The following is a 72,089-nucleotide window of genomic DNA, read 5'->3' on the forward strand; positions in this document are numbered from 1 at the left end:
TCAGACAGCCCTGTTAACTGTGCTCTGGATTGAGAATCCTGAAGTCTTCAGTAAAGAGGTAAAGAGACTGCAACCCTGTGTCCTCGTTATTGTCTGCACTTCACACCATCACCATCCACCTTACTGGGAAGCCCTGGGGAAATATTTCACCTGTGGGAAGTTACACCATCTAGCTGCCATCACATTACCCCAGTGGACCCCAATCAGCGTCGGTTATCCTGACCGAATACCACAGGTGGCGTCACAAAACCTTGACAGACTCCTACCACCTTTTATTGGATGCCCCTTAGCAGGGTCACAGACCGGGTCCAGCCACAGTGACATCCCCAGAACTGAGCCAGCAGAGGACCAGTACCGAGAACTCGCGGCCCTGTGTCTGGGGGCGCTCCAACTTGGCATCACGAACAGGATTGTACTTAAGCCTGACGGATCAGGTCATGTGTGCCTTGGAACTGTGATTGAACCGTGTTTGAACTGTGATTTATTGCAAAGACTGTGTATTGAAAAAGACCGCCAAGATTCCCGCCAAAATCGCCGCCATTGCCGCGCCATGAGGAGCGCTGGAGAAGAAGGAGGGCGGGATATGTGCGGAGACTGCCAAAGTCACACCAGAAGTGCTGACCGCCCCCTCCGATTGCTGTTGTGGGAGGACGATCTGCCCCGAAGCAGAGGGGAACCACCCCCTGATTTGCAACGGCGGGAACCACGAGAAGAAGGAGCTCCACCCCCAAGAAATGGAGGAGCAGCGTGTGAGTGTCACCGCAGATCAAGGAGCAGAGATGACAACCAGCGGGTGCCTGCCCCACGACGAAGCGACCCAGGGTCGCTGCCGCCCAGCGGAGCCGAACCAGGGCTTGTCGCCACCGGAGGATCCGGATTTCTTGGAGCTGCCGGAGGAGGCATGGAACCACCCGACTCTAGACATGGGGTCGGCGACGGCGAAGAAATAGAAGTCGGAGCTGTGCCGGAAGATCGCACCAGCAGAGCCGTGGTCAGAGCCGCCGCAGACTCCAGTGTCCTTGTCAGCGGAGTTAACCGACATCGGTGGAACCACATCAGACGCAGGTACCAAAAGCTATCCTGTCCCACCGGCCGATCCAACTCCAGTGACCTCTCCCTATCCCAGCTGTGACCAGTCTCCTGCTACCGAGATTGGGGTGACAACCCTGTACGCCATGAAGGGGGTACTGTGTTATGAACTGGTGATTTAGAACCACAATGGACCTGGTGGTTAAGAGCACACAAAATGACCTGATAGTTACTAATAACATAGGACGAGCTCTGAGACGTGGGAACTCTGCTGACCGCAATCCCTAATCCTATCACACCACACTAGAGGTAGCCGTGGAGCGCTCCTGACCAGACCTAGGCGCCTCGGCACAGCCTGAGGAACTAGCTAGCCCTGAAGATAGAAAAATAAGCCTACCTTGCCTCAGAGAAATTCCCCAAAGGAAAAGGCAGCCCCCCACATATAATGACTGTGAGTAAAGATGAAAATACAAACACAGAGATGAAATAGATTTTAGCAAAGTGAGGCCCGACTTACTGAATAGACCGAGGATAGGAAAGATAGCTTTGCGGTCAGCACAAAAACCTACAAACAACCACGCAGAGGGCGCAAAAAGACCCTCCGCACCGACTAACGGTACGGAGGTGCTCCCTCTGCGTCCCAGAGCTTCCAGCAAGCAAGACAAACCAATATAGCAAGCTGGACAGAAAAAATAGCAAACAAAAGTAACACAAGCAGAACTTAGCTTATGCAGGGCAGACAGGCCACAAGAACGATCCAGGAGAGAGCAAGACCAATACTGGAACATTGACTGGAGGCCAGGAACAAAGAACTAGGTGGCGTTAAATAGAGCAGCACCTAACAACTTAACCTCGTCACCTAAGGAAGGAAACTCAGAAGCCGCAGCCCCACTCACATCCACCAGAGGAAGCTCATAGACAGAACCAGCCGAAGTACCACTCATGACTACAGGAGGGAGCTTGACCACAGAATTCACAACAGTACTGCCCCCGCTACCGATATCTATGGGCGAGCCGTTAGACGTGAGTCACGAGGGGGTGATCTTTGAGTGGGATGCGCCAAGGATCCAGCCAGATGGGTCCAGACAGGAGGGCTCCTACGTCATCGGGCTCACCTGGGACCAGTATAGACAATGCTTAGTTGCACAACGGGAAGACCGAGAACAAACGAAACAGACTGCCCAAAAAGTACCGAAATCCAAGAGTAAACGTGGCAAAGGGGATCCGGTGAGACGAGGGACAGTATTGGCCTTTCACCCGAAGAGGGGTTGGGGCTTCATACTGGAGCCAGGACTGCCGACCGAAATCTTTGTTGCCAACTATAATGTGGAAACTCAGCCCCGTGGGGGGACCCCTAATCAAAGTTTTGCAGGGGGGACCATGTGACCTACACCCGTCATCGGGGTGAGCAGGGGTGGTATGCCAAGAAGGTCCAACGATATGAGCCTACTGTGGCGCCCTCTACTGCCGCGACTGAGATCAACGACAATTGTCCCCTGGTGTTTGGCCTAGCGGATGCTAGCATGACTACCACCGTGCGTACCGTTACTCCTGCTGGATTTGCTGTAAAAATTGACATCCATATTCAACCTGCTAATGACTTGACCACACCAGACAGACAGACCCACAATGGTGGTACGGCATCGGATGGGAGTCCGGATACAGATCTTCCCCGGTCAGGAAGTGTGCGCTTCCGACTTGTGCCAAGCAACCTACCGTCGCGAGGATAAACCTTGGAAACCTGAAACTGTAAATAGTTAACTCTTTGCTTTCCTTTTCTACTTAAACCCGTCTAGGGTTAATCCTTAAAGGGGTCCCTTTGTTTACCCGGGATCCCTATTGTTTTATGTTTTCTTTTTGCACAAGTTCATCATTGTTTTCAAAGACTGCCGGATCATGAACAGTGAATGATTCCAAAACTGTGTTGTATATAGTTCGTGACTAGTGTTGAGCATTCCGATACCGCAAGTATCGGGTATCGGCCGATACTTGCGGTATCGGAATTCAGATACCGAGATCCGATACTTTTGTGGTATCGGGTATCGGTATCGGATCCATAGGGATGTGTAAAATAAAGAATTAAAATAAAAAACATTGATATGCTCACCTCTCCGGCGGCCCCTGGACATCACGCTGGTAACCGGCCGGCTTCTTTGTTTAAAATGAGCACCTTTAGGACCTGCGAATGACGTTGCGGGTTCTGATTGGTCGCGTGCCGCTCATGTGACCGCCACGCGACCAATCAGAACCTGCGACGTCATTCTCATTCACTAAACTCCTAATTCTAGGAATTAAGGACCTGCGAATGACGTCGCGGCTTCTGATTGGTCGCGTGGCGGTCACATGGACGGCACGCGACCAATCAGAACCCGCGACGTCATTCGCAGGTCCTAAAGGCGCTCATTTTAAACAAAGAAGCCTGCCGGTTACCAGCGTGAAGTCCAGGGGCCGCCGGAGAGGTGAATATATCAATATTTTTTATTTTAATTCTTTATTTTACACCTTAATATGGATCCCAGAGCCTGAAGGAGAGTTTCCTCTCCTTCAGACCCTGAGAACCATCAGAATACCTTCCGATACTTGATGTCCCATTGACTTGTATTGGTATCGGATATCGGTATCGGCGATATCCGATATTTTTCGGGTATCGGCCGATACTATCCGATACCGATACTTTCAAGTATCGGACGGTATCGCTCAACACTATTCGTGACTTATTAAAGGCGCCCTCTACTGGTTTTACATCCAAAGAAGACTTTGCGAAGATACTGCTTTTGGACATGACGCAGAAGGTCTTGCTTTCGTTAGACTTGCAGACAGAGAGAATCGGCACTACCTAAAAGAGACTTGGCTCCCTCTTAAAGGGAATGTTCACATGTTGCACTAAGTTATAATGTTGCCTTAAGAAAAGTTGAAATGTTAATAATGTTGTGATTCAGAAAAGTTTGATAATGTTACTAGAGATTGAGGACAGGAAAGATTGAAAGTGAACCTGTAGGGGTTAGAGAGAGAGTCCTCCTGAGAACTGTAGAACGATAGTTGGATGCTGAAAGAGAGACAATGACAGTAGGCCCAGCCAAGGAGCTAGGCAGTCCTGCATTGGTGAAGCTAGAAAGAAAAGAAAAAGTTGAGTTTGTCTTATAGTACTTTATAGTAGGCCTTTAGTGGATTCAGCTTATACGCCCTTAAAGGAAAAGTTAAATTATTGTTCAGAATTTGCACTTAGTAGAATACCCGGAAGGGTACCAGAAGTTATTTATAGTCAAAACCCTTTCACGACATGCGCCGTAATAGTACGGCGCATGTCGTGTCTCCCCCTTTGATGTGGGCTCCGGTGGTGAGCCCACATCAAAGTCGCGACATGTCAGCTGTTTTGTACAGCTGACATGTGCGCACAATAGCGGCGGGTGAAATCGCTATTCACCTGCCGCTATTATCCTGTTAAATGCCGTTGCCAAACGCAGACAGCGGCATTTAACCGGTGCTTCCGGCCGGGCGGCCGGAAATGATGTCATCGCCGAACCCCGTCACACGATCGGGGGTCGGCGACGCATCAGGAAGGTAACCATAGAGGTCCTTGAGACCTCTATGGTTACTGATGCAGGCCTGCTGTGAGCGCCCCCCTGTGGTCGGCGCTCACAGCACACCTGCATTTCTGCTACATAGCAGCGATCTGATGATCGCTGATATGTAGCAGAGCCGATCAGGTTATGCCCGCTTCTAGCCTCCCATGGAGGCTATTGAAGCATGGCACAAGTAAAAAAAAAATGTTTTTAAAAATATGAAAAAATATAAAAAATATAAAAGTTTAAATCACCCCCCTTTCGCCCCATCCTAAATAAAACAATTAAAAAAAAAAAAACTACACGTATTTGGTATCGCCGCGTTCAGAATCGCCCGATCTATCAAAAAAAAAAGCATTAACCTGATTGCTAAACAGCGTAGCGAGAAAAAAATCCAAAACGCCAGAATTACGTTTTTTTGGTCGCCGCGACATTGCATTAAAATGCAATAACGGGCAATCAAAAGAACGTATCTGCACCGAAATGGTATCATTAAAAATGTCAGCTCGGCACGCAAATTAATAAGCCCTCACCTGACCCCAGATCACGAAAAATGGAGACGCTTCGGGTATCGGAAAATGGCACTTTTTTTTTTTTTTTTTTTTAAGCAAAGTTTGGAATTTTTTTTCACCACTTGGATAAAAAATAACCTAGATATGTTAGATGTCTATGAACTCGTAATGACCTGGAGAATCACAATGGCAGGTTAGTTTTAGCATTTAATGAACCTAGCAAAAAAGCCAAACAAAAAACAAGTGTGGGATTGCACTTTTTTGCAATTTCACCGCACTTGGAATTTTTTTCCCGTTTTCTAGTAAAAGACATGGTAAAACCAATGGAGTTGTTCAAAAGTACAACTCGTCCCGCAAAAAATAAGCCCACACATGAACATATTGACGGAAAAATAAAAAAGTTATGGCTCTGGGAAGGAGGGAAGTGAAAAATGAAAACGCAAAAACGAAAAAGGGCCGCGACTTGAAGGGGTTAAAAATATTTAACCTTGTTTTGTTTGTAACGTTCAAGTGTCCTCATCTCCCATAAAGGGAAGCTTTGTTATATTTACTTGTTTCAAGCATTTCAAAATTTTGTATGTCTTTTGCTGATATGTATTGTTGTTCTTCTTCCCAGTCCAGGAGTACTGGATTTAACCGGGGGGGGGAGTGCAGCGCCCCAGAGATCTGGTCGTTGCAGTATGAGAGAAAAGAAGCTGCTAAATTGAGTGCACACCCAAGATAAATAAAAGAGAATGCATAAACTATAACCACAAGAGTTTTTATTATTAACACACAACAACTTCAAACACATAAAACATAATTAAAAACAACAGTACAGAGTACATTTGGCACACATAAAACAATACCATGTAAGAAATACACATGCAAGAAACAAGTCTGCAAACCTGGACATATATTGCACAAGTACTGACCCTCTGGCTCATGGAGCTAATACCAAGAAATCGGGCGTATATAGCCCTATAGCAGCAAAAATATGCCTACCAAAACCAGGGGAAATAATATATATCAGAGGACCACCAAAATGGCCAAGCCACTCGAATCTAGTGGCTCAGACAATGATAAACCATGGGGTCCCGACGTACCACATGCCCCTAATGAGGCTACCAAGATGTAACATATCCAAAGTGGGAAAGAGAAGCACTTTGCTATACTTTGGCTGCTTGTTTGCACCCCGATTGATAGTTTATTCTAGTCGGTATTAGTAGTGCGCTCTATTTTTCTAATTTTCGTCGTTGCAGTATGACACTCTGCCGCTAAGGGGAGTGATGGTACGTCTGATGGCACTGAAGGAATTCATCTGACCAGGTATCACCAGCACACATTACACTTCACACTCCGGCCACTAGGGGGAGAAAAAGGCTTTATTTATTGGGCCACTCCTCACACTGGTAAAACTAGGGGTTGGATAGGAAGTTAGTCAGAAGCTGACTGGGTTGGATTCAGGCAACATCCCGTGGCAGGGGGTGTTGCAGAGAGAAGATTCAGGGGGGTCCTTGTCAGGCGTGGGAATCTGGCAGGTACCTAGCAAACAGAACAGAACGTTACGAAACCGCGTCTGCACTACCTTGCGGTGGTGTCCTAAGAAAGAGACACGGAGCGAAGGATATTGTGGAACAGTGAGAAACGAGATCAAGCACAAAGGAGAACCAGTAGGAGTCGTGCCCCGAGAACGGCAACATCCTACTGAGGCGCGTAGCCGGTGGCCAGAACACCAGGAAGTAACAGACTCCATGCCTTACTTCAAACTCCGCAGGACAGTTAATTATAGGTTGGCTGTCTACCTTAAATTTCCTACGAAGACATAGGGGGCAACGCGTGGAGATGAGCGTCTCTAGGGTCCCGGAAGAGCTCCGAGCCTTCCCGTCATACGGGTGTGTCCTAGCCATAACATACCTGGGGGACGAGAAACTAGTAACATCTGGAACGAAATAGATGGAAAGAGAAAGAACTAGAAAGAACGAACGAACGAACGAGAACAGTAGTTGTGAGGACTATTCCGAATGCTCAGCAGGGTAGCACTACAACACACAGGTGCTATTGGTAGGCAACGATTTCCACCTGCAAAGAGAACTCTGGATGTGCCATCGGACCGGCCGGTCTCAGACAACCCTGTTAACTGTGCTCTGGATGGCGGATCCTGAAGTCTTCAGTAAAGAGGTAAAGAGACTGCAACCTTGTGTCCTCGTTATTGTCTGCACCTCACACCATCACTATCTACATTACCGGGAAGCCCTGGGGACATACTTCACCTGTGGGAAGGTATACCATCCAGCTGCCATTCCATCACCCCAACTGACCCCACAGAAGCGTCGGTCACCCTGACCGAACACCACAGGTGGCGTCACGAAACCTTGACAGACTCCTATCACCTTTCATTGGACGCCCCTAAGCAGGGTCACGGACCGGGCCAGCCACCGTGACAACCCCAGAACTAAGACAGAAAGGACCGGTACCGAGTAACCTGTTGCCCTGTGTCTGGGGGCGCTCCAAGAGACACACACAGACCTCGCTTCCAGCCTATATTACCGTAAGAGACGCACACAGACCTCACATCCGGCCTATATTATTGGGAGAGATGCACATAAGCATGAGCAGAAATAAATACTGGAAATAGATCACTCTGTTTGTAATGACTCTATATAATATAGGAGTTTCACTTATTGTATTGAAGAACTGAAATAAATTAACTTTTTGATGATATTCTAATTTAGTGAGAAGCACTTGTAAGTGGTAATTGGAAACTGAGCTCTACTTTGAACCAAGAGGATGTGAATCATTGATGGTTTTGTTATTTTATTTGTATGTTTATTTTCTCTGTGTAGAATATTTTAGCAGTCACATGACCTGGATTCATTCACCCAGAAAATCCTAATCCTGTCACTTCAATTTACCATTATGTCTTCCTAGTTCTGTTTTGTCTCAGAAACTAATCAGAAAAAATAAAAAAAGTAAATAAGTCTCCAATGCATTCAGACTATGAATCCCTGAGTGATACCTTCTCTTGGAGACCACATTCCCTCTCCAGTGTATGAAAGACAGTGCCTAAATACAGTATATCCACTTCTGGTTTTGGTTTACAAATACTGATGAAAAATACTAACCAAATACTGAACGTGTGAACGTGGTCTAAGGCAGATAAAGGCCAACAACAGCTCAAGTGGTGGCTCAGTGGTCAGCACTGCAGCTTTGTAACGCTGAGGTCCTGGGTTCAAACCCCACCAAGGACAACATCTGCAAGGAGCTTGTATGTGCTCCCCTTGTTTGTGTGGGTTTCCTCTGGGTTCTCAAGTTTCCTCGCATAAACATACTGATAGGGAATCTAGATTGTGAGCCCCAATGGGGACAGTGCCTATAATGTATGTAAAGCGCTGTAGAATTAATGGCGCTATATAAATTAGTCAAATAAATTACATTCTACTCACTGGAAGCAACAAGGTTGAACGTTACAAAGAGGAAAAAGGCTTGAACAGAGCTGAAAAGTTGGCTTAAACCAAGTTAACATCGGCAACACTCTTGACTGATTTACTTGTGCCAAGGCTGCAGGCAAATACCTCAGCAGCACTTCCTTCACAAGCACAATGTTTTTGTCTTTTTTATAGTGAAGCGCACATCTACAGTGATGAGCAGTGTCACCTTTCTTGGCAGGGGTTACTCTGCACTAGCTTTTGTCTAGCAATTTGCAGATTCTTGCAGTCTACTCCGCTACCGTGAGAAATACTCACTCATAGACACTTTGTCTTTGGCTGTCTCTGATGTGATCATTCTCTTTGCACTCAGTCTTACTCTTAATTCCTCTGTTTAATAGCAGCTCTCTTGCAGGATTATCTTTTTTGATATCTAATGACCAAAATAACTGCCGATCAGGTAGAAGCTTCTTACATGCTCCTCTCTGGCCCTTCGTATTTCCCTTGGGTGACCCACCAATTGTCTGTGTTACCTATTAAATGTTGGCTTCCTATGTTGCAGACATTTTATGAAGACTGTTCCTCTCCTGCTGTCTGCCTGGCTGCTTGTTTGCATGTGTCTGCTCTTTTTAGAAAGTAACACTGGAGAATATAGATCTCTTTACACACACAGGGGTGTACAGTCTGCATTATTTAGCACAGCAGCTCAGTGTGGTAACTCTTTATGGCCTTCTTTCAACACGTCAGACATCCCTCGTTTTAATCAGTGGTATCTGGACTTTTGTCCCACAAAATTAATTGATTCACACATTAGAAATCCCCTACACATTACACAAGCTGCACTTCAGTGGTTGGTTTTCACAGTTGTTGCAGCACGAATATACATACATTGCCTACAACAACAAGTGGTATCTCTACTAAAACAGTGTTAATGATAACTGAAAGCAAGTTACAATTAGTCATGGTTTACAGAGTCCTGAACAGGTCAAAAAAACAAGGGTTCAACAGTCCGTAATAATTTAGTCAACCCTCTTAGAACATTTTTTTTTATTCACGTGTATATGCTATAAAGAAATTTAAACTGTGAGATCTGAAAAATCTGCAGTATTTGATAGGATTGAAAAAAGCCAACATAATTTTGTGTGGGTTCTGTTAGATTTCAATGGGAATTTTCGGTAGTATTGCACAATATGAGTATTCAGTTCCATGTTGACATACCCCTAAGTAAGTTTTCCAAGATCAAATTTATGCAAAAGACATAAAAAAATTATTAAAATAACAAAGCAAACACTCTGACCAGATCGCCATCAGTGTATTACTGCCCTTACTGCTGTATGAGGCCAGGTGAGCAGAAGGAAAGAGGAAGGGCCCAGGCCCAAACTGTGCCTCCCTCTTGTGCTTCAGCTCGCCGGGCCCCAGGGTATAATATATTGTGCGCTGCAGCGGTACACATGCAGTGAATGATGAGGAATTGAAACTGGTGGGGTGGGGACAGCAAATAATGATTAATTGAGACTGGGGGATGGGCTACAGCAAATGGTGATGAATTCAAACTTGGGCTGGGAAAAGATACCGTAATTAACGATGAATTGAAACGGGGGGATGGGGTACAGCAAATGGTGCTGACTTGAGAGTGTGGGAGAGCAAGTGATGATGAACTGAGGTGGGGGTCCTGTTACTGTGCAGGGCGGCACTATGTTGCTTTTTGCTTCATCTGGCATAGTTTACAAGTTGGGGAAAAGGTGGGGAATGTGCTTCGTAAGCAATCAGCTATAGAAAACTGTGTTATTTTCAGCACAGACAAGTCCTGGCTGGAAGAAGTGATGGCGGTATGCACTGGATGAAGAAGAAAAGCGAAGATGAATGACTTCAACTACAGATGTCTCTGGTGAGTCAGTGTGTTACCTGTACACTGACAATATACACTATATAGTATATACAGAGCCCTTGTGTATAATGTCACTGGTGATCGCTGTATTACCTGCACACTATACGCAGAGTTCCTGCAGTAATATGTGGTCTGGTCATGATGTGGTGCTATTTGTCCCTTGTATGTGGTATTCAGTCACGATGTGGTGGCAATATGTTATCTGTTCACCATGTGATGGTATTTGTTCGTTGTATGTGGTATTATTTGGCCACTGTGTGTTGGTAATATGTGTTATGGTCATGGTGTGGCGGTATTTGTCCCTTGTATGTGGTATTATTCGGTCACTATGTGGTGGTAATATGATGTCTGGTCACTGTGTGATGGTATTTGTTCCTTGTATGTGGTATTATTCAGTCACTACGTGGTGGTAATAGGTATTCTGGTCATGGTGTGGTGCTATTTGTCACTTGTGTGTGGTATTATCCGGTCACTATGTGGTGGTAATATGTGGTCTGGTCATGGTGGGGTGGTAGTGGTCCCTTGTATATGGTATTATTGATTATTTTAAAAAATGTATATGATACATTCTTTTAAAGAAAAATAAATAACAATGTGCATAAAAAGACCATTGGATATTTGAAGAAATTTTGAATACGTTATAGTAGAGACTTCCTAGCCATGATGGCAGTCTGAAAACATCTTTTGGCCAAAACAAAAGCTGGTTGCTATGTATGTGATATGGTGTTAGATGGGAACTGTTAATGTATGATTGGTGAGGACGTGGTACACAAGTGGAGTTTTCCCAAGAGTGGATGGTGGGACTGTAGAAGGCTTGAGAGGAGGAAGTGAAGTTGGAGTGGAGCCTGGGTGGAGTCTCAAGGGGGTCCAAAAATTATGCCAGTATGGGGCGCTTATATTCCTGGTGGCAGCCCTGACTGTAAGGCTCAGATAATAGTTGAGTCAAAGTCAGCATTGGGAGCCTCTACTGCAAGTTCTGATGGGCTTTTTTTTCCAATAAAATGATGGCTCCTCAACCTGAAACCAGATGACCCAGACTCATTATAGTGAGTGAGGTCTGTCTGGTGCTGCTTTCTGTTATTGTCTACAGCGCTGATGTCCTCTTGACCAACTCAGGTGCAGCCAATGAGCTCACTGATTGGCTGCAGCGCTGTTGATGTGACCTCAGTGCTGCAGACAATAGCAGACACCAGACACAGAGGTTGAAATTCAGCACTGGACCCAAGGAGGTTGAGTAAAGCAGCCGGCAGAGAGTGGGCTTCCAAAACTGGATTTCTACTACTACAAAAAATGTTTTCCTATAATATAAAAAAATTACTAAGGAATTCCGATTTAATAGGGGAGTCCCACTTTAAGATTTGATACGATTTGAGCACGTCCTCATGTGCATAGTTTCATAAAATAATCTTGTGTAATTCTCTCATCATGAAGATGCCAAGAACAGTTGTGTGTAAATCCATAAAAGATAACTTGGCCAAATGCAGATTCGAAAAATTTTATATTTTTTAAAATAAACCAATTTATTCTGTGTTTATTTTGAGATAAGGAATATCTAAGGAATGGAAGAACACTCCTGTCTGTCATAAGCAGCGAGAATTCATTATTGCCATTTAACCCATTCTGTAATTTGGTTTTGGAAAAATAGAAAAACAAATTATGGGTATGTTCACACAGAACCCACATCTAAATACCAATACTAAAATACATGACTGTCAATGTATTTTTGTAAGAACATGTAGTTTTGGTGCTGTTTTGATGTTTTTAGACACATTTTGCAGCTTGGCTTTGGTGCATTTTTATTTATTATAAAAGTTGCATCAAATTTTTGCCATGGTGGGGGAGGGGTTGGTATTAGCAGAGATTCATCACTGGAGGCCGTTACTTCTTCTCTTGTATAATATTGACTAATCATAAGTAGTAAGCGTCAGAGAGGAAAAAAGCAAACGACCCCAGAGAAGGTCAGAACAGGCTTTCTGTGACACTCGAATAGTGATGAGTTGACCAGACTGAAGGCCAACAACAGCAGTATGCCGGACACACTTGGCGCAAGCCGTCAGGCTTATGCACACTTTTGAGGGCCGAGGTATTCTTCTTCACCCATTCATACTAAAAAGTGGGTTTTTTTTCCCAGAGCTCTTGCCCGGTGTCAATAGTGAGGTGGATGGTGTCTTGGCACACTGGCCACAGTTGGGTCAAAGACACCAGTAAACTGCACTGGTAAAGCAGAAACGAACCTAACAAAAAAACTTAGAGGGTCAGGGAGCATAAAACATGGATGTAAGAATTGGAGTGCATCCCGAGACCTCTGAAAAGCGTCAGCGATGGCGTCCCACCTCCTAACCACTGCACTCCCTGAAGCAGGTTCCCTGGAACTGGGTACATGGGCAAGGCAGCGACCATGGACCCCGGAGGGGATACCCTACCCCTCGCAACCAGAAAGCGGCGAGAGGCATTCCGCCATGGAGCACACTCGGAAGCATGAGGGGCATTCTTGCACGCGGAGACACAAGAGAACCCAGCACTCCGTGTCCACGGGAGATCCGCTCCAATGCCCACTGGTATCCAGGATGTCAGAATCCTCCTGGTAAGACCACCACTGCCTTCTGGGCTGCATGACACTTTCTCTGTGTAATAAGGAAAGACTTTCTCATGTAAAAGTTTGGGCACCCCGGGTCAAAATTACTGTTATTGTGAACAGTTAAGAAAGTTAAAGATGAAATGATCTCAAAAAGGCCTAAAGTTAAAGATGACAAATTTCATTTGCATTTTAGGCAAAAAAAAATATATTTTCATCTTTTACATTTTAAAAATTACAAAAAGGAAAATGGGCCAATGGAAAAGCTTAGACACCCTGCTTGGTTAATACCTAGTAGCTCCCTCTATTGAAATTATCACAGCTTGTGATGGTGATATGTTTACATCAAGAATTTGTTGAAATTTAATTGAATCCATTTTTCCCCCTACCCGTGAAATGTTTCCTGTGCCATTGGCTGCAACACAGCCACAAAGCATGAGTGATCCACCCCATGCTTAACAGTTGGCGACATGATCTTTTCCTGAAATTCCGTGTCCTTTTTTCTCCACACATCTCTTTGATTATCGTGGCCAAATAGTTCTATTTTGACCTCATTGGTCCACAGGGCTTGTTTCCAAAATGCATCAGGCTTGTTTAGATGCTCTTTTGCATTCTTCTGATGCTGAAAATGCTTTGCTATCTTCTTGTAGCATTTTCCTGCTTTGTGGGCCTCCACCATTTTTACTTTCAGAGTGGTAGACAGCTGCTTAGAAGAACCCATGGCTGATGTCTTTTTGGCTCAAGGTTAGAGGAGGCTGGGTTTTTATAAAGCTGGGAAATTTGCATCACCTAGCCTTTCCTACTAACGATGAGGAACAAGCCATAATAACCCTAACAGGTTAATTAAGTTGTGCAACCTTGGTCTAAGTCATTGAAGCATACAAATCTCCAAGGGTGCTAAAACTTTTGCATTAACCAATTTTCCTTTTCGTAAATTTTAAAATGAAAAAAAAAAAAGATCATATACATTTTTTTGTCTGAAATACAAAAGAAATGTGTCATCTGTAACTTTAGCCCTTGTAGAGATCATTTCATCTTCAACGTGCTTAGCTGTCCACAATAACAGTCGTTTTGACCAGGGGTGTCCAAACTTTTACATGCCACTGTATATACAGTTAGGTCCATATATATTTGGACAGAGACAACATTTTTCTAATTTTGGTTATAGTCATTACCACAATGAATTTTAAACAAAACAATTCAGATGCAGTTGAAGTTCAGACTTTCAGCTTTCATTTGAGGGTATCCACATTAAAATTGGATGAAGGGTTTAGGAGTTTCAGCTCCTTAACATGTGCCACCCTGTTTTTAAAGGGACCAAAAGTAATTGGGCAGATTCTCTAATATATAAAGCTGAATGTGTGTGTGTGTATGTCCGGGATTGGCATCTGAACCGTCGCAGCTACAGCCACAAAATTTTGCACAGTCACACGTCTGGACCCCGAGAGCGTCATAGGCTATGTTGTGAGGTGAAATTTTAACCCCGCGCTTTCCAATTCACCCAACAATTTTGCCCCTATCTACAAAATGGGGAAAAAGTGAAAGGAAAAGTGTTGGAGGCAAATTGACAGCTGCCAGATGTGAACAAGGGGGACTTAAAGAATGAGAGCGATGGCGCCAAAGAGTATATACCGTACCAGTAAAAAGAGATATGAATGGCACTGAGAAAAACCGCTCTTAGTACTCACTGATAAAGGATGAATGAGCTCTGAATCACGGACACATTCCAGAAACCTTCACCTTGCTGGAGGTGCTTGCTATGAAGAAGGTGCATACAGGGTCCAAGAAAACAAGAAAAAAGCAGCATCACTCTACTTCTTTGTGAAAAAACAACCTTAGTCCTTTATTGCATAATAAAGATCATGGACAAGGTATTACGGGTAAAACAAGTGCAGGTTATGCAGGCAAATGAAGCAGGACGACGGCCGTTTCACGCAATATGTGCTTCTACTGGACCCGTAGAAGCGCATATTGCGTGAAACGGCCTTCGTCCTGCTTTATTTGCCTGCATAACCTGTTTTATGTTTTGGGTCATTGTCCATTTGTAGTATGAAACGACGACCAATCAGTTTGGCTGCATTTGGCTGGATCTGAGCACACAGTATGGCGGCTCTGAATACCTCAGAATTCATTCAGCTGCTTCTGTCCTGTGTCATATCATCAATAAACACTAGTGACCCAGTGCCACTGGCAGCCATGCATGCCCAAGTCATCACACTGCCTCCACCGTGTTTTACAGATGTTGTGGTATGCTTTGGATCATGAGATGTACCACGCCTTCGCCATACTTTTCTCTTTCCATCATTCTGGTAGAGGTTGATCTTGGTTTCATCTGTCCAAAGAATGTTCTTCCAGAACTGTGCGGCTTTTTTAGATGTTTTTTAGCCTTTTTATTCTTGATGCTTATGAGTGGCTTGCACCGTGCAGTGAACCCTCTGTAGTTACTTTCATGCAGTCTTCTCTTTATGGTAGATTTGGATATTGATACGCCGACCTCCTGGAGAGTGTTGTTCACTTGGTTGGCTGTTGTGAAGGGGTTTCTCTTCACCATGGAGATTATTCTGCGATCATCCACCACTGTTGTCTTCCGGGGGCGCCCAGGTCTTTTTGCATTGATGAGTTCACCAGTGCTTTCTTTCTTTCTCAGAATGTACCAAACTGTAGATTTTGCCGCTCCTAATATTGTAGCAATTTCTCGGATGGGTTTTTTCTGTTTCCGCAGCTTAAGGATGGCTTGTTTCACCTGCATGGAGAGCTCCTTTGACCACATGTTTGCTTCACAGCAAAACCTTCCAAATGCATGCACCACACCTCAAATCAACTCCAGGCCTTTTATCTGCTTAATTGAGAATGACATAATGAAGGGATTGCCCACACCTGTCCATGAAATAGCCTTGGAATCAATTGTCCAATTACTTTTGGTCCCTTTAAAAACAGGGTGGCACATGTTAAGGAGCTGAAACTCCTAAACCCTTCATCCAATTTTAATGTGGATACTCTCAAATGAAAGCTGAAAGTCTGAACTTCAACTGCATCTGAATTGTTTTGTTTAAAATTCATTGTGGTAATGTCTATAACAAAAACTAGAAAAATGTTGTCTCTGTCCAAATATATATGGACCTAACTGTATATATACAGTGGGGCAAAAAAGTATTTAGTCAGTCAGCAATAGTGCAAGTTCCACCAATTAAAAAGATGAGAGGCGTCTGTAATTTACATCATAGGTAGACCTCAACTATGGGAGACAAACTGAGAAAAAAAAATCCAGAAAATCACATTGTCTGTTTTTTTTAACAATTTATTTGCATATTATGGTGGAAAATAAGTATTTGGTCAGAAACAAACAATCAAGATTTCTGGCTCTCACAGACCTGTAACTTCTTGTTTAAGAGTCTCCTCTTTCCTCCACTCATTACCTGTAGTAATGGCACCTGTTTAAACTTGTTATCAGTATAAAAAGACACCTGTGCACACCCTCAAACAGTCTGACTCCAAACTCCACTATGGTGAAGACCAAAGAGCTGTCAAAGGACACCAGAAACAAAATTGTAGCCCTGCACCAGGCTGGGAAGACTGAATCTGCAATAGCCAACCAGCTTGGAGTGAAGAAATCAACAGTGGGAGCAATAATTAGAAAATGGAAGACATACAAGACCACTGATAATCTCCCTCGATCTGGGGCTCCACGCAAAATCCCACCCCGTGGGGTCAGAATGATCATAAGAACGGTGAGCAAAAATCCCAGAACCACGCGCGGGGACCTAGTGAATGAACTGCAGAGAGCTGGGACCAATGTAACAAGGCCTACCATAAGTAACACACTATGCCACCATGGACTCAGATCCTGCAGTGCCAGACGTGTCCCACTGCTTAAGCCAGTACATGTCCGGGCCCGTCTGAAGTTTGCTAGAGAGCATTTGGATGATCCAGAGGAGTTTTGGGAGAATGTCCTATGGTCTGATGAAACCAAACTGGAACTGTTTGGTAGAAACACAACTTGTCGTGTTTGGAGGAAAAAGAATACTGAGTTGCATCCATCAAACACCATACCTACTGTAAAGCATGGTGGTGGAAACATCATGCTTTGGGGCTGTTTCTCTGCAAAGGGGCCAGGACGACTGATCCGGATGCATGAAAGAATGAATGGGGCCATGTATCGTGAGATTTTGAGTGCAAACCTCCTTCCATCAGCAAGGGCATTGAAGATGAAACGTGGCTGGGTCTTTCAACATGACAATGATCCAAAGCACACCGCCAGGGCAACGAAGGAGTGGCTTCGTAAGAAGCAATTCAAGGTCCTGGAGTGGCCTAGCCAGTCTCCAGATCTCAACCCTATAGAAAAACTTTGGAGGGAATTGAAAGTCCGTGTTGCCAAGCGAAAAGCCAAAAACATCACTGCTCTAGAGGAGATCTGCATGGAGGAATGGGCCAACATACCAACAACAGTGTGTGGCAACCTTGTGAAGACTTACAGAAAACGTTTGACCTCTGTCATTGCCAACAAAGGATATATTACAAAGTATTGAGATGAAATTTTGTTTCTGACCAAATACTTATTTTCCACCATAATATGCAAATAAATTGTTAAAAAAACAGACAATGTGATTTTCTGGATTTTTTTTTCTCAGTTTGTCTCCGATAGTTGAGGTCTACCTATGATGTAAATTACAGACGCCTCTCATCTTTTTAAGTGGTGGAACTTGCACTATTGCTGACTGACTAAATACTTTTTTGCCCCACTGTATATCAGACAGATCTAACAGCCAGTGATTACTGTCCAGGGGCAGGAGAGCAGAGCTGGGCGTGATTGCAAACACTGCTCTGCATTTTCCCAGGCTTTGCGTAATACTGAGCAAGTACTTGAGGTACTGTAGATCCATCTAACTCATGATGACGAGTCTTGGCCTTCTTTATGCCAGAAATCTTACTCCATTCCCAGATTTGAGTAGTATTTATGGCTAGGAGCACAAGGTGCACGAAACTTTTCGGACGCACGTGATTCGTTAAGAGGAGTGCACCACTTAATGAATATTTTCATCTCATCACTGAATCTCAGTCTACATTTTGCATTTTCGTTCGTAAATGAATGTTCCCATCCTCATGCCTTTCTCTGTCCCCAACGATATTATGCTTGGCTAGGAGGAGAGTCTTAGCTATTAAATTGATAACAGATTACTCTCACCCTGAGAATACCCTCATTCCCTCTGCTTAGACTATCTCATTTTTTTTGACCTCCTGAGAAACATACAGATGCCGCAGAGTTAAATTCTCTATTGAACTGTTTATTTAGAGTATTGGGATAACGTAAGAGCAGAAGCACTCAGAAGCAACGCTCTACTCCAACATTGAACGCAACCTTAAAAGGGTATTCTCAAGTATAAAATGTATCCCCTATCTGAAGATACCCAGCTGAATGGAGTGGTGGTCGATCATGTGCACTGTCAATCCATAAATTCTAATGGGAGCACCGAAGATCAGCTGAGCGCTCCTCTCCACTTTGTCCAGCACAACTATTATGAGTCAATGGAGCTACAGTGATGACGATGATCAACCACCACTCCAAAGGGAATAATCTTCAAATTTGAGAATTCTCCTTTAATTTCTAACAGACCCGCTCCCCTTACTCTGATGACAGCTTCACACCCCCTTGGCATTCTCTCCTGCAGCTTCATCAGGTTGTCACCTGGAATGGCTTCCAATAAAGAGGTCGCCTCGTTAAGAGTTCATTTGTGGCAACACCAGCTTTTCAGAAAGTGCTTGCGACAATCAAGCATGTTTTGCAGAGGCAGTGTTGGTGTTGTGGCCTGACCTGAGTTGGAGCAGTGGCATTTCAAACACTAGTAGCATAGTCAGGAATAGCCAGAAGTCGGTATACAGGAGCAGCAGTATAGCTGGGAGGATAAGCAGGTTGCAAATTCAGGAGATAGCCAGAAGTCGTTATACAGTAGCAGTAATAAAATCTTGAGGCTAAGCTGCAGGTGGAAAGAAGCTAGATTAAATGCTGGGAGCTGAATAATCTCACAAGGAAAGAAGTCCATTGCCCGGTTTAAATTGGGTGTTCAATCAGGAGATCACTAGGGTTGAGCCAATCAGGAACTCAGAGTGGAAACAATCAGGAACTCATGGTGGAGACAATCAGGAACAACAGAAGTACTGGTATTTGTGTTAGCAAGGAGCTGTCCAGTGAGCTGAATAGCTGAAAGGGAAGATCTGGTGCTCAAGAGCTGCTGGGTTCAAGCCCTGACAGTTGGTATGTAAATGAGTGTGATGCTATCCACACCCCCCTAGAAGGTATTATAGTAATATAATGCATTGTCATGGTGTAGATGTTTTATTTATTTTGTGAGCTGCACACTTAGCTAGCCGTGTATGCAATTAACTGTTTGGGCCAGCCCAGGATGGGAGGTGTTATGAGAGGCAATTCAGTATCACAATGGACATGGAGGTCAGAGCACATACAGTGATCTGACAATAACCCAAAATAATAGAACGAGCTCTGAGACGTGGGAACTCTGCAGACCGCAATCCCTGATCCTCTCCAAACACAACTAGAGGCAGCCGGGGATTGCGCCTAACGCTACCTATGCAACTCGGCACAGCCTGAGAAACTAACTAGCCTGAAGATAGAAAAAATAAGCCTACCTTGCCTCAGAGAAATACCCCAAAGGAAAAGGCAGCCCCCCACATATAATGACTGTGAGTAAGATGAAAAGACAAACGTAGGGATGAAATAGATTCAGCAAAGTGAGGCCCGATATTCTAGACAGAACGAGGATAGGAAAGATAACTTTGCGGTCTACACAAAACCCTAAAGAAAACCACGCAAAGGGGCAAAAAGACCCTCCGCACCGAACTAACGGCACGGAGGTACACCCTTTGCGTCCCAGAGCTTCCAGCAAAACAAATAGACAAGCTGGACAGAAAAAATAGCAACAAATAGCAAAGAAGCACTTAGCTATGCAGAGCAGCAGGCTACAGGAATGATCCAGAGAAACACAAGTCCAACACTGGAACATAGACAGGAAGCATGAATCAAAGCATTAGGTGGGGTTAAGTAGAGAAGCACCTAACGACCTCACCAGATCACCTGAGGGAGGAAACTTGGAAGCAGCAGTACCAGTTTCCTCCACAAACGGAAGCTCCCAGAGAGAATCAGCCGAAGTACCACTTGTGACCACAGGAGGGAGCTCTGCCACAGAATTCACAACAGTACCCCCCCCTTGAGGAGGGGTCACCGAACCCTCACCAGAGCCCCCAGGCCGACCAGGATGAGCCACATGAAAGGCACGAACAAGATCGGGAGCATGGACATCAGAGGCAAAAACCCAGGAATTATCCTCCTGAGCATAACCCTTCCATTTAACCAGATACTGGAGTTTCCGTCTTGAAACACGAGAATCCAAAATCTTCTCCACAATATACTCCAATTCCCCCTCCACCAAAACCGGGGCAGGAGGGTCAACAGATGGAACCATAGGTGCCACGTATCTCCGCAACAATGACCTATGGAAGACGTTATGTATGAAAAAAGAATCTGGGAGGGTCAGACGAAAAGACACAGGATTAATAACCTCAGAAATCCTATAAGGACCAATGAAACAAGGTTTAAACTTCGGAGAGGAAACCTTCATAGGAATATGACGAGAAGATAACCAAACCAGATCCCCAACACGAAGTCGGGGACCCACACGGCATCTGCGATTAGCGAAACGTTGAGCCTTCTCCTGGGACAAGGTCAAATTGTCCACTACATGAGTCCAAATCTGCTGCAACCTGTCCACCACAGTATCCACACCAGGACAGTCCGAAGACTCAACCTGTCCTGAAGAGAAACGAGGATGGAACCCAGAATTGCAGAAAAATGGCGAAACCAAGGTAGCCGAGCTGGCCCGATTATTAAGGGCGAACTCAGCCAAAGGCAAAAAGGACACTCAGTCATCCTGATCGGCAGAAACAAAGCATCTCTGATAGGTTTCCAAGGTCTGATTGGTTCGTTCGGTCTGGCCATTAGTCTGAGGATGAAAAGCCGAGGAAAAAGACAAGTCAATGCCCATCCTACCACAAAAGGTTCGCCAAAACCTCGAAACAAACTGGGAACCTCTGTCAGAAACGATATTCTCTGGAATGCCATGCAAACAATGGCACCAAATCAGAGGAGGAAGGCAACTTGGACAAGGGTACCAGATGGACCATCTTAGAAAAGCGATCACAGACCACCCAAATGACTGACATCTTTTGAGAGACGGGAAGATCTGAAATAAAATCCATAGAGATATGTGTCCAAGGTCTCTTCGGGACCGGCAAGGGCAAAAGCAACCCACTGGCACGAGAACAGCAGGGCTTAGCCCGAGCACAAATCCCACAGGACTGCACAAAAGAACGCACATCCCGCGACAGAGACGGCCACCAAAAGGATCTAGCCACTAACTCTCTGGTACCAAAGATTCCAGGATGACCAGCCAACACCGAACAATGAACCTCAGAGATCACTTTATTAGTCCACCTATCCGGGACAAACAGTTTCTCCGCTGGACAACGATCAGGTTTATTAGCCTGAAATTTTTGCAGCACCCGCCGCAAATCAGGGGAGATGGCAGACACAATTACTCCTTCCTTGAGGATACCCGCCGGCTCAGATAAACCCGGAGAGTCGGGCACAAAACTCCTAGACAGAGCATCCGCCTTCACATTTTTAGAGCCCGGAAGGTACGAAATCACAAAGTCAAAACGGGCGAAAAACAGCGACCAACGAGCCTGTCTAGGATTCAAACGCTTAGCAGACTCGAGATAAGTCAGGTTCTTATGATCAGTCAATACCACCACGTGATGCTTAGCTCCTTCAAGCCAATGACGCCACTCCTCGAATGCCCACTTCATGGCCAGCAACTCTCGGTTGCCCACATCATAATTCCGCTCAGCAGGCGAAAACTTCCTGGAAAAAAAAGCGCATGGTTTCATCACTGAACAATCAGAACCTCTCTGCGACAAAACAGCCCCTGCTCCAATCTCAGAAGCATCAACCTCGACCTGGAACGGAAGAGAAACATCAGGTTGACACAACACAGTTGCAGAAGAAAAACGACGCTTCAACTCTTGAAAAGCTTCCACAGCAGCAGAAGACAATTGACCAAATCAGCACCCTTCTTGGTCAAATCGGTCAATGGTTTGGCAATACTAGAAAAATTGCAGATGAAGCGACGATAAAAATTAGCAAAGCCCAGGAACTTTTGCAGACTTTTCAGAGATGTCGGCTGAGTCCAATCATGGATGGCTTGGACCTTAACAGGACCCATCTCGATAGTAGAAGGGGAAAGGATGAACCCCAAAAATGAAACCTTCCGCACACCAAAGAGACACTTTGATCCCTTCACAAACAAAGAGTTAGCACGCAGGACCTGAAAAACCGTTCTGACCTGTTTCACATGAGACTCCCAATCATCCGAGAAGATCAAAATGTCATCCAAGTACACAATCAGGAATTTATCCAGGTACTCTCGGAAGATGTCATGCATAAAGGACTGAAACACTGATGGAGCATTGGCAAGTCCGAATGGCATCACTAGATACTCAAAATGACCCTCGGGCGTATTAAATGCAGTTTTCCATTCATCGCCTCGCCTGATTCGCACCAGATTATACGCACCATGAAGATCAATCTTGGTGAACCAACTAGCCCCCTTAATCTGAGCAAACAAATCAGATAACAAAGGCAAGGGGTACTGAAATTTAACAGTGATCTTATTAAGGAGGCGATAATCTATACAAGGTCTCAGCGAACCATCCTTTTTGGCTACAAAAAAGAACCCTGCTCCTAATGGCGACGATGACGGGTGAATATGCCCCTTCTCCAGGGATTCCTTCACATAACTGCGCATAGCGGTGTGCTCAGGCACGGATAAATTAAACAGTCGACCTTTGGGGAATTTACCACCAGGAATCAAATTGATAGCACAATTACAATCCCTATGCGGAGGTAGGGCATCGGACTTGGGCTCATCAAATACATCCCGGTAATCAGACAAGAACTCTGGAACCTCAGAAGGGGTGGATGACGAAATTGACAAAAATGGAACATCACCATGTACCCCCTGACAACCCCAGCTGGACACCGACATGGATTTCCAATCCAATACTGGATTATGGGCTTGTAGCCATGGCAACCCCAACACGACCACATCATGCAGATTATGCAACACCAGAAAGCGAATATCCTCGGAGCCATGCACATGGTCAGCTGGGTCCAGTATTGAGGCTTATTCTTGGCCAAAGGCGTAGCATCAATACCTCTCAATGGAATAGGACACTGCAAGGGCTCCAAGAAAAACCCACAACGCTTAGCATATTCCAAGTCCATCAAATTCAGAGCAGCGCCTGAATCCACAAACGCCATGACAGAATATGATGACAAAGAGCAGATCAAGGTAACGGACAGAAGAAATTTTGACTGTACCGTACCAATGGTGGCAGACCTAGCGAACCGCTTAGTGCGCTTAGGACAATCAGAGATGGCATGAGTGGAATCACCACAGTAGAAACACAGCCCATTCAGACGTCTGTGTTCTTGCCGTTCAACTCTGGTCAAAGTCCTATCACACTGCATAGGCTCAGGTTTAAGCTCAGGTAATACCGCCAAATGGTGCACAGATTTACGCTCACGCAAGCGTCGACCGATCTGAATAGCCAAAGACATAGACTCATTCAAACCAGCAGGCATAGGAAATCCCACCATGACATCCTTAAGGGCTTCAGAGAGACCCTTTCTGAACATAGCTGCCAGCGCAGATTCATTCCATTGAGTGAGCACTGACCATTTTCTAAATTTCTGGCAATATACCTCTATCTCATCCTGACCCTGACAAAGAGCCAGCAAATTCTTTTCTGCCTGATCCACTGAATTAGGCTCATCGTACAGCAATCCGAGCGCCAGGAAAAAAGCATTGATATTACTCAATGCAGGATCTCCTGGCGCAAGAGAAAATGCCCAGTCCTGAGGGTCGCCGCGCACAAAAGAAATAATAATCAAAACCTGTTGAACTGGATCACCAGAGGAACGAGGTTTCAAGGCCAGAAATAACTTACAATTATTTTTGAAACTCAGAAACTTAGTTCTATCTCCAAAAAACAAATCAGGAATAGGAATTCTTGGTTCTAACATAGATTTCTGATCAATAGTGTCTTGAATCTTTTGTACTCTTGCCGAGAGCTGATCCACAAATGAAGACAGACTTCTAATGTCCATCGCTACACCTGTGTACTGAACCACCCAAATATCTAGGGGAAAAAAAAGACAAAACACAAAGCCAAGAAAAAAAAATGGTCTCAGAACTTCTTTTTTCCCTCTATTGAGAATCATTAGTACCTTTGGCTTCCTGTACTGTTATGAGAGGCAATTCAGTATCACAATGAACATGGAGGTCAGAGCACATACAGTGATCTGACAATAACCCAAAATAATAGAACGAGCTCTGAGACGTGGGAACTCTGCAGACCGCAATCCCTGATCCTCTCCAAACACAACTAGAGGCAGCCGGGGATTGCGCCTAACGCTACCTATGCAACTCGGCACAGCCTGAGAAACTAACTAGCCTGAAGATAGAAAAAAAAAGCCTACCTTGCCTCAGAGAAATACCCCAAAGGAAAAGGCAGCCCCCCACATATAATGACTGTGAGTAAGATGAAAAGACAAACGTAGGGAAGAAATAGATTCAGCAAAGTGAGGCCCGATATTCTAGACAGAACGAGGATAGGAAAGATAACTTTGCGGTCTACACAAAACCCTAAAGAAAACCACGCAAAGGGGCAAAAAGACCCTCCGTACCGAACTAACGGCACGGAGGTACACCCTTTGCGTCCCAGAGCTTCCAGCAAAACAAATAGACAAGCTGGACAGAAAAAATAGCAACAAATAGCAAAGAAGCACTTAGCTATGCAGAGCAGCAGGCCACAGGAATGATCCAGAGAAACACAAGTCCAACACTGGAACATAGACAGGAAGCATGAATCAAAGCATTAGGTGGGGTTAAGTAGAGAAGCACCTAACGACCTCACCAGATCACCTGAGGGAGGAAACTCAGAAGCAGCAGTACCAGTTTCCTCCACAAACGGAAGCTCCCAGAGAGAATCAGCCGAAGTACCACTTGTGACCACAGGAGGGAGCTCTGCCACAGAATTCACAACAGGGAGGTGTTAAGTGGGTAAAGGAAATGCAGTTTACTGTTGTTAGGCAGATAGGGAAGAGTATTGAGAAGGAAAGGACCTATGGTCCTACTATTCACAGAACTGCATTGTTTTTTGGGTGTTGATGCAGAAATCGCAGGAACGCGGGATGCAGTGACGGACGGGAGGCAGAGCAAGGGTTAACAGGTTTATTTATAGGGGAATACTCCACGCAGGGACGTAAAGAGTTAAACAGTATGAATGGCAAAGTGAAGTACAACGGTACAAATAATTACACTTCGGTAGCAGCATATCAGGAAGTCCTAACACTGCAACTCCTGCTGCGAACTCAATAGTGCTGGCAACGGCGGGCGCAGTGCCTTTTCCAGGATGGTACTGTAGTCGTTGGTCTGCCTTCGGGTGGCAGTGGTCAGTCTCTGGTACATTCCACAGCCCCTTGTCCATATACTGATGTTGGCTAACAAAAGCCCAACGGAGCTCCTTAACTATCTTAATTGGGGTAGTCAGGTAACAAGGGTCAGGACAACTATCCTCTACCCATGTCAGGGAGCAAGTGTCAGTCCCATGTGTGGTTTCCTTTGGGGCAGCGCATGTGCGGTACTCACGGTCACATAGTGTACGGCACCCAGTTTTTTCTGGGGGTTACTGGAGATGCACCTCACGTCCCGCTGTCCCTGGTCCCCACTGTTGGTGGTGGGCAATGCTGATCTGCTTGGCGCAGGTGCTCCCGGCCAGAGCACCACTCTCTGTGGCTGTTACAACACTTGGCTCGGTTCTGCTCTGTGTATACGGCTTTACCCGCTTCTGCTCTGCTCTGCACGTCTCTGCTCCGCACGGCTGCAGGTTGCTGCTGAGCATACTATTCTCCTCAATGCAGCAGTCATCGTCCTTCAAGCCTGATGCAGCACTCTCTGGAGGGGGAAGCAGAGCACGCTCCTCACTGCTCTGCGCTGGCCAAACACTGCCCTTCTTCGCATGCTTTTTCCCCTCTTTTCTTCCGCCCCCTCTGACAGCAGGAAGCCCCTCCTCTGTAGAGCTTTCCCCGGGAACAGTGGATGCAGTATCTCTAAGAAGTAGACTAGACAATAATGGATAGCATGTTCTGAAGGAAACAAGGAACAAGTGTAGCCACACCTGAGGGTCATAGTAGAAGATGGACAATCTGAGACATGAGTTCTCCTTTGGGGAACTGAAGATGCAGAGGCATATCAAGGGGCGTTGTTGCAGTGGGGCGTTGTAGCGACGCACCTCAGACACTGAGGTCCTCACACAAAGGGAAGATGGAGGTTCCCTAAGTGGTTTGCTTGTCTAGTGCAACATGGAACAGAAGTAATGTTCTTGCCTCTGGATTGTGCAGAAGATGTATTCTATAAGTGTTGATCTGGCTATATGATATATATACTTCTCACCAGTTTGATCAGTGAAGAAAACTTTTTTGGGACTCTCATCTCCCTCATTCATCTTTACTTTGTTGGGTTCTGGCTTTCCAGGTCAAGTGGCAGCGTGTGGTCTACGGTGGCCTTTCGGCTAAGGTAACAGAAACCACACTCAGCCAGGATCCCCTTTTTCTGTAGTGTGGTGCGGCATGTATGCAACCCTCGGCTATGGCCGACCCAACCATTGCAGGTACACAGCTCCATACAGTGCTGAGCCCTATTCCACAACTCTTCTATGCCAGAATATGGCAAGAATCACTGAACTAAGTAAAAAGAAACAACAGTCCACCATTAGTTTAAGACAGGAAGGTCAGTCATATAAATCAAAGTTGCCACCCAAGAAAGTCTTACATTAAGGGGACTAGGTAAGCAAAGTGAACACATAGAAAATATCTAAAACAATATTTTTTGTTACACAATCACAAAAATAACAATGAATAATGAGAGACCAAAGCATATAGGAACAGTAATCATACACATCCATGAAGCAAGTCATGATGCTAAGTAGGCATACATTAATCCCAGAAAGTTGCAAAGATGCATGTAAGCAGAGCTACTCCTACTTTTCTATATTGCAGTAAACAGTACTACTATATAAGACGGTGAGCAATGTGACAGATTCTGGGAATAAATTACCCACAGTTAGGGTATGTTCACACTGTGCGGTTTTAACTGCGGAACCGTGGCGATTTTGCCGCTGCGGGTCCGCAGCTGTTTTCCATGCAGGGTACAGTACAATGTTACCCTATGGAAAACAAAAACCGAAGTGCAGATGATGCGGAAAATCCCGAACAAAACTGCGCTGAATTGCTGCGGAAAAAAAGAAGGACCATGTCACTTCTTTGTGCAGAATCGCAGCGATTCTGCACCCATAGAAATGCATTGATCCGCTTACTTCCCGCATGGGGCTGTGCCCACCATGCGGGAAGTAAGCGGATAATGTGCGGGTTATACCCGGGGTGGAGGAGAGGAGACTCTCCTCCAGGCCCCGGGAACCATATTTGTGGTAAAAAAAAAAGAATTAAAATAAAAAATAAGCTATACTCACCTCTGAAGTCTCAGCGCTGCACGCGGCCGTCCGGTCTCAGGTTTGCTATGCGACCAGGACCTTCGGTGACGTCGCGGTCACATGACCGTGACGTCACCGAAGGTCCTGGTCGCACAGCATCTTTGGAACCGGACCGCCGCCTGCAGCGCCGAGGAGATCGGGACGTCAGAGGGTGAGTATATAATTATTTTATTATTTTTAACACTACTATTGATGCTGCATATTGCTGCATATGCAGCATCAATAGTAGGGGTAAATCCCGCAGCGGAACCCGCAGCGGAACCCGCAGGACAAACCGCGATAAATCTGCAGGGATAACCGCAGCGGGTTTGCCCTGCAGATTTATCAAATCCGCTGCGGGAGAACACGCAGGACAGAACGCAACGTGTGAATGTGGCCTTACAGAGTATTTCAGATATCAAGATAAGTAATGTTAAAATGAAAATGCATTTAAACTACGGCTTCACTATCCTCTTTATGAAGGCCAAGTGGCTATTAAAAGTGTCAGTGCTAAGACCCCTTGAGGAAGAATTCACAAAACGCATGTCGGAGTAGAGGGACGCATGACAGACCCTGCTACAGCTTGCACCAGAAAAGCTCTATATCTTAGGTAAACCATTCTTTGCATAATAACATAGCTCATTACATCTCTTACCACTGGCACTTTTGACTAAGAAGACTAGATTTATAAACAGTGTAGAAGGAGTCATATCTCAAGAATAGAGTGGCGCAAAAGCAAAATGACAGCAATGTCGGATTCAGGAGAACAACAGAATTTACACCAGATAAAGAAGTTACATATTTATGGTAAAGGACAGACTCTCTTTAACACAGATTAACAAAAAAAATTACGTCTACCTCAACTTTACACTGTACTTCTGGCCAACAGATGGCACCAGCATTCAATTTATCTTTCTGCTTTATCTTATCTGGTTATCAAAAAAAGAGGGGCCCATATTATTTAACAAATAATAAAAAAAAGCGGTGGTGCTGGTGGTCTGTCCAGCTCTTCCTGCTTGCCCTGGTGCGTTGCCAAACATGGTAATATTTTGAGGTTGATGTCAGCTGTGTAATGTCTGCTGACATCAAGCCCAGAGAGAAGTAATGGGGAAGCATCTATCAGACACCCCCATTATGTACCTGGTAAATGAATAGTTAAAAAAAGCACAGACACAGGAAAAAAATACTTTACTTGAGTAATGACTCCCCCACTCCTTCATTTACCAATGTATTCATTAAAAATAAATCCAGGAAGCTCTGACGGTAATCTAAGAGTGAAGTGTCTCACGACATCCATCAAATTCTATGGAGTCTCATCCTGAGAAAAGTCTAAGAAGGAGACTTCATAGTTCACTCCCATTCAGCAGCAGGCACCGAAATTCGCATGCTCCTGCCTGCCGCTGACTGTGACTAACCCTATTGAGCCTCCTTCTCAGAATGTCTCCTGTGTGTCTGTGTTTTTTTAACTATTCACTTACCAAGTTAGTAATGGGGGTGTCTGATAGATGCTACTCCTTTACTAACCTCTGGGCTTGACGTCAGAGGACTAAGAATAACAGCTCCCAGCTGTCTGCTTTCCCTTGACTGGTTATCAAAAATGAGGGGGGGGGGGGGTTCTGCATCATTTTCTTTCATTTATTTATTTATTACTAAAACATACATGAATAAAAATTGCTACTAAATAAATGAAAAAAAGGACTTGGGCGCCCATTATTTTTATAACCAGCCCCCTTATGCCCCCTTCCCAGCCTAATAAGACCAGGCCTCAGCCACCCCAGCAATGGTGCTTAGCCTAGGCTCTTCCCGATTGCCCCGATGCTGTGGCAATTGGGATAAATTGATAGTGGGGTTTATGTCAGCTGTGTTATGTTGCTGACATAAAGATCAGAGGTTAGTAAAGGAGAGGTGTTTATTAAACACCCCCATTACTAAACCAGTAAGTAAAAAGAGAAGAAAACTTGCTGAAAAAAAATCTTTATTTGAAACAAGCACACATAAAAAAAAATCTCCCCAACAATTTCCCTCTTTGCCCCATTTATTTTAAAAGATAATAATAATCAACAGGGTCCAACGTAATCCATGTGGAGGTCCTACGACGATCCCAGTCTTCATTCAGTCTATGGAGCCCCGTTCAGAGAACACAGCTCCATAGAAGGGAGCAGCAGCCACTGTCGGTCTCTTTCTGTGCTTCGCGAGAACTCGGCTGCTGTGAATTGAGGTGAAATCAGTGAGGCTGCCTCAATTGACAATGGCCTGTTCTTGCAAGGGCAGCGCAAGTGCTGAACTATTGAGCAACCACTTATCAGTCCGGCACTTGCGCTGCCCTCTTGAGAACTGGCCACTATTAACTGAGGTAACCTTACTGACATCACCACAGTTCACAGCAGCCATGTTCTCAGGGAGTGTTGCGCGAGACCTGGCAGTGGCTGCTGCTCCACTCTACGGAGATGAGATCTCTGCTTGGGGCTTCATAGACTGGATGAAGAACACTGGGATCGTTGTGGGACCTTCATTTGGATTAGGGCGGACCTTGTGGATAATTCCTTTTTTTCAATTATTGGGGATAGAGGGAAATTGTTGGGGAGGTTTTTTTTAAACTAAAATATTTTTCTATATGTTTTTTTTTCAAATAAAGATTTTTTTTCAGTGTTTTCTTCGCTTTTTATCTACTGGGTTAGTAATATGGGTGTCTGATAAACATTTCTCTATTACTAATTCCTGGGCTTTATGTCAGCTAACATCAACCCCACAATCCCATTACCCCGATTGGTACTGCACCAGGGCAATCGAGAAGAGCCGAGGCTAAAAACCAGAATTGTCACATCTAATAGATTCTCCATTTCTGGGGCAGCTGAGGGCTGGTCTTATTAGGCTGGGAAGGGGCCAATATCCATTGACCTTTCCAGCCTATTATATCAGCCTCCAGCTGTCTGCAAAAAAAGCAAAGCAAATAACTGTGGGCTGATATTAATAGGCTGGGAAGTACATGGATATTGGCCCCTTCCCAAAATAATAAGACCAATTCACAACTGCAGTGGCAATCAGGGTAATTGTTTTGGTGTTAGTAGTGGAGAGGTGTCAGTAAAACATCCCCATTTCTAACCCAGTAGTAATAATAAATAAATAAACAGACATACATAGAGAAAAACAACCTTATTGGTATAAAGACTACACCAGCCATTTTTCACCAATTTATTAATAAAAACGATCCCAAAAAGTAATCTACTTTCATCATTTTGGTCTCTAGCACCTGTGGATAGCAGTAAAGCTACCTCTATGTACAGGCGCCAGCTGACAGATACTCTCATCAGTGTCGCCTGCTCTCACTGCTATCAGCGAAAACAGGTGACGCTGATGACAGTAGTAGTCATCAGCCAGCGCCTGATGGTAACCTTGTCAACCCTGGTCACAGCCCCTGGTCCACACGCTATCCATGATACCCAGTGGCTGTCACTGTCGTTGACTTCAGTGGCCATCAGAGTCGCTGTTTCCCACACTCTCACACAGAGTACAGCATGGGAACCACCAGCTGTTCGGGTCGTCCATTCACTTGAAAAGAGTTTGGGTTCGGGATCAAGTTTGGGTACCGTTCTGTTTTTGTAAAATAAATTTCGACCAAACCCACTGGACCCGAACATCCACGGGTCCACCCATCTGTATTCAAGGGTTTGTCTGGAATTAAAAAAAAGTCTAATGAGGAAAAGCCATAAAATGAAAAATCCTTACCTACTTGTTAAATCCCACCTTTCCAGTGCTGCCTCTTGGTGCTCCTCATCGATCCTTGTATATTTGGCTGTTGCGTTTGCATCAGATGCCTGAAGGTAAAGAAAACTACAACCATGGAGGAATAAGAAATGGGTTGGTCTAGTCGGGACTCTTTGGCCCCGATTCATAAGGAATCCCAATTCGTACACCGATTTTAATGATGGATGTTCAAGAATGAGATGCTCCAAATTGATTAACAATCAATTTATCACCTTCCCAGAACTGCTACTCTGGTCAGGGACTGTAGTAGGATTTCTAGTGTAATATATTCCGACATTATTGATGAATTTGTCAGGCCAGCATTCCTGCCACAGCTCTTGCCCAACTTTGCCCATTTTCTTGGAGCTGCCTGAAACTGTCCTGTCACAGTTTTGTAACTTTTTTAAGTGCTTTTCGACATATTTTTGGTGAAAAAACTATGAAAAATTGGGTCCTAAATGTATTTTTATTGATTTATTGTGGGGTTTGTTTGATTTGTGCGTCTGGACTGGAGACTATATCAATGTTGGGCTCTTGCTTGGAGCCTATTTTTATTTTCGGGTCTAGGGCGTAGAATACTTTTGCCATATGGTCTGGTATTTACATGGGGGGCCTGAATGATTTTGTGGGCCTCCTGTCTGATATTATTTTGGAATCTCAATTTATTTGGGGGTTTGTTAACACAGTATGCTGGACATTTATGGCAGCACTGTGTATATTCGGGGGCACAGAGTATTGCAGTGTAATGTTTTCAGCTCACATGGCAGCACTTTATATTTGGTGGCACACATGGCAGTATTTTATATCTTTGGTGACACATACACATTGCGTATGTCTGGGGATCACATGCCAGTACTGTATATCTCTGCTGGCACATATGACAGCACTACATATTTTTGGAAGCACATATGACAGCACTGTATATCCCTGTTTGCACATATGGCAGCACTGTATATCTCTGGAAGAACGTGTTTGGCAAAGTCAATTCATATTTTTGACTTTCAATATTCTATCTTAACCGTCCAACTTGCCCTTATCCTTTACATGGGGCTGGTAAATAATCAGAACCGTGTTAGGGGCTCTGCAAATTCAGCACAGAATTTTGGACCCCCCACTAATCCTGATTTCTGCCCCCAGTGTCATTGAAGGAATTATTCAGTGACGAGGAAAACCGCAGTAGTCGGCAGATATGGCATCTCACCAATACAATGAATGACCACAAATCTGGAACATCCGGTCGGATTTATTTTAGGCTGCGGACATAGGACCCCACAACTTGAAGACTTTATTTTTCTTGCATAATGATTTAAGCGATGAAAATCTACTAATTACATATTCCCCTGAGAAAACAATTGCTGTGGTCGGACATGGTAAGAATAGACGTATGAGAAACACACAAATGGAATTATCTGTCCCCATTTCCTCCCGTAACATCAAGTATACGGAAAGTGCGTGCAGCGAAAGCAATAAACAGGACTGATGGACGAGAGAAAAATTGCATTATTAGTCATTAAAGGTGCTAAATTGGGCAGAATGGAAAAACGGCAAGAAGGGGTAACAAATACCTCTTGCTTCTGTCGAGGGTGGCAAAGTTCAGCAACCCAATGCAAATCTAACATGATCTATGTATTCCACTGATGACTTGCCAATATCTATTTTAGACACTTTTTCAGCTTGCCTCGATAATTTAGAAAAAAAGGAGAAATTGAGAACATTAAAGATGTCAATTTTATTAATACCCTTTGTGCCACAGCCAATTTTCATTTTTTACTCCCCTTATTGCAAGAGCCATAACTTAATATTTTTTCATCAATATAACCATGTGTGGGGCTTGTTTTATATTGAAAGTGCTGTAGTACTAAATGACACTATGTGTTTTATATATATGACAGGGTGAAGAAAAATCTGAAATCTGTGACAGAAAAGTATGGTTTCTGTCTCCAAATCCTGAGACCTGTTTATTTTCCCAGTAGTGGTAGTGGGATTCTGCGCATTCACTAAACTGATAGCTAACTGAGAACAAGTAAAATGCCAACTCTGCATTCATGGGGAATAGTATAAGGGAACAGTGTTGGGGTTAGGTGTGAGGGGACAATATGGGGGAAAGTGTGAGGAGACAGTATGGGGGTTGTTGGAGGTGACAGTATAGGGGATGTGTAAGGGGACAGTATGGGGGAAGTAAGAGGTGATAGTAAGGGGAAATGTCTGAGGGGAAGTATGGGGAGGAAGTGTGAGGAGATAGTATGAGGGAAAGTGTGAGTGGACAGCATGGGGAAACTGTAAGGGGATAGTATGGGGGAAGTGTGGGAAGATGGTATTGTGGAAAGTGTGAGGGGACAGTATGGTGGCAGAGTAAGCAGACAACATGTGCTAGAAATGTGTGAGGGGACCGCATGGGGAAATAAGTGAGTTGACAGTATAGGGGTAATTTTGACGGGACACACTTAGAGGTGTGAGGGGGAAGTATGTGGGAAGGTGTGAGTGAACAGCATGTGTTGTAAGTGTCAGTGGACAGTGTGGAGAAGGAAAGTGTTGAGGACAGTATGGGGAAATAGTTAGGGAAAATGTGAGGAAGTGTGTTGGAACATTATGGGGTAGTGTGAGGGGACAGTGTAGGGAAAGGATAAGTAGACCGTTTTGGGGAAAGGTGTGAGGGAACAGTACGGCTGGGAAAACTGAGGGGACAGTTTTGGGGAATTAAACTGTGAGGTTACTGTATGGGGACACGTGTGTGAAGATATAGTTTTGTTTGGAAAGGTGTGAGGTGACAGTATGGGGGGAATGTGAGAAGACAGTATGGGGTATGGAAGTGTGAGCTAGCAAAGTATAAAGACTAGGCAGTGCAGTGTAGGCAGTATAGCGGGGAAGCATCAAAGGCTAATGTAAGGCACAGCAATTAAGGGACACTATGCCGAGAGGGAGAGTGTGAGGAGGGGGCACAGTATAGGGACTAGTAAGTATAAGGGGGTCATAATGCGAGGGAATAGTATGGAAAGGCGCCAGCATGTTGAGGAAATCCTAAAATAGGAACAGCGTGGCGGTTATAGCTAATAAGGTTGGAAAGTGGGGCAGTTAAAGCTAATAAGGGCGGCAATGTGGCATTCATAGCTAATAAGGGTGGAAAGTGCAGGGGTTAAAGCTAATCAGGGCAGACCGTGGCGGTTATAACGAATAATGGTAGACAGCGGGAGTTATAGTTCATAAGGGAAGACAGTGTGGAAAAAATACTTTATATTAGACCCTTTAAAGAACACCTTAAACTGTGGTTGAATTCGCAGCATGATCAGTCTTTGGTTAGATGTAAAGGTTAAGTTTGGTGCCGTAAACACTTCTGCACAACAGTCGTACAAAGAGAACTGTAAAGGCTATATGTTCTGAAGAATTAAAGACTGGTGAAGAAGTAATGGGCAGCTTTTCTATTGGCAGCAATGGAAAACTTAATACTTTTGGGAGGTGATATGTAGTGTCGAGCCACACAGGACATAACTAAAAATAGATTATTGATGAGGGGTAAAACTAATTACAAATGATTACAAAATTTCTTTCAAGTTGGCTTTTACAAGTTCCTGAGGGACCTTTCATGCTCTTCAATTCAACAAATACATCTCCAAAAATGTGAAAGCTCTGTGAGCTCAAGGCCTGAAGCCGACCCATTGTATTCGCTCTACGAGCACCTTCACTTATTGTAGGAAATACCCTGTAGATGTCAGAGATCTTGAAAGTTAAGTCACATTACTGCTATTACTTGTAGGGCATGCATAGAACGCAGACATCTCTACATATCTTGCTGACATTTCCTGAGATACTGTATGTTTTAATGTTCAAATAACTGTCAAGAAGTTGAAAAACGAACTAAGACTCAATCTTGAATTATAAATTGCTGGCGGGAACATTTAAAGGGCCTCTGTCACCCCCTCCAGCCGTTATAAACTAAAAGAGCCACCTTGTGCAGCAGTAATGCTGCATTCTAACAAGGTGGCTCTTTTAGTTTTTGGTTAATGTATTCCCAAAATAAAGCGTTTTGAAACTTATCCAAAATACCTGTCTTTATCCAGGGAGGCAGGTCCTCACTCCCCTGCTTGACCCGCCACTCTGCCGTCACGCAAATCTTCAGGGGCTCTGTGCGCCACCCCCTCCGCTCTGTTTTCGCTTGAAATCCGGCACCTGCGCTGTGTGGTTCTTTCTTGTGCAGGCGCAGTAAGCTCTGGCCATCTGACGTCACAGCCAGGCTTGCAGACTGCGCCTGTGCGGCCAGTGCGGCCACCCACCTTGGTAATCCCAGCCCCGCAGTGTGTTATGCATTATGCACAGTGCAGGGCTGGGATTCCTGGGCATGCGCACTGCGCGTGTCAGCCTGTCACCCAGGTCCCCCGCCTTACAGCGTCTGTATATTCAGCTGACCTGGGTGACAGGCTGACACGCACAGTGCGCATGCCCAGGAATCCCAGCCCCGCACTGTGCATAATGCATAACACAGTGTGGGGCAGGGATTCCCAAGGTGGGTGGCCGCACTGCCCGCACAGGCGCAGTCTGCAAGCCTGGCTGTGACGTCAGATGGCCAGAGCTTACTGCGCCTGCACAAGAAAGAACCACACAGCGCTGGCGCCGGATTTCAAGTGAAAACAGTGCGGAGGGGGCGGCGCACAGAGCCCCTGAAGATTTGCGTGACGGCAGCGTAGCGGGTCAAGCAGGGGGGTGAGGACCTGCCTCCCTGGATAAAGACAGGTATTTTGGATAAGTTTCAAAACGCTTTATTTTGGGGATACATTAACCAAAAACTAAAAGAGCCACCTTGTTAGAATGCAGCATTACTGCTGCACAAGGTGGCTCTTTTAGTTTATAACGGCTGGAAGGGGTGACAGTGGCCCTTTAAGGCTACTTTCACACTTCCGTCGGCCTGACGTACCGACGGACGTTGTGGAAAATAGTGCACAACGTGGGCAGCGGATGCAGTTTTCAGACGCATCCGCTGCCCATTTTGAGTGCCGGGGAGGAGGGGGCGGAGTTCCGGCCGCGCATGTGCGGTCGAAAATGGCGAACGCGACGCACAAAAAAAGTTACATTGAACGCGACGAGTGCCCATCCGTCTCGATCGCTAATACAAGTCTATGGGCAAAAAATGCATCCTGTAAGCACATTTGCAGGATCCATTTTTTGCCCAAACCGACGGATTGCAACGGAGGACAAAAGACGGAAGTGTGAAAGTAGCCTTACATGACAGGAAGAATGTTACTGACGTAGACAGCTACAAGTTTGTCTTCTTTATTCTTTAACAACAGAGGCCGACATTAGTTGCAGGTGGACAGGGCGCATCATGTAGTTTTACTGAAAGGGCACTACTCACCCAACTGATCTGGACACCTAGAGCTCAAGCACCCTGTCTCGATCCTATAAAGTAAGCCTTTGGACTTTTGATTGGGCAGTGCTTTTTAGGCAAAGCTATGCCATGTAATTTGGGTGTCTTGTGGTAAGAATTTGTTTTAGTTGAGCACCACTGTTAACAAGTGTGACACAGCATGAAGGACATTTTTCAGTGGTAGACCCAGCTTTGAAGAACATCTTTGGGCCACCAGACTGCTGTTGGCGTTTCCTGTCAAAGAACTGTATTTTGTGTCTTCACGCCATTTTCTGTGAACCTGTTGCTTTTTGTAAGTTGAGCCTGGGAAACACAAAAGTGCACTACTGTGTTCAGGTGGCCTAAGTCAACGAGTGATGTTGCTGGGAGTCAATATAATCACCAAGCCTGTAACCGCGAACATAAGTGCCATTGACTATAACATTCTACACCATCCTCAGTGCTAGGTCTTGAGACCTTGAAAGATATTGACACCTTCAATATCGAAAACTAATGCTTACGTGTTAGTAGAGGCTACCTTTAGCTAATAAAATTGCACTTATTTTCAGGCTGCAATCTTCATTCTTTCATTCATTTTTCAGAAACCCTAATATTCAATTTACAGCCTGGTTCAAGAGTCACATGTTCCTCTTGTTACAAGGTTTCTGCAAGTAATGTAGCTGAATGTGAGCTCTGTGTGTCTCTCCCAGTAATATAGGCTGGATTTGAGTTCTGAGTGTCTCTCTCAGTAATAAAGGCTTAATTTGAGCGTTGTGTGAATCGTCCAGAAATATACAGTATGTTGTATGTGACCTATCCTGGTAATATAGGCTGGATCTAGGCTCTGAGTGAGTTTTGTGTGACTCTCCCAGTAATATAGAATAGACGTAAGTTCAGTGGATCCAGAGTGCTACTGTTTTCTTTAGCTCATATGTCAGCACAGTGTCTGTTCTGCACTTATTTCCTCTTCACCCACTTTCGTCTTTATGTACAACCTTTTTGTCTCTGCCCTCTCTGAGACTGTTGATGCTTTCCTCTCTCAACTCAGAGCTGTGTACATTCCCCTCCGCTATTGCTAACACTGAGAGATGGAAGGGAGAGAAAAGAGAGAACCAGAAATAGGAGCCCTGATAGACTTGTTTCATTTTTGCAGATTGCTCAGCTAGACAAAGGACTTGCAAACACTCTGCAGCAGCAAAATGGTAGACATTTTGAAAGTGGTTGTCCAGGTTTGGCATGAAAGTCTACAATCACTCAATGTGGCTGCAGACTTGTGAATCCTCAAAGCACGCATTTTCTGGATTCCCAGGTGCCGGAGCTGGGAGCAGGCGGTCATGCAATATGCATGCTCCGGGCCACATTCCAACTAGACGTGCAGAGCCTCCCTCAATGCAAATGAATAGAGCAAGGCTGCACACGGAATGTGTCTGGGAGTCTTGCTGCCGGCATTGGAGAATCCTGATAGTGCATGCTCCGAGGATTCATAAGTTTGTAGTCATTAAACCTAGACAACCCCTTTAAAGAAGACTATTTAGAAAGTTGCGTAGCCTCTGTGCTTCCATCACTGGGAAAAACACTGTGCGGCCCGAGAAGTTGCCCTGACACCTCCATTGTCCCCCAGGAGATACTAACATCATATTATAAAGATTTAGAAAACACCAAATGATATCCCTAATAAGGTCATGAAGGAGACCATATACAATGCCGAAAACAAGAACCGTCACAAAAAGACCAAATGATAAAAAATGTATATAAACTTTATTAAGACTCACATTAAAAACATAAATGCTGGGAGAGTGACCACTAGTGCAGCAAAACACAGTGGGGCCCACATGAGAACCAACCTCACAAAAAGCAGTATGTCAAACAAAATAACAGGCTAGATACAACCATAAAGTATAATATAAACGCCCATGGTATACATGAAAACGTGATAAAGCTCAGTACATAAAAATACGTAAATACAAGTAAGCAAACAGCACCTAAATCATAGCGCTCAGAAATGCAGGACATGAGCACACAATAGCCTAAACATAGATAAACACAATACTGCAAAAGATGTTGAATATGCGTATAGTTACCAGGAGGAGGAACTTGGTCACCCACCACACCCGACGCGCGTTTCGCACTGAAATGCTTCGTCCAAGCTGTTTGCTTACTTGTATTTACGTATTTTTATGTACTGAGCTTTATCACATGTTTTCATGTATACCATGGGCGTTTATATTATACTTTATGGTTGTATCTAGCCTGTTATTTTGTTTGACATACTGCTTTTTGTGAGGTTGGTTCTTATGTGGGCCCCACTGTGTTTTGCTGCACTAGTGGTCACTGTCCCAGCATTTATGTTTTTAATGTGAGTCTTAATAAAGTTTATATACATTTTTTATCATTTGGTCTTTTTGTGAAGGTTCTTGTTTTCGGCATTGTATATGGTCTCCTTCATGACCTTATTAGGGATATCATTTGGTGTTTTCTGTATTTTCCTTACTCTCAGAGTTGAGAGTTATCCCAATCCATTATGGACTTTAGGAGCAGAGATGCTTCTTGCACTGTACATGCTCAGAGTGTGTTCTGTGACAGTGGACCATTGGTGCAGGAACCAGTCCAGAAAACAGCATTAAAGAAGACGTTTAAGAATCTACTTAACCGTCGTACTCGATTATGGTGGAACAAGATATCATTGGAGAATTATGTTTCTAAAAGCCTCATTCCTAGAGGTCTACGTGTACAGATCTTTCCGTCCTTTCCAGTGAATGACACATCTGTGCGGTCTAGATGGGAGTCAGCGTGTCATTTGTGTTCAATTACCTTCATGATGAATATATTGATAGACATCAACACTAAGTCCATTACGGAATTGGGCTGTGAAATTGATGAGATTTACAAGAAGTTACAAACAGAATGTACACCTGACGAATTTGATAGCTTTAAAAAGGAAATGGATGACCTTTGTGATACGTGGGAGAAGGATATCTCCAGTCTTAAAAATAAGAAATTCCTACGTGATCAGCAGGATAAGAAGGACAATAATGTTTATAGATGGCACCATGTGGACCGTACCAACAAGGCAGGTCCCATACCTGAATCAACAAGCATATCTAGCGTTAACTCCTCAACAGCATCAGTTGACTCCACGGCAGAACGACACCAACGGTCTAATCAGAGACGAAAGGATGACCGGTTCCGTGGCTATAATACGAGGAGACGTGTCAACAACCTGGAATCAGACCGTGAGGATACTTCTCAAAATTCTTCTATGAAGGTAATTAACCTTTCTGATGTCCATTTATCACCTGCTCAAATTTCTTTGCTCAGTAAGGGTCTCACTTTCTCTCCCTCCTCAGCCCTTGACCAATTTTCGGTGCTTAAAGATTTGCATTTGTTTGCCAGGAGGTTATTTTTTAAGAGATTGTTTCATCAGAATACCACAGGGGTCTTGTCTCCAATAGAAACCGAGGCGGAAACAATCCAGATACTAGAGGAGGCTGATGGACACACTATGAAGAATTTTCCGAGACATCTTCTCTCTAAATCCAAGAAATTTCCTCAAATTAACACCATACCTGTCTTGGATCTCTTCATACGATCAGTCATGTAAGAGGTGAGGAAGATTCCCAAAATCATTATTGGTGACAATCTTAATAATGCAGAACATATCGCATTGAAAGAATTGAGAAACCTCCGTGATGTTGTTATTAAGCCATCCGATAAAGGGGGTAATGTTGTGGTGTGGTCGGTAGCCGCCTATGAGAAGGAAATGATGAGACAACTCAGGAATACATCCTGTTACCAGAGGTTAACCTTTAACCCTTTGTCTAAATTTAGGGATGAGTTGCACTACCTATTACAGGAAGCAGTCGACCATGGCGTTTTAACGGCAAAACAGATGGAAGGCCTTTGGATTGATGATCCCAGTATAGCAAGTATTTACTTGCTTCCGAAAATTCATAAAGATTCTACAACACCCCCAGGTAGGCCCATAGTTTCGGGTACTAACAATATTTCCGATCCAATTTCCAAGCTGATTGATTTCCATTTGAAACCTCTGGTAGAGGTCTTGCCGTCTTACCTAAAAGACACCACGGATACTTTGAAAAAATTAGATGGTATACAATTGGAACCCAATATGCTTCTTGTGACGTGCGACGTTGAGTCGCTATATACTTCTATACGTCATGATGATGGTTTGGAAGCAGTTACATTTTTTTTGAGTAACAGTGGCCTTCACGAAGACCTCTGTATTTTCCTGATACAGGCGTTACAATTTGTTTTAACGCACAATTTTTTCATCTACCGTGACTCTTTCTTCCTTCAGGTACAAGGTACCGCAATGGGGGCGTCTTGTGCGCCCTCATATGCGAACCTCTTTTTGGGATATTGGGAGAGGGAAATTTTTCAAACATCATCACACCAATTGAGTACCGGGGTCATTTCTTGGTGGAGGTATATCGATGATGTACTGATGATTTGGCAAGGTACTAGGGAGGATTTGGATTCATTCTTTATGATTCTTAATAACAACTCTAAGAATATTAGGCTAACGTATAAGTACAGTACTAGTTCCATTGATTTTTTGGATATTCCATCTCTACGGACGATAATGGCTTTTTGCAAACTGACCTTTTTCGCAAAAGTACATCTGTTAATTCAGTTTTACATGCCTCCTCCCAGCATCCCCGTCATCTCATTAGGAATATCCCAACAGGTCAATATCTACGGGCGAGAAGGATTTGTTCAAATGACGCTTTTTTTGAAAAACAGGCATCGGACCTTTCAAAACGATTTCAAGACAGAGGCTATGGGAAAAAGACTATCTGCCGGTCATACCAGAAGGCCTTTCGTAGTCGGCGTAACGATCTCCTACAACAAAAGACAGTGGCGGTTCAAGATCAGGTACGGTGCATTTTGGATTTTCATTCAAGAATCAAGGAGGTTCAGAATATTATGTCCAGACACTGGCATATTTTACATCTGGATGAGACCATTTCCAAATTTATTGGTGATACTCCTGCTGTCACCTTTAGGAGATCCCAAAATCTCAAGGACTACCTCGTCCACAGTTATCACAAAAGTCCAAACCAGAAATATATTTTTGGTTCAAGAGGTCCAAAGTGGGGGTGTACCCGATGCGGCAAGTGTGTGGCCTGCAAAAATATCTGTGAAACAACAGAATTTTTAAATTCATCTAATGACAGGGTTTTTAATTTCACCCACACTATTACCTGCACCACCAAGGCAGTCGTATATCACGCCACGTGCCCTTGTGGCCTTATATATGCGGGCATGACGTCACGAGAACTTCGCCGCAGGGTGCGTGAATATGTCCTTGATATTGGGAATGCTTCCACTGAGGAAGATGTACATAGGCTTAAACCAATACCACGTCACTTCAAGACTTTTCATAACTGTGACCCTACGGGTTTGATGGTTCGGGGCATTGACCGGGTGTTTATAGGCCCCCGTGGAGGAAATTGGAAGAGGCTTCTGGCACAACGAGAGACTAGATGGATATACAGTTAGGGCCAGAAATATTTGGACAGTGACACAAGTTTTGTTATTTTAGCTGTTTACAAAAACATGTTCAGAAATACAATTATATATATAAAATATGGGCTGAAAGTTCACACTCCCAGCTGCAATATGATAGTTTCCACATCCAAATCGGAGAAAGGGTTTAGGAATCATAGCTCTGTAATGCATAGCGTCCTCTTTTTCAAGGGACCAAAAGTAATTGGACAATGGACTCTAAGGGCTGCAATTAACTCTGAAGGCGTCTCCCTCGTTAACCTGTAATTAATGAAGTAGTTAAAAGGTCAGGGGTGGATTCCAGGTGTGTGGTTTTGCATTTGGAAGCTGTTGCTGTGAGCAGACAACATGCGGTCAAAGGAACTCTCAATTGAGGTGAAGCAGAACATCCTGAGGCTGAAAAAAAAGAAAAAATCCATCAGAGAGATAGCAGACATGCTTGGAGTAGCAAAATCAACAGTTGGGTACATTCTGAGAAAAAAGGAATTAACTGGTGAGCTTGGGAACTCAAAAAGGCCTGGGCGTCCACGGATGACAACAGTGGTGGATGATCGCCGCATACTTAATTTGGTGAAGAAGAACCCGTTCACAACATCAACTGAAGTCCAGAACACTCTCAGTGAAGTAGGTGTATCTGTCTCTAAGTCAACAGTAAAGAGAAGACTCCATGACAGTAAATACAAAGGGTTCACATCTAGATGCAAACCAATTATCAATACCAAAAATAGACAGGCCAGAGTTAAATTTGCAGAAAAACACCTCAAGAAGCCAGCTCAGTTCTGGAAAAGTATTCTATGGACAGATGAGACAAAGATCAACCTGTACCAGAATGATGGGAAGAAAAAAGTTTGGAGAAGAAAGGGAACGGCACATGATCCAAGGCACACAACATCCTCTGTAAAACATGGTGGAGGCAACGTGATGGCATGGGCATGCATGGCTTTCAATGGCACTGGGTCACTTGTGTTTATTGATGACATAAGAGCAGACAAGAGTAGCCGGATGAATTCTGAAGTGTACCGGGATATACTTTCAGCCCAGATTCAGCCAAATGCTGCAAAGTTGATTGGACGGCGCTTCATAGTACAGATGGACAATGACCCCAAGCATACATCCAAAGCTACCCAGGAGTTCATGAGTGCCAAAAAGTGGAACATTCTGCAATGGCCAAGTCAATCTCCAGATCTAAACCCAACTGAGCATGCATTTCACTTGCTCAAATCCAGACTTAAGACGGAAAGACCCACAAACAAGCAAGACCTGAAGGCTGCAGCTGTAAAGGCCTGGCAAAGCATTAAGAAGGAGGAAACCAAGCGTTTGGTGATGTCCATGGGTTCCAGACTTAAGGCAGTGATTGCCTCCAAAGGATTTGCAACAAAATATTGAAAATAAAAATATTTTGTTTGGGTTATGTTTATTTGTCCAATTACTTTTGACCTCCTAAAATGTGGAGTGTTTGTAAAGAAATGTGTACAATTCCTACATTTTCTATCAGATATTTTTGTTCAACCCTTCAAATTAAACGTTACAATCTGCACTTGAATTCTGTTGTAGAGGTTTCATTTCAAATCCAATGTGGTGGCATGCAGAGCCCAACTCGTGAAAATTGTGTCACTGTCCAAATATTTCTGGCCCTAACTGTACAGACTAAACACCATTGTACCCCATGGCCTAAATGACCACAATAGTTTTGTGCCTTTCTTACCTGCTTAATTAGCAGCGTCTATCCATTTTCAATTTAGTGCTGTTTTCTGGCTGTTCTGGCTGTTTTTAATAAAGTTGTTCTTATCTGTGTTTTTTATTCATTTATTTTATTTCATTCTTTCTATAGGGGTCATGACCTGGATTTAATTATCTTTACATCTATGGACCATTTACGCTTACTTTGTCTTCTGGAATCATGCGTCGTTGTTACGGCCGCTACTCACCTTTGCGGCTCCGTCCCTGGCTCTCGGCGCGCCGCTCCTCCCAACGGTGCTGCAGCTTCCGGGTTCGGGCGCGCTTCCTCCTCGGCGTCGCGAACTCCCGCCTTCAGTGCGCGCTCCCACTGTCCTACTGCTGGTGGGCGGCACGCTCATTCCCGGCACCTTGTCTAGCTTCTGTGCAGGTGCGCAGGGATTCACAGCTGACGCTGATCCTCTGTTTCCGGATACCTTCTGTCTCGGCCAATCCTGGGTAGGTTCGGGGTATTTCAGGCCACCTCCTCTGTTAGGAGGTGCCTGAGTATCATTTGCTATTTGCTTCTGTCTCTGGCCCTTCTGCTTTGTGCTACTGTGCTTCAGTCAGCTCCGAGTGTTACTCCTAGGCTCTCGCCCTTTTGCACTTTCCTGTTTCTTTCGGTGCTTTCTCTTCCTCTGTTCCGCTCCTGTTCCAGTCTTTCTTCAGCTCTAGCTAGTCGTCCTCTTCTATTCTCCATTGCCATTTGTCCCTCCACCTCCGTTCCGGTTCTCCAGTTTGTGTCTTTTTCTTTGTCCTCCGGAGCCGTCCCTCTTGGTATCTGCTACCGTGGATTAGCGACCTCTGGGCCTGCTCCTGACAGTCCCTGTATAGGGGTTGGTTACCTTTAGGTCTGCTCGCCCAGGGGTAGGTCTCTTCCACGGTCCAGAGGGTCCACTCTCTTTTCACCTTGAACGTAATAGTCGTTACCATCAGCCCTTGGACATTCAACAGTCAATTTCATGTTTTTACTGTCTGCAGTATTTTTATGTATTGCTGACTATGTTTATTATAAATATATTATTCTGGTATTTATTGTGATACACTTTAATTATACAGCATAATGCTATTTATTCATTTTATTCTGACACTTACTTTTTCTTTTCAACATCTAATTGCTTTCAATTTTTTATCCAGCTCACACTGCTTGCACTCACTATTGTGTTCCCTGTGCATACATAGTTTCTATTGCACATATTTGTTTGTTCTTATGTCCATGTTTGTTTATTTTTATATTTATATCTATATGTCAACATGGTTGCAGATATTAACATTAATATTAATATTATAATCCCTAGGTTTTGCACATGCGCTGCTTATCGCTGCGTTTTGTTTTTATTCTAGTGGGCCCATGCACTCTGGCCCTGTAATTGTTTTGTGTTGGTAGCGCCTTTTCGTACAGTTGTCGTGCGTTGGCGCGTTTTACTTAGCCACTTTTTATATGGGCCATACAACGCTTTGCCATGGATATGGTCACCTTGTCTTTATGCGCATGCGCTCCATCCGCTATCTTTCTTTTTATGGTAGGCGGTGCCTACCGAACAGATCTTCTGCGCAAGCGCCTTTCCCGTTGTCACTATTCCAATGGGTTATGCGGTGCATCGTTGATTACCTGGTTGCTATGTCCTTATGCGCATGCGCTCCATCCGATGTTCATCACTCCGGTATGGTAGGCACTGTCCCTGTATTTCTCACTACTTTCCCTGCATTGGTACTCCTATTGGTTTCTGATTACCCCCTCCGGCATCCTAGACCTACTGTAGTGTTACATCTACGCCTCCTTTTCTTTATGTTTCTATGGCGTCTCACTATAGTTGGGGGTGCCAGGCTATTATGCGCATGCGCTGTGTTTACATTCATTATTCGGGGTTTGGTAAGTATCGGCGTCATCTTCCTCTGTATGTTCCGACACTCCCCTTTTTTTGCTCACTTAGGATGTATCTCTGACGGCTGCACTGTTTTGCTCATCTGGCACTTTTTCCGTTTATTTATTATATCTTTACTATGGCAACCATCGTTCTGTGTCAATACCCATGCGCAAACTACGTAATGTCCGGACATACTCACTTTCGGTTTCACTTTGTATCACCGATCAACATAGCCACGTCCGGTTCCTTCACCATATCATCACAGGTGCCGCTACTTTTCGTATATTGGTTCTTTCTGTTTATTGGTCATGACCTCCTTAAATTCTCTATCTGGCCAGTACCCAACCACCCCTTGGACGAAGCATTTCAGTGCGAAACGTGCGTCGGGTGTGGTGGGTCCCCAAGTTCCTCCTCCTGGTAACTATACGCATATTCAACATCTTTTGCAGTATTGTGTTTATCTATGTTTAGGCTATTGTGTGCTCATGTCCTGCATTTCTGAGCGCTATGATTTAGGTGCTGTTTGCTTACTTGTATTTACGTATTTTTATGTACTGAGCTTTATCACATGTTTTCATGTATACCATGGGCGTTTATATTATACTTTATGGTTGTATCTAGCCTGTTATTTTGTTTGACATACTGCTTTTTGTGAGGTTGGTTCTTATGTGGGCCCCACTGTGTTTTGCTGCACTAGTGGTCACTGTCCCAGCATTTATGTTTTTAATGTGAGTCTTAATAAAATTTATATACATTTTTTATAAAGATTTAGTAATATAACCAAATGCAAGGAGTCAAACCAGCATACATGACCGCTCCTGAGATCAGGAACCTACTCACATTTCACATAAATTGGAAATAGACCTGATGTCGGTTGAGTTTTTGGCATTGAGGATTTCCTATTTACTTCTGTACTATATGAGATTATTTAGACCTCCCTGTAGAGCAGTTGGCGCGTCACTGATCACATTGATGACAATCGCACCCTTATGGCTTTTTATGTCATTGCTCCTCCCAGTTAGACAACTGAACACAGTAGTCGGTATGCGCATTGCTGGCACATGTGTTCACTGTTTCAGTAGTTGTCTGTTATGATCTGGTGGTTTAGGAGCAACATGGGACGAGCTCTGAAGGAAGTGGTACCTGTACTGACCGCAGTCCTTAAGCTCCTGACACTCCCTAGGCACCTCGTCACAGCCTGAGAACTAACTACCCCTAAAGATAGAAACAGGAAAACTATCGTGCCTCAGAGAAAATCCCCAAAGGATAGATAGCCCCCCACAAGTAATGACTGTGAGTGGAGAGGGAAAAGACATACGTAGAATGAAACCAGGATGAGCACAGGAGGCCAGTCTAGCTATATAGATAGGACAGGATGGAATACTGTGCGGTCAGTATAAAACACTACAAAAAATCCACACAGAGTTTACAAAAATCTCCACACCTGACTAAAGGTGTGGAGGGTAAATCTGCTTCCCAGAGCTTCAAGCTTCACTGAATTAATTCATACTGACAAGCTGGACAAAACATAGAAAGCACAGAACGGATAAGTCCACAACCTGTGGACAGAAAATAGCAAGCAAGGACTTAACTTTGCTGAACTGGTCAGGATAACAGGGAAATCCAAAAGAGATGTGAATCCAACCAGGAACCATTGACAAGTGGCACAAGCTGAAGGAAAGAGCCAGGCTAAATAGCCGAGCAGAATAGACAATCAGTGGAAGCAGCTGCTGACTGCTAAATCCAAGGAGCAGCCATTCCACTTAAAACCACCAGAGGGAGCCCAAGAGCAGAACTCACAAAAGTGCCACTTAGAACCACCGGAGGGAGCCCAAGAGCGGAATTCACAACACTTGTCAGCTTATGGGCCCACCAGAGAATTCTCCAGTCCTCCGGTGGGCCAGTCTGATGCTGCTCAGAACCCATCTATATAGACCCCAGACCAGACCCCTGTATACCCTATACAGATATTAGTCTAGTTCCCCATTTACACAGATCTTAGACCAGACCACACATGTATAAAGACTACCAGACCAGAGACTTACTTTCTACAGACAGCAGATTCCAAACATCAATTCCCACAAAAAAAATCTACCCACAAATATTTCATAATCAGACCTCAGATCCGATTAACATTATATATTGTAGTGCAGTGGGGTTGGCTCAGTGTGACAGATAGGCAGGGACCACAGGAAAGTTCAAAGCAAAAGTCTTTTAATGTCCAAACAACTCATGAAGTGAACAGCGCATGGTATCCTCCGGATCACAGCCGGGGCGTCACAACAGTCCGTATCTGAGACCTTTTGACGAGGGCGCCTGCACCACCGTATCACGCTGTGGGGTGCCAGGTGTTCGCTGCTCTTGGCTCTGCGTTACCTCACACAAGCGGGATGCTGCAGAGCCACCTGCTCTGCTACTTGCAAACAAACACTGACACACCCAAACCCTTTACTGCTGGGTCTTTTTAACTGGAATCTGTGGCCATGGGCCACTTGTAAAACCCGACTTGGAGGGATTGAACTGCCCCATTACCGTCCTGTAGTTCACTCCAAAAATAAAAGCCCTAAACGGGTTTTCCTGAACATTGCCTTGGCCAAATAGCTTGACCAGGTCCACACTTGCTTTTATTTTGTCTTGTGACTCACAGGCATCCTGCTGTAGACACAACGCACTCCAGTGGGTCTAACAGGACTCCGTCAGAAACCACCGGAGACTAGACGGAGGTGGACATGACTTGGGGATGGGTGGACTGAGAACTCCTGCAGCCTTTGTTTGTATTGCAGTGTAGATTTTAAACAAGAGTGATGTTGCTTTAAGAGGAAGGAGTTTAGATGTTTGTGCCTGGTGTATTACTGTGAGGAGGGTGGGGCTTATATAGGGAAGGCAACTCTGGCTCTCCCTCTTTCTCTCACACGATGGACAGGAGGAAACATTACCCGCCCTCCCGCCCTGTTTATAATCTCTGTCCTTACACTTTTTAATTATTGCTTGTATAATGATAAATGCTTTATTGTATTTTTGAATTTGTCATTGTATATCTTGTACCAGGTTCAATTGTATATTGGCTATAAAGAGTTATTATTTGTGGCAACCTTCTAAGCCCAAGGGAAGGGCAATCCTTCAGCCATGGTTCCCTGGAGGTTTCCTGCACAGGGGTTTTTTCCTCTCCTGAGCGCTGTAGGATGACTCTTTGTGAGTCGGGGGTTTGCCAAGTTTAGTCCCATTAATGCTTTTGCAGGGACTCCTAATTTTTAAGTTTGCAAAAATGATTTAATTATAAAAAAAAAAAAAAAGGTGTCAAATGAGACTTGGAATTTATAACCCGTCACGGCTTTGCGGTTTAGGAGTCAGGTGGAAGTTGCAGACAAGTTAAGGTGGACTCATTTTAACTAATAGAGGATGTAAAACCTCATGGTGGTGAGCAGGCTCGGCTTTGGTGGCCAGCCTCAAGGACGTTGTAATGGTAACATCAATCAGGGGCGGGCACAGTGGTTAAGCACAGGGTGAGGATAATAGGGTCATTGGTGCCTGAAAGTTTACTGGCTCTGCTTGAATGGCAAGCCAGTGCGTGCCGCCCCTTTATGGCTGTCTGTCCTGGTGCTGTATGTCAGACAGCTGGGGATATCGCAGTACTTGTGAATCCCAATGTACTAGCACTCCACCTGACTCCTACTGTGATTATTTAATCCTGTGATTTGAATAAAAGCTGTGGCCATTTTGACAACCAAAATAATGTGTTTTGTGTATTTATTTTAGTACCTAGGTTTACAGTAGTTATGGTGGTTTTAAGAAGGAGTGGGGTCCATCCCATATCCAAAAGTCAAGAAACCACCGGAGACTAGACGGAGGTGGACATGACTTGGGGATGGGTGGACTGAGAACTCCTGCAGCCTTTGTTTGTATTGCAGTGTAGATTTTAAACAAGAGTGATGTTGCTTTAAGAGGAAGGAGTTTAGATGTTTGTGCCTGGTGTATTACTGTGAGGAGGGTGGGGCTTATATAGGGGAGGCAACTCTGGCTCTCCCTCTTTCTCTCACACGATGGACAGGAGGAAACATTACCCGCCCTCCCGCCCTGTTTATAATCTCTGTCCTTACACTTTTTAATTATTGCTTGTATAATGATAAATGCTTTATTGTATTTTTGAATTTGTCATTGTATATCTTGTACCAGGTTCAATTGTATATTGGCTATAAAGAGTTATTATTTGTGGCAACCTTCTAAGCCCAAGGGAAGGGCAATCCTTCAGCCATGGTTCCCTGGAGGTTTCCTCCACAGGGGGTTTTTCCTCTCCTGAGCGCTGTAGGATGACTCTTTGTGAGTCGGGGGTTTGCCAAGTTTAGTCCCATTAATGCTTTTGCAGGGACTCCTAATTTTTAAGTTTGCAAAATTGATTTAATTATAAAAAAAAAAAAAAAAAAAAGGTGTCAAATGAGACTTGGAATTTATAACCCGTCACGGCTTTGCGGTTTAGGAGTCAGGTGGAAGTTGCAGACAAGTTAAGGTGGACTCATTTTAACTAATAGAGGATGTAAAACCTCATGGTGGTGAGCAGGCTCGGCTTTGGTGGCCAGCCTCAAGGACGTTGTAATGGTAACATCAATCAGGGGCGGGCACAGTGGTTAAGCACAGGGTGAGGATAATAGGGTCATTGGTGCCCTGAAAGTTTACTGGCTCTGCTTGAATGGCAAGCCAGTGCGTGCCGCCCCTTTATGGCTGTCTGTCCTGGTGCTGTATGTCAGACAGCTGGGGATATCGCAGTACTTGTGAATCCCAATGTACTAGCACTCCACCTGACTCCTACTGTGATTATTTAATCCTGTGATTTGAATAAAAGCTGTGGCCATTTTGACAACCAAAATAATGTGTTTTGTGTATTTATTTTAGTACCTAGGTTTACAGTAGTTATGGTGGTTTTAAGAAGGAGTGGGGTCCATCCCATATCCAAAAGTCATGCATCCTGGGTGATACATATCTACCCTCACATATGATCCTCCATCCTCACTGCCTCACAATATATGTATACAGTATATATGGTGGGGTCACGGTTCTTTGATGCTCCTGTATTAATATCAGAGAAGTCATAGCACTCGTACTTAGCTGTTCTCCTCAGTGATTAATGAATGGTTCCTGCGCCATTACGTATGTCATCACTATGGGACCCGGGGAAGCCTATCTAATCAGCTCTTCCTGTGTGGTTGAATACAATATGCTGTTCCCTATTATCAGCCATTTCAGAAATAAGATGCTGACAGGACGGCTAAGATAGTGTCAGCACCACCATCATTAATTATCACATATCTCCAGTTCATAAAACCTCCAGAAATATTTACATCCCTATGTTTGATGGTCACCTGCAGCGGATGTTATACGGGGGCCGCAGGGTCTTATAGAAATGCAACTTTCTAATATATTCCCTATCGCAGTATCTCACGATCTCTGCTTGCTGTCTTTCCTGTGCACACTTCTAACACTTGATGAAAGACTATGGAACCATTAAAAAAACGAGTTTTCACATAATATTCCCATATGGACCAGTCAGGGCACTAGGGGCTGCACGCGGTGCAGCCACCAGTTTACAAGATGAGTCCAAATAAATTCACTTGTCCCACAGGATGGGAATCACTTTCCATCTGCTGGGACCCCTCTCAGTCCTGAGATAAGGGAGGACCCTGAGAATGGGGCTCTGCATGCCATCCTAAATGGAGAAGAGATGCGCGACTACCACTCTGTCTGTAGGGCTGCAAAATGGCTATGCTCTGTTATTCCTGTCAATGCTATAGTCCATGAATGTTTAAACGGCTGAGCCCAGTTTTTGAGGTTCCAGAGCTCCCCTCCTTGGGTTCACTGTCAATCCCAGCTTTCAATCCAGTGAGCTACAAATTATACCCTATCTCATGCATAGGGGATAATTCATGGAGGGGACTAACCCTTTAAGGATTTATGGGGACTGCACCACCTACTCCACCTTTCCAGGCCAGTAATTCTGGTCTCTCCCACCCAACATTTTTTATTTAGGGCACTGGTGGTCAATATGTACTCATGACTTTGATGCCTGTCAAATATCCAGCCATATTAAGCTTAGTGAGGAGGGCCAAACGAAAGAGTAGCTGCTAGTGATGAGCGAACATGCTGTGATTATCCGAACATGCTCGGGTGCTAACCGAATGTCTTTGGTGTGCTCGAAAAATATGTTCGATTCCCCTCTCCTGCATGTCTCATGGCTGTTTAACAGCTGCAACACGTAGGGATTGTCTAACAAACATGCCAAATCTTTATGTGCTGCAGCTATCGAACAGCGATGGGGACTCAAACATATTTTTCAAGCACGCCGAAGACACTTGGTTAGCACCCGAGCATGTTCGGATAACCCCTTATCCCAGCACGTTCACACATCACTCTTCAATATGATGCCGCAATAGAAGTTGACCCCAAAACCCATGGACCTCCACCAACCTAAGGGCATATTTAGCGGATGTGCAACTGAACAGGGTCCCATGGGGGAGGTGGGTCTAGGAAGGCTGACGTGGTAGGATACTTATTGCCGCAGACAAGCTGCTTATCCAGAGTGTTCTTTATCGCCTGTATCCTTGTGCACCCTGCAATCTGTCTGACTGATGAAGGTCATTATATGACCAAAACATCTTCTTTATTTTTGGATTACCTGGCCGTATTTGCCAGTAGGCACTCGAGGGTGGGGGGCGGCACCTGAGCAATGTTTTTTTTTTTTTAAGTCCTGGGACACAAACCCGACTGTTATGGACCTGGTGGTTAGGAGCACCCGGAATGACCTGATGGTTAAACTCACAGGACAAGCTCTGGGAAGTGGGAACTCTGCTGACCGCAATCCCTAATCCTATCACACACACTAGAAATAGCCGTGGAGCATACCTAACAGGCCTAGACGCCTCGACACAGCCTAAGAGCTAGCTACCCCTAGAGATAGAAAGTAAAGCCTACCTAGCCTCAGAGAAATACCCCAAAGGAAAAGGCAGCCCCCCACAAATATTGACTGTGAGTTAAGATGAAATACACAAACACAGGAATGAAAGAGGTTTCAGCAAAGGGAGGCCAGACTACCTAAACAGACAGAGGATAGAAAAGGTAACTTTGCGGTCAGCACAAAAAACTACAAAAGACCACGCAGAGTGTGCAAAAAGACCCCCGCACCGACTCACGGTGCGGCGGTGCCACTCTGCATCCCAGAGCTTCCAGCTAGCCAGACAGAATCATATTAGCAAGCTGGACAAGAAAACAAGAGCAACAAAATAAACTAGCAGGGACTTAGCTTCTGCTGGCATAGACAGGTCACCAGAAAGATCCAAGAGCGAACTGAACCAGTGCTGGAACATTGACAGGTGGCATGGAGTAATGATCTGGGTGGAGTTAAATAGAGCAGCCAGCCTAAGAATTAACCAGGTCACCTGTGGAAGGAACCTCAAAACCAGCAGCTCCACTCACAGCCACCAGAGGGAGTCCATGGACAGAACTCGCCGAAGTACCATTCATGACCACAGGAGGGAGTTCCAAAACAGAATTCACAACAGTACCCCCCCCCCTTGAGGAGGGGTCACCGAACCCTCACCAGAACCCCCAGGCCGATCAGGACGAGCCAAATGAAAGGCACGAACCAGATCAGCAGCATGAACATCAGAGGCAACAACCCAGGAATTATCTTCCTGACCATAACCCTTCCACTTGACCAGGTACTGGAGTTTCCGTCTCGAAATATGAGAATCTAAAATCTTCTCCACCACATACTCCAACTCCCCCTCGACCAACACCGGGGCAGGAGGGTCAGCGGAGGGAACCATAGGCGCCACGTATCTCCGCAACAACGACCTACGGAACACATTATGGATGGCAAAAGAAGCTGGAAGGGCCAAACGAAATGACACAGGATTAAGAACTTCAGAAATCTTATAAGGACCAATGAAACGAGGCTTAAACTTAGGAGAGGAAACCTTCATAGGAACATAACGAGACGACAACCAAACCAAATCCCCAACACGAAGTCGGGGACCAACACAGCGACGGCGGTTAGCGAAACGTTGAGCCTTCTCCTGGGCAATGTCAAATTGTCCACTACGTGAGTCCAAATTTGCTGCAACCTGTCCACCACAGAATCCACACCAGGACAGTCCTAAGGCTCAACCTGCCCTGAAGAAAAACGAGGATGGAAACCAGAATTACAGAAAAAAGATGAAACCAAAGTAGCCGAGCTGGCCCGATTATTAAGGGCGAACTCAGCCAAAAGCAAGAAAGACACCCAATCATCCTGATCAGCAGAAACAAAGCATCTCAGATATGTTTCCAAAGTTTGATTGGTTCGTTCGGTTTGGCCATTTGTCTGAGGATGGAAAGCCGAAGAAAAAGACAAATCAATGCCCATCTTAGCACAAAAGGACCGCCAAAACCTCGAAACAAACTGGGAACCTCTGTCCGAGACGATGTTCTCCGGAATGCCATGCAAACGAACCACATGCTGGAAAAACAATGGCACCAAATCAAAGGAGGAAGGCAATTTAGACAAGGGTACCAAATGGACCATCTTAGAGAAGCGATCACAAACCACCCAGATGACCGACATCCTTTGAGAGATAGGGAGGTCTGAAATAAAATCCATGGAAATATGCGTCCAGGGCCTCTTCGGGACCGGCAAGGGCAAAAGCAACCCACTGGCACGAGAACAGCAGGGCTTAGCCCGAGCACAAGTCCCACAGGACTGTACAAAAGAACGCACATCCCGTGACAAGGAAGGCCACCAAAAGGATCTAGCCACCAAATCTCTGGTACCAAAGATTCTGGGATGACCAGCCAACACCGAACAATGAACCTCAGAGATAACTCTACTAGTCCATCTATCAGGGACAAACAGCTTCTCCGCTGGACAACGGTCAGGTCTATCAGCCTGAAACTTCTGCAGCACCCGCCACAAATCAGGGGAGATGACAGACAAAATTACCCCCTCCTTGAGAATACCATCCGGCTCAGGAACATCCGGAGAGTCAGGCACAAAACTCCTTGAAAGTGCATCAGCCTTCACATTCTTAGAGCCCGGAAGGTAAGAAACCACAAAATCGAAACGGGAGAAAAACAGCGACCATCGAGCCTGTCTAGGATTCAACCGTTTGGCAGACTCAAGATAAGTCAAATTCTTGTGATCCGTCAAGACCACCACGCGATGCTTGGCTCCTTCAAGCCAATGTCGCCATTCCTCGAATGCCCACTTCATAGCCAACAACTCTCGATTGCCAACATCATAATTACGCTCGGCAGGCGAAAACTTTCTAGAAAAGAAAGCACATGGTTTCATCACCGAGCCATCAGAACTTCTCTGAGACAAAACAGCCCCTGCTCCAATCTCAGAAGCATCAACCTCGACCTGAAACGGGAGCGAAACATCTGGCTGGCACAGCACAGGGGCAGAAGAAAAACGACGCTTCAATTCTTGAAAAGCCTCAACGGCCGCAGAAGACCAATTGACCACATCAGCACCTTTCTTGGTCAAATCAGTCAACGGTTTAACAACACTAGAAAAATTAGCGATAAAGCGACGGTAAAAATTAGCAAAACCCAGGAACTTCTGCAGACTCTTCACAGATGTAGGCTGAGTCCAATCATAAATGGCCTGAACTTTAACAGGGTCCATCTCGATAGTAGAAGGGGAAAAAATGAAACCCAAAAATGAAACCTTCTGAACCCCAAAGAGACATTTCGACCCCTTCACAAACAAGGAATTAGCACGAAGGACCTGGAACACCATTCTGACCTGCTTCACATGAGACTCCCAATCATCCGAAAAGACCAAAATATCATCCAAATATACAATCATGAATCTATCCAGATACTCTCAGAAGATGTCATGCATAAAGGACTGAAACACAGATGGAGCATTAGAAAGCCCGAATGGCATCACCAGGTACTCAAAATGGCCCTCGGGCGTATTAAATGCTGTTTTCCATTCATCGCCCCGTTTAATACGCACAAGATTATATGCCCCTCGAAGATCTATCTTGGTGAACCAACTAGCCCCCTTAATCCGAGCAAACAAATCAGACAGTAGCGGCAAAGGGTACTGAAATTTGACCGTGATCTTATTAAGAAGGCGGTAATCGATACAAGGTCTCAAAGAACCATCTTTCTTGGCCACAAAAAAGAAGCCTGCTCCCAACGGTGACGACGACGGGTGAATATGCCCTTTCTCCAAGGACTCCTTTATATAACTCCGCATAGCGGCGTGTTCTGGCACAGATAAATTGAACAGTCGGCCCTTAGGAAACTTACTACTTGGAATCAAATTAATAGCACAATCGCAATCCCTATGAGGAGGTAGGGCACTGGATTTGGGCTCATCAAATACATCCCGGTAATCCGACAAAAACTCAGGAACTTCCGAAGGAGTGGAAGACGAAATTGACAGCAATGGAACATCACCATGTACCCCTTGACAACCCCAGCTGGACACAGACATAGATTTCCAATCCAATACTGGATTATGTACCTGTAGCCATGGCAACCCCAAAACGACCACATCATGCAGATTATGTAACACCAAAAAGCGAATATCCTCCTGATGTGCAGGAGCCATGCACATGGTCAATTGAGTCCAGTACTGAGGCTTATTCTTGGCCAAAGGCGTAGCATCAATTCCTCTCAATGGAATAGGACACTGCAAGGGCTCCATGAAAAAACCACAACGCCTGGCAAACTCCAAGTCCATCAAATTCAGGGCAGCGCCCGAATCCACAAACGCCATAACAGAATAGGATGACAAAGAGCAAATCAGAGTAATGGACAAAAGAAATTTAGGCTGTACCGTACCAATGGTGGCAGACCTAGCGAACCGCTTAGTGCGCTTAGGACAATCAGAGATAGCATGAGTGGAGTCACCACAGTAAAAACACAGCCCATTCTGACGTCTGTGTTCTTGCCCTTCAGCTCTGGTCAAAGTCCTATCACACTGCATAGGCTCAGACCTATGCTCAGAGAATACCGCCAAATGGTGCACAGCTTTGCGCTCATGCAAGCGCCGATCGATCTGAATGGCCAAGGACATAGACTCATTCAGACCAGCAGGCATGGGAAATCCCACCATAGCATACTTAAGGGCTTCAGAAAGACTTTTTCTGAAAATTGCCGCCAGGGCACACTCATTCCACTGAGTAAGCACAGACCACTTTCTAAACTTCTGACAATATACCTCCGCTTCATCCTGACCCTGACACAAAGCCAGCAAATTTTTCTCTGCCTGATCCACTGAATTTGGTTCATCATAAAGCAATCCAAGCGCCAGAAAAAACGCATCTACATCACGCAATGCAGGATCTCCTGGCGCAAGGAGATCCAGTCTTGAGGATCACCACGTAACAAAGAAATAATGATTTTTACTTGTTGAACTGGGTCACCAGAGGAGCAGGGTTTCAAAGCAAGAAACAATTTACAATTATTTTTGAAATTCAGAAACTTAGATCTATCCCCAGAAAACAAATCATGAATTGGAATTCTTGGCTCTAACATTGGATTCCGAACTACAAAATCTTGAATGCTTTGTGTTGTGAGTTCTGTTTTTGGGCTCCCTCTGGTGGTTACTGATGGTACTGGGTGACTTGTCTTTCCTGGGTTTCTGGGTTCCACCTGTTCCATCAGCTTATGGGAGTTTCCTATTTAACCTGGCTTTGCTGGCATTTCCTCGCCGGTTATCAATGTATCCAGTGTGTCTTGTTACCTCTGCTCCCTGCTCCTAGAACCTTCTGGACAAGCTAAGTTTGGATTTTCCTGTTTTGTGTTTTGCTTAATTTGGTTTTTAGTCCAGCCTGCAGATATGTGATTCTCTGCTGCTGGTTGCTCTAGTGGGCTGAAATTGCTTTTCATGTACCATGAGTTGGCACATGAGTTCAAGTAATTTCAGGATGGTTTTTTGAAGGGTTTTTCGCTGACCGCGCAGTTCACTTTTGTATCCTCTGCTATCTAGCTTTAGCGGGCCTCATTTTGCTGAAACTGTTTTCATACTACGTATGTGCTTTCCTCTCATTTCACCGTCATTATATGTGGGGGGCTGCTATTTGCTGTGGGGTATTTCTCTGGAGGCAAGAGAGGTCTGTGTTTCTTCTGATAGGGGAAGTTAGATCTTCGGCTGGAGCGAGACGTCTAGGATTATCGTAGGCACGTTCCCCGGCTACATTTATTTGTGTGTTAGGTTCAGGGTCGCGGTCAGCTCAGGTTCCATCGCCCTAGAGCTTGTTTGTATCTGTGCTTGTCCTTTTTGTGATCCCCTGCCATTGGGATCATGACAGTATAACCGGCACACAAAGTTTGCTGAATTAATTGTATTGGCTGAAGTAGGAGGATAAGTAGTCTGAGGAAGTTTTTTTTTTTTTTTTTTTTCCCCCTCAGAGTTTGCTGCCTAGCCTTATTGCAGCCTGGCTACTTCCTCCTCCTCTTAATCTTTGAATGGCTCTGATCTCAGCTGTTTATCATGGACGTCCAGAGTTTGGCTTCCAGCCTGAATAATCTTGCCACTAAGGTTCAAAACATACAGGATTTTGTTGTACATGCTCCTATGTCTGAACCTAGAATTCCTGTCCCAGAGTTTTTTTCTGGAGATAGATCTCGTTTTCTGAATTTTAGGAACAATTGCAAGTTGTTTCTTTCTTTGAAATCTCGCTCCTCTGGAGACCCTGCTCAGCAAGTCAAGATAATTATATCTTTCCTGCGGGGTGACCCTCAGGATTGGGCATTTGCATTGGCACCAGGGGACCCTGCGTTGCTTAATGCAGATGCGTTTTTTCTGGCATTGGGTTTGCTCTATGAGGAACCTAACCAAGAGATTCAGGCTGAAAAAGCTTTGTTGGCCCTCTCTCAGGGGCAAGATGAAGCAGAAATTTATTGTCAAAAATTTCGGAGGTGGTCGGTACTTACTCAGTGGAATGAGTGCGCTCTGGCTGCAAAGTTTAGAGATGGCCTTTCTGAGGCCATTAAAGATGTTATGGTGGGGTTCCCTGCGCCTGCTGGTCTGAATGAGTCTATGACTATGGCTGTTCAGATTGATCGGCGTTTACGGGAGCGCAAACCTGTGCATCATTTGGCGGTGTCGTCTGAACCGTCACCTGAGATAATGCAATGTGATAGAATTCAGTCCAGAAGTGAACGGCAAAAGTATAGGCGGAAAAAAGGGTTGTGCTTTTATTGTGGTGATTCAGCTCATGTTATATCAGCATGCTCTAAACGCACAAAAAAGGTTGATAAGTCTGTTGCCATTAGTACTTTACAGTCTAAGTTCATTCTGTCTGTGACTCTGATTTGTTCATTATCATCCATTTCCGTCGATGCCTATGTGGATTCAGGCGCTGCCCTGAGTCTTATGGATTGGTCATTTGCCAATCGCTGTGGGTTTAGTCTGGAGCCTCTGGAAGTCCCTATTCCTTTGAAGGGAATTGACTCTACACCTTTGGCTATGAATAAACCTCAGTACTGGACACAAGTGACCATGCGTATGACTCCCGTTCATCAGGAGGTGATTCGCTTCCTGGTACTGTATAATTTGCATGATGTTCTAGTACTTGGTCTGCCATGGTTACAAACTCATAATCCAGTCTTTGACTGGAAATCAGTGTCTGTGTTAAGCTGGGGTTGTCAGGGGGTTCATGATGATGCACCTCCGATTTCTATCGCTTCATCTACTCCTTCTGAGATTCCTGTGTTTTTGTCTGACTATCGGGATGTTTTTGAGGAGCCTAAGCTCAGTTCGCTTCCTCCTCACAGGGATTGCGATTGTGCTATAAATTTAATTCCGGGCAGTAAATTTCCTAAAGGTCGTTTGTTCAATCTGTCAGTGCCAGAGCATACTGCTATGCGGGATTATGTTAAGGAGTCCTTGGAAAAGGGACATATCCGTCCATCTTTGTCCCCTTTGGGAGCAGGTTTTTTTTTCGTGGCCAAGAAAGATGGTTCCTTGAGGCCTTGTATAGATTATCGTCTTTTGAATAAGATTACCGTAAAATATCAGTATCCTTTGCCATTGTTGACTGATTTGTTTGCTCGCATTAAGGGGGCTAAATGGTTCACTAAGATTGATCTTCGGGGTGCGTATAATCTTATACGAATAAAGCAAGGTGATGAGTGGAAAACCGCATTTAATACGCCTGAGGGCCATTTTGAGTATTTGGTAATGCCTTTTGGACTTTCTAATGCTCCTTCAGTCTTCCAGTCCTTTATGCACGATATTTTCCGTGAATATCTGGATAAATTTATGATTGTGTATTTGGATGATATTTTGGTTTTTTCTGATGACTGGGAGTCTCATGTTCAGCAGGTCAGGAAGGTGTTTCAGGTCCTGCAGGCCAATTCCTTGTTTGTAAAAGGCTCAAAGTGTCTCTTTGGAGTTCAGAAGATTTCTTTCTTGGGGTATATTTTTTCCCCTTCTACTATTGAGATGGATCCCGTCAAGGTTCAGGCTATTTGTGACTGGACGCAGCCTACATCTCTTAAGAGTCTACAGAAGTTCTTGGGCTTTGCTAATTTCTATCGTCGTTTTATAACTAATTTTTCTAGTGTTGTTAAGCCTTTGACGGATTTGACTAAGAAGGGTGCTGATGTTGCTAATTGGTCTCCTGCGGCTGTGGAGGCCTTTCAGGAACTTAAGCGCCGGTTTTCTTCTGCTCCTGTGTTGCGTCAGCCAGATGTTTCGCTCCCTTTTCAGGTTGAGGTTGATGCTTCCGAGATTGGAGCGGGGGCGGTTTTGTCACAGAGAAGCTCCGATGGCTCAGTGATGAAGCCATGCGCGTTTTTTTCTAGAAAGTTTTCGCCGGCTGAGCGGAATTATGATGTTGGTAATCGGGAACTTTTGGCCATGAAGTGGGCATTTGAGGAGTGGCGTCATTGGCTAGAGGGTGCTAGACATCGTGTGGTGGTCTTGACTGATCACAAAAATTTGATTTACCTTGAGTCTGCCAGGCGTCTGAATCCTAGACAGGCTCGTTGGTCACTGTTTTTCTCTCGTTTCAATTTTGTGGTTTCATACCTGCCAGGTTCAAAGAATGTGAAGGCGGATGCTCTTTCTAGGAGTTTTGTGCCTGACTCCCTTGGAAATTCTGAGCCCTCTGGTATCCTTAGGGATGGGGTGATTTTGTCTGCTGTCTCCCCAGACTTGCGACGTGCTTTGCAGGAGTTTCAGGTGGCTAAACCTGATCGTTGTCCGCCTGAGAGACTGTTTGTTCCGGATAATTGGACCAGTAGAGTCATCTCCGAGGTCCATTCTTCTGCGTTGGCAGGTCATTCTGGAATATTTGGTACTAGAGACTTGGTGGCCAGGTCTTTTTGGTGGCCTTCCTTGTCGAGGGATGTGCGTTCTTTTGTGCAGTCTTGTGAGGTTTGTGCTCGGGCTAAGCCTTGCTGTTCTCGGGCCAGTGGATTGTTGTCACCTTTGCCTATCCCGAAGAGGCCTTGGACGCACATTTCCATGGACTTTATTTCGGATCTCCCTGTCTCTCAAAAAATGTCCGTCATCTGGGTTGTGTGTGATCGCTTTTCTAAAATGGTTCATCTGGTACCCTTGCCTAAGTTGCCTTCCTCCTCTGAGTTGGTCCCTCTGTTTGTTCAGAATGTGGTTCGTTTGCATGGGATTCCTGAGAACATCGTTTCTGACAGGGGATCCCAGTCTGTGTCTAGATTTTGGCGGACTTTCTGTGCTAAGATGGGCATTGATTTGTCCTTTTCGTCTGCATTCCATCCTCAGACGAATGGCCAGACTGAACGAACTAATCAGACCTTGGAAACTTATTTAAGGTGTTTTGTTTCTGCTGATCAGGATGACTGGGTTACCTTTTTGCCGCTGGCCGAGTTTGCGCTTAATAATCGGGCTAGTTCTGCTACCTTGGTTTCTCCTTTCTTTTGTAATTCGGGGTTTCATCCTCGTTTTTCCTCTGGTCAGGTGGAACCTTCTGATTGTCCTGGAGTGGACATGGTGGTGGATAGGTTGCATCGGATTTGGAGTCATGTGGTGGACAATTTGAAGTTGTCCCAGGAGAAGGCTCAGCAGTTTGCTAATCGCCGTCGCCGCGTGGGTCCTCGACTTCTTGTTGGTGACTTGGTGTGGTTGTCTTCTCGTTTTGTTCCTATGAAGGTCTCTTCTCCTAAGTTCAAGCCTCGGTTCATCGGTCCCTATAGGATCTTGGAAATTCTTAACCCTGTGTCGTTTCGTTTGGATCTCCCGGCATCGTTTGCTATTCATAATGTGTTTCATCGGTTGTTGTTGCGGAAGTATGAGGTACCTGTTGTTCCTTCTCTTGAGCCTCCTGCTCCAGTGCTGGTGGAAGGAGAATTGGAGTATGTTGTGGAGAAGATCTTGGATTCTCGTGTTTCCAGACGGAAACTCCAGTATTTGGTCAAGTGGAAGGGTTATGGTCAGGAGGATAATTCTTGGGTGGTTGCCTCGGATGTTCATGCTGATGATTTGGTTTGCGCTTTTCATAGGGCTCATCCTGGTCGCCCTGGTGGTTCTCGTGAGGGTTCGGTGACCCCTCCTCAAGGGGGGGGTACTGTTGTGAGTTCTGTTTTTGGGCTCCCTCTGGTGGTTACTGATGGTACTGGGTGACTTGTCTTTCCTGGGTTTCTGGGTTCCACCTGTTCCATCAGCTTATGGGAGTTTCCTATTTAACCTGGCTTTGCTGGCATTTCCTCGCCGGTTATCAATGTATCCAGTGTGTCTTGTTACCTCTGCTCCCTGCTCCTAAAACCTTCTGGACAAGCTAAGTTTGGATTTTCCTGTTTTGTGTTTTGCTTAATTGGTTTTTAGTCCAGCCTGCAGATATGTGATTCTCTGCTGCTGGTTGCTCTAGTGGGCTGAAATTGCTTTTCATGTACCATGAGTTGGCACATGAGTTCAAGTAATTTCAGGATGGTTTTTTGAAGGGTTTTTCACTGACCGCGCAGTTCACTTTTGTATCCTCTGCTATCTAGCTTTAGCGGGCCTCATTTTGCTGAAACTGTTTTCATACTACGTATGTGCTTTCCTCTCATTTCACCGTCATTATATGTGGGGGGCTGCTATTTGCTGTGGGGTATTTCTCTGGAGGCAAGAGAGGTCTGTGTTTCTTCTGATAGGGGAAGTTAGATCTTCGGCTGGAGCGAGACGTCTAGGATTATCGTAGGCACGTTCCCCGGCTACTTTTATTTGTGTGTTAGGTTCAGGGTCGCGGTCAGCTCAGGTTCCATCGCCCTAGAGCTTGTTTGTATCTGTGCTTGTCCTTTTTGTGATCCCCTGCCATTGGGATCATGACAGCTTTGTACCCTTGTAGTGAGATGATCCACACAAGAGGACAGACCTTGAATGTCCATATCTACACCTGTGTCCTGAACCACCCAGAGGTAAAGGGGAAAAGAAAGACAAAACACACTGCAGAGAAAAAAAAATGGTCTCAGAACTTCTCTTATCCCTCTATTGATATGCATTAACACTTTGGGCCACCTGTACTGTTATGGACCTGGCAGTTAGGAGCACCCGGAATGACCTGATGGTTAAACTCACAGGACAAGCTCTGGGAAGTGGGAACTCTGCTGACCGCAATCCCTAATCCTATCACACACACTAGAAATAGCCGTGGAGCATACCTAACAGGCCTAGACGCCTCGACACAGCCTAAGAGCTAGCTACCCCTAGAGATAGAAAGTAAAGCCTACCTAGCCTCAGAGAAATACCCCAAAGGAAAAGGCAGCCCCCCACAAATATTGACTGTGAGTTAAGATGAAATACACAAACACAGGAATGAAAGAGGTTTCAGCAAAGGGAGGCCAGACTACCTAAACAGACAGAGGATAGAAAAGGTAACTTTGCTGTCAGCACAAAAAACTACAAAAGACCACGCAGAGTGTGCAAAAAGACCCCCGCACCGACTCACGGTGCGGCGGTGCCACTCTGCATCCCAGAGCTTCCAGCTAGCCAGACAGAATCATATTAGCAAGCTGGACAAGAAAACAAGAGCAACAAAATAAACTAGCAGGGACTTAGCTTCTGCTGGCATAGACAGGTCACCAGAAAGATCCAAGAGCGAACTGAACCAGTGCTGGAACATTGACAGGTGGCATGGAGTAACGATCTGGGTGGAGTTAAATAGAGCAGCCAGCCTAAGAATTAACCAGGTCACCTGTGGAAGGAACCTCAGAACCAGCAGCTCCACTCACAGCCACCAGAGGGAGTCCATGGACAGAACTCGCCGAAGTACCATTCATGACCACAGGAGGGAGTTCCAAAACAGAATTCACAACACCCGACTGACCGACCCGCCTCGATGCCCCCCCCCGCCTTCGAGTCCCACCCACCCTCCTTGGAAGACGATACTCACCCTGCTCCAGCGATGCCTGGTCTCAGCGTCTGTAGCACATCCTGAGTGAGCGGTCACGTGGTACCGCTCATTAAGGTAATGAATATGCGCATATTCATGACCTTAATGAGCGGTACCACATGACCGCTCACTCAGGAAGAAGGAAGTCGGGACAGAGCCAGAGGGATGTCGGCGCAGTGTGGGACAGCTGACAGGTGAGTATGAGGGATGGGGCGAAGCGGGGGGGGGCATTGGTGGAGAGATGAGCCCTGCATACAGTCACACGGGGGATGAAGGAGGACGGGGGGTTGAGCGGGGGGTGGGGGCATTGGTGGAGAGATGAGCCCTGCATACAGTCACGGGGGGATGAAGGAGGACGGAGGGGTGAGTGGGGGGGCATTGGTGGAGAGATGAGCCCTGCATACAGTCATGAGGGGATGAAGGAGGACGAGGGGTGAGCGGGGGGGTGGGTGCATTGGTGGAGAGATGAGCCCTGCATACAGTCACGGGGGATGAAGGAGGAGGGGGTGTGGGGGCAGTGGTGGAGAGATGAGCCCTGCATACAGTCACGGGGGATGAAGGAGGACGGGGGGGTGGAGGCATTGGTGGAGAGATGAGCCCTGCATACAGTCACGGGGGAATGAAGGAGGACGAGGGATGAGCGGGGGGGTGGGTGCATTGGTGGAGAGATGAGCCCTGCATACAGTCACGGGGGATGAAGGAGGAGGGGGTGTGGGGGCAGTGGTGGAGAGATGAGCCCTGCATACAGTCACGGGGGATGAAGGAGGACGGGGGGGGGGGTGGAGGCATTGGTGGAGAGATGAGCCCTGCATACAGTCACGGGGGGATGAAGGAGGACAGGGTGGGTGAGCGGGGGGGTGGGGGCATTGGTGGAGAGATGAGCCCTGCATACAGTCACGGGGCATGAAGGAGGAGGGGGTGTGGGGGCAGTGGTGGAGAGATGAGCCCTGCATACAGTCATGGGGGGATGAAGGAGGAGGGGGGGTGGGGGCATTGGTGGAATTATGAGCCATGCATACGGGGGGAATATGAGCCATGCATACAGGGGGGGAATATGAGCCATGCATACAGGGGGGGGGAATTATGAGCCATGCACAGGGGGGGGAATTATGAGCCATGCATACGGGGGAATATGAGCCATGCATGCAGGGGGGGGGAATTATGAGCCATGCATGGGGGGGATATGAGCCATGCATACAGGGGGGGGAATTATGATCCATGCATACAGGAGGGGGGATATGAGCCATGCATACAGGGGGGGGGAATTATGAGCCATTCATACAGGAGGGGGTGGTGGTGGAATATGAGTCATGCATAGGGGGCAATATGAGCCATGCATACAGGGGGGGGAATTATGAGCCATGCATACAGGGGGGAATATGAGCCATGCATGCAAGGGGGGAGAATTATGAGCCATGCATACAGGAGGGGGGGAATATGAGCCATGCAAACAGGAGGGGGGAATATGAGCCATGCATACAGGAGGAGGGGGGGAATATGAGCCATGCATATGGGATGGGAGGGAGATGAGCTATGCATACAAGATGGGAGGGGGGCATTATACACTATTGAGCATCATGTGGGGCCATTATACAGTAGTGAGCATCATGTGGGGCCATTATACAGTGTTGAACATCATGTGGGGTCATTATACAGTATGGAGCATCATGTGTGGCCATTATACAGTATGGAGCATCATGTTTGGCCATTATACAGTATTGAGCATCATGTGTGGCCCTTATACAGTATGGAGCATCATGTGTGGCCCTTATACAGTATGGAGCATCATGTGTGGCCATTATGCAGTATTGAGCATCATGTGTGGCCATTATGCAGTATTGAGCATCATGTGTGGCCCTTATACAGTATGGAGCATCATGTGTGGTCATTATACAGTATTGAGCATCATGTGTGGCCATTATACAGTATTGAGCATCATGTGTGGCCATTATACAGTATTGAACATCATGTGGGGTCATTATACAGTATGGAGCATCATGTGTGGCCATTATACAGTATGGAGCATCATGTGTGGCCAATGGCCATTATACAGTATTGAGCATCATGTGTGGCCCTTATACAGTATTGAGCATCATGTGTGGCCATTATACAGTATGGAGCATCATGTGTGGCCATTATACAGTATGGAGCACTGTGTGGCCATTATACAGTATGGAGCATCATGTGTGGCCATTATACAGTATGGAGCACTGTGTGGCCATTATACAGTATGGAACATCATGAAGACACAAAAGAGAATGGTAAAACCAAAAACACTCAGTTTGAAAAAATGTTTGCAGTAATCCGCAAGTGCTAGTAAAAGATGTAAATAACAGGGTATTTGGTTGATACGTTTTTTGCAAAAAATGTATACTAAGCTGCTCTACCAATCTTCACGGTATACCCATATCAGAGCAGTCCTAACTAATGTATGCAATCCCTATCTGATATATTTAAAAACCTGATCATCTGTATATTACCTGTGTGAACAGGGTTCAGAGAGGAAAAATCCATGTGTGCATACAGGGCAGAACAGCTTTTGTGCAGCTAGCCCAAGAGGAGTGGTGGAACTCCCCAGTCTTGTAGACACAAGAGAACAATCATGGAAACAGGAACACATGGGCTACTTGCACAGTGAACAAGTCTGTAAGAACATGTTCACACACCACCAAGAAACCTGAAGACACAAAAGAGAATGGTAAAACCAAAAACACTCAGTTTGAAAAAATGTTTGCAGTAATCCGCAAGTAGGGCCATTAAACAGTATGTGGAGCACTGCTTAGCCATTATACAGTATGGAGTATCATGTGTGGCCATTATACAGTATGGAGCATCATGTGTGGTGGCCGTTATACAGTATGGAGCATGATGTGTGGCCATTATACAGTATGGAGCACTGTGTGGCCATATTTTTTTTGGTTATAATTATTGTATATGAAACAGTGTGATCAGCAGTGCTAAATGGGTATGGTTGGGACTTGGATATGGGTGTGACTAGTTGTGAAATGGGTGTGGTCAGAGGCGTGGCCTAAAATTTGCCGCGGTGCACTACGTTTATACCTCTTTTCCTTCTTCAAAAGTTGGGAGGTGACCCAATGTTGTCATGACGGCATCCAGGTCACCAGAGCCAGAAAAGTTGCTGATCATGCGCAGTGCATGATGAGCAAGTTTCTGCGTCAGTACAAAGCTGACAGTTTATGCAGCATGAGAATGCTGCTGCATCCCCATGCTGTAGAAGCGATCAGCCTGCAAAAGTTTTGTTTTTTAAATAATTGTACAGGTATTTAAAACAAATATCAAAAATAATTATAAAAAAAATCAAAAGATGTTGTATCTATAAAAAAATTGTATAAAAAAAATAAATGAAAATACATGAACAATAAAAGTACACATATTTGGTGTCTGCAACAACCCGACCTATAAAACTGTCCCACTAGTTAACCCCTTTAGTGAACACCATAAAAAAATAAAAAACAAGGCAAAAAACATTGCTTTATTATCATACCGCCGAACAAAAGTGGAATGAAACACAATCAATTAGACTGTGTGGTGTGACTGGTGGTCGCATGGTTAATGGGAGTTATGTGTTACAGGGATGGATGATCCCTGCGATGCGACCCGGAGTATTTTGTCTTTAGTGTACATGAGCACTGAAGATGTTTCGTGCACCTGGGTCCGGGTTGCGGGTAGCTATGAGAGATGGGAGGGTCTGGCTACCCACATACCTCCCATCTGGGCTACCTAATGGAGGTGTGTTTGGCACATGTGAGTGTTTGGGAGTCTGTCAGTGTGGGCACACTACAGAGAGACTGTGTTTAGGCTGTAGAGCCTGCGTGCTGGACATGGCACAGCCTGTGTGCCCACAGACCTGAGAGAGCGGAGCTCTACTATGGACATTAAGGATTTAACTGTCTGATGTAAGACTGTTTGCCTTTTGTTCATGCTAGTGCAGCGCCCCAGAGATCTGGTCGCTGCAGTATGACACTCTGCCACTAAGGGGAGTGATGGTACGTCTGATGGCACTACAACACACAGGCGCTAGTGGTAGGCACTGATTTCCACCTGCAAAGGGAACTCGGGATGTGCCCATCGGACCGGCCGGTCTCAGACAGCCCTATTAAGCATGCTCTGGATTGAGGATCCTGAAGTATTCAGTAAAGAGGTAAAGAGACTGCAACCCTGTGTCCTCGTTATTGACTGCACCTCACACCATCACCATCTACCTTACTGGGAAGCCCTGGGGACATACTTCACCTGTGGGAAGGTATACCATCCAGCTGCCGTTCCATCACCCCAGCGGACCCCACAGCAGCGTTGGTCACCCTGACCGAACACCACAGGTGGCGTCACGAATCCCTGACAGCCTATTCCACCTTTATTGGACGCCCCTTAGCAGGGTCGCGGACCGGGTCTAGCCACCGTGACAGCCTCAGAACCGAACCAGAGAGGCCGGTACCGAGAACTCGTGGCCCTGTGTCTGGGGGCGATCCAACTTGGCGTCACGAACAGGATCGTACTTAAGCCTGAGAAGCAGGTTATGTGTGCCTTGGAACTGTGATTGAAACGTGTTTGAACTGTGATTTATTGCAAAGACTGTGTATTGCTATCTGCCGCAAGATTCCCGCCAAAACTGCCGCCATTGCCACGCCCCGAGGAGCGCAGGGGAAGAAGGAGGGCGTGCCATGGGAGGAGACTACCAAAGTGGCGCCAGAAGTGCTGACCGCCCCCTCCGATTACTGTTGCGGGAGGACGATCTGCCCCAAAGCAGAGGAGAACCGCCCCCTGATTTGCAACGGCGGGAACCAAGACAAGAAGGAGCTCCACCCCCAGGAAATGGAGGAGCAGCGTGTGAGTGCCATCACAGATCGCGGAGTGGGGATGACGACCAGCGGGTGCCCGAACGACGAAGGAGTGATCCTGGCCTGTCCCCGTCAGCCGGAGGAGGATCCGGACTCGAATCTGCCGCGGCTGAAGGACTCGGACTTCTTGGAGCCGCGGGCGGAGGAGCCGAGTCGGCCTATCCCGAGTGTGGAGCCAGCCGATGTGAAGCAATGGAGGTCGGAGCCGTCACCGAGGGCCGCATCGGGAGAACCGCGGTCTGAGCCGCAGCTGACTCTAACGTCTTCATCAATGGAAACGATCGGCATCGGTGGAACCACATCAGACGGAGGTATGGAAAACGCCCCTGCCCTCCTGACCGATCCGGCTCCCGTGACCGCTCCCCGTCCTGACAGTGACCGAATCCTTGCTCCTGAACTGGTGGTTATAGCCCCTGGCACCATGGAGAAGCTGGTGCCTCCGCTACCGACGACTATGGGGATACCACTGGATGTAGGCTCAGAGGGGGTGATCTTCCAGTGGGACACCCCAAGGATTGGGCCAGACGGAACCAGGCAGGAGGCCTCAGCATCGCTGCGCTCACTTGGGAACAATTTAAACAATGCCTAATTTTACACTGGAAAGACCGAAAAGAGACAGAACAAAGTGACCCACCGAAAGTACAAGGACCAAAGACAGAACGCAGTAAAGGAAGTCCGGTAAAGCGGGGAACTGTGCTAGCCTTTTACCCGAAGCGGGGTTGGGGCTATATACAGGAACCGGGGCTACCGACGGAAATATTCTTTACTAGCTACAATGTGAAGACCCCACGCCGCGATAGATGTGATAATCGGCTGCTATATAAAGGAGACCAGGTGACGTACACCCGCCATCGGAGTGCGCAAAGGTGGTGCGCTCGAAACGTCTACCGATGCGAGCCGATAATGGCGCCACCTGCCGTCCTGACTACGACTAACCCTGATTTGACGAATTCCACCCCTGTCACCACAGTGTGCATTATCACCGCTACTGAACAACCAAAGCTGACATTCGGATCCAGGCACCGGGTGACCTGGCCGCACCTGAGAGACGAACTCATGATACAGACACCGCATCAGGCGAGAACACGGAACCAGGGCTTCCACGGCCGGGAGGTGTTCACTACCAATTGATGCCTTGCAACCTACTATAGAAATAAACCTCGAAGAACCGAAAAAGATGTAAATAGTTAACTCTTTATCCTGCGTTTGCTGCTAAACCTGTCCAGGGTTATTCCTTAAAGGGATCCCTTTGTTGACCCGGGATCCCTATTGTTTTATATTTCTCTTTCTATTTCATTTTGCACAAGTTATCATTGTTTCCAAAGACTGCCGGATCATGAACAGTGAATGATTCAAAAACTGTGTTGTAAATAGTTTGCACCTTCTTAAAGGCGCCCCCTACTGGTTTTACATCGAAAGAAGACTTTGCGAAGATACTGCTTTTGGACATGACGCAGAAGGTCTTGCTTTCATTGGACTTGCAGACAGAGAGAATCTGCACTACCTCATAGAGACTTGGTTCCCTCTTAAAGGGAATGTTCACATGTTGCCTTAAGAAAAGTTGAAATGTTGATAATGTTGTGATTTAGAAAAGTTTGATAATGTTAATAGAGATTGAGGACAGGAAAGATTGAAAGTGAACCCGTAGGGGTTAGAGAGAGAGTCCTCCTGAGAACCGTAGAACGACAGTTGGTTGCTGAAAGAGAGACAATGACAGTAGGCACAGCCCGGGAGCTAGGCGGTCCTGCATTGGTGAAGCTAGAAAAGAAAGAAAAGTTGAGTTATTTTATAGTATTTTATAGTAGGCCTTTAGTGGGTTCAGCTTATACACCCTTAAAGGAAAAGTTAAATTATTGTTCAGAATTTGCACTTAGTAGAATACTCGGCTGGGTAATAAGAGTTATTTATAGTATGTAGAATAGGATGTTATTTAAAAATATTTAACCTTGTTTTGTTTGTAACGTTCAAGTGTCCTCACCTCCCATAAAGGGAAGCCTTATTATATTTACTTGTTTCAAATTATTTCAAAATTTTGTATGTCTTTTGCTGCTATGTATTGTTGTTCTTCTTCCCAGTCCAGGAGTACTGGATTTAACCAGGGGGAGTGCAGCGCCCAAGAGATCTGGTCGTTGCAGTATGACACTCTGCCGCTAAGGGGAGTGATGGTACGTCTGATGGCACTGAAGGAATTCTACTGACCAGGTATCACCAGAACACATTACACTTCACACTCCGGCCACTAGGGGAGAAAAAGGCTTTATTTATTGGGCCACTCCCCACACTGGTAAAACTAGGGGTTGGATAGGAAGTTAGTCAGAAGCTGACTGGGTTGGATTCAGGCAACATCCCGTGGCAGGGGGTGTTGCAGGGAGAAGACACAGGGGGGTCCCTGTCAGGCGTGGGAACCTGGCAGGTACCTAGCGAACAGAGCAGAACGTTACGGACCCGCGCCTGCACACCCCGCGGCGGTATCCTAAGAAAGTGACACGAAGGGAAGGATATTGTGGAACAGTCAGAAACGAGATCAAGCACAAAGGAGAGCCAGTAGGAGTCGTGCCGTGAGACCGAGGCAACATCCTACTGAGGCGCGTAGCCGGTGGCCGGAACACCGCGGGAGTAACTGACTCTAGGCCTTACTTCGAACTCCGCAGGACAGTTAATTATAGGTTGGCTGTCTACCTTAAATTTCCTACGAAGACATAGGGGGCAACGCGTGGAGAGGGGCGTCTCTAGGGTCCCGGAAGAGCTCCGAGCCTTCCCGTCATACGGGTGCGTCCTAGCCATAACATACCTGGGGGACGAGAAACTAGTAACATCTGGAACTAACGAGAGAGAAATAAAGAGAACTAGAAAGTGCGAACGAACGAGAACAGCAGTTGTGAGGACTATTCCGAATACTCAGCAGGGTAGCACTACAACACACAGGCGCTAGTGGTAGGCAACGATTTCCACCTGCAAAGGGAACTCTGGATGTGCCCATCGGACCGGCCGGTCTCAGACAGCCCTGTTAAGCGTGCTCTGGATTGAGGATCCTGAAGTCTTCAGTAAAGAGGTAAAGAGAC

The sequence above is a fragment of the Ranitomeya imitator genome, chromosome 5, assembly GCF_032444005.1.
Source record: "Ranitomeya imitator isolate aRanImi1 chromosome 5, aRanImi1.pri, whole genome shotgun sequence".
NCBI classification, from domain to species: Eukaryota; Metazoa; Chordata; class Amphibia; order Anura; family Dendrobatidae; genus Ranitomeya; species Ranitomeya imitator.